This window comes from Quercus suber, unplaced genomic scaffold (genome assembly GCF_002906115.3).
Source record: "Quercus suber isolate HL8 unplaced genomic scaffold, Cork oak 2.0 scaffold_171, whole genome shotgun sequence".
NCBI classification, from domain to species: Eukaryota; Viridiplantae; Streptophyta; class Magnoliopsida; order Fagales; family Fagaceae; genus Quercus; species Quercus suber.
In genome coordinates this window covers 1,051,970-1,123,709 of record NW_027069631.1, presented here as the reverse complement: position 1 = coordinate 1,123,709, position 71,740 = coordinate 1,051,970, and the positions used below count along the sequence as shown (strand labels likewise).

The window sequence follows — 71,740 nt, the reverse complement described above, 5'->3', positions numbered from 1 at the left end:
ACACAGAGAGTAAATAAGGAGCCAAACAGATCAAACACAAAAATTGCAAGAATCTAGGAAAACAAAAAGAGAAGGAAAAGATTGTTTTGCAAAGCAAACAACCAATCTAACAAAGTTCTAAAAAAGAAAAGCTTAAGGTCTGGAATAGATCTTAGAATCTTCGAAACAACGACTATTCCTCTCCCTCCAAAGACACCACATTAAGCCATGAGGAACGATGGACCATATATAACCATTTCGATGACGACCAAAGCTGCCTTGTTAGCACCCTATCTTTTTGTTCTATTGTTGTTTAATTGCTCCATTGAAATAATGTAGTTGTCCTACGTCAGTTTTGGTAAACTGACGTAGGACAACTACACTATTTCAATGGAGCAATTAAACAACAATAGAACAAAAAGATAAACCCTAAGAGTTAGCACCTAAGGGTTGCTAAGAGTCAGCACCTAAGAATTGCTAAGAGTCAGCACCTAAGGATTGCTTGGAGTCAGCACCAAGCAAAACTGGAGTTGGCATCAGTGTAAAGAAAACACATGTTTTTAATAATTCTCAAAAAGTTGTCTTACAATAATCAGAAAAAGTGTTTAAATAGCTTACAATAAAATGCATAAAGAAACCCTAATTATTAAACGCTCGGGCTTGCTTGATCTCAAGCCCAGTAACTAATAGGCTTCATCCATAAAGCCACAGATTGGGCCGTCTTCTTTTTACTCTTCCTCTCATACATGCATATAATTAGGGGCTTGTACCTCGTGGTTATGGCTTTTGGATTCTCCAATGCTCCTAGTACCTTTATGAGAGTGATGATGACGTAGGACAACCACAAAAACAATAGAATAAAAGATAAAACCCTAGGAGTCAGCACCAAGCAAAACTGGAGTCGGCACCAGTAAAAGAAAACACACGTTTTTTTAATAATCATAAAAAACTGTCTTACAATAATCCCAAAAAGTGTTTAAATAGCTAACATAAAGAAACCCTAAAGAAACCCTAATTATTAAATATTTGGGCTTGCTGAAACTCAAGCCCAATGACTAATAGGCCCTAGCCATAAGGCCACAGGTTGGGCCATCTTCTTTCTCCTATACGTGCGTGTAATTGGGGGCTTGTATCTCTATATATATATATATATATATTTTTTACTATTTATATGTTGCAATTTTTTTTAAGTTTACAAACCCGGATGGAGTGGGTTTTGGGTGGCTTAAATTGTAAAATAGCAACCGGGAGGTGTTTACACCCTCCAATATTAGTGCTAAGAAATGATAGCTTTATTTAAAGAGAAATAAATGCAAAATTTTATAGATGGGGAGGCTCTTACTCTTACAAGCTAGTAAACTATACCTTGTTCCAAAATTTTAAGTTTCAAGTGATAATGTTCAAGGTTTCAACGTAGATAATCTTGAATTTGAACTCAATCTTCACTTCGCATCTTTTTTTTCTTTTCTTTTTTTAAGAGTGATATCACCACGCACCCTTAGGATGATTATCACTCCATAAGAGGGAGGCAAAGGTCGGGATTCAAGTCTCCAAGAGGGAGCTTTACACACACATACACATAAATTATGCTAGAGTGAAATTCCTATTTGGTGAAAAAAAAAAAAGAAAAAAAAAAAAGAAGAAGAGTGATCTTATATTCTTATAGAGATTTGAAATTTTTTTAATATTGAACAATTGTGATATAAATTACAACCCAAGTTTGATTACAACATCACTCCCATGTATAACAGCCCTTGCCCAAAGAGTACATTGTTTTTCATACATTTCAAAACAACTATCCAAGATTGATGTTTGTTAGTAACTCAGTGATTTTTATTTCCCTATTTTTCTGAGTATAACCTTGTAACTTTTGGGTTAAAAAATTAAAACATCTTCGGTTTGATATTAAACTTGGGTTGGGTTGATGAAGGATAGTAATAAAGCCACAAAATTCTTAGCCCGCATTGAGACAGAAACTTATTCACTGTCAAATATCATAATCAATTATATTATAAAAATTCTCAATATTATGTACTTAAAATCACCCACTCTTTAATATCCAACCTAAACAATTTCAATTGGTGTGGCTATATCATTGAAAATTATAACATACACTCCTGCCACAATCATAATTTCACTTTGAGCCATTCCTAACAGCCTTGTGTGCAATTAGACAACCAAATTGGGCCATATGCCTCTGGTTTCTTAATCTTGATCCACATAAAACAAGAAAGAGCTAAAGTTAGAGGCAATGAGAACCCTCCTTTAAGTCCTTGCATCTGGCTTCCATAAAATGAGATGGCCAAAGCTAAAAAGGAACACAATAACTCAAAAATGACTCGGGGGAAATTGCTCGAAACCACCAAGGACAAGGTTGCTTCATCGTGCTTGTGTATATTTAGACTCTATGCCATCACATATTTGGGGGAAAATGGTTGTTTAGTCTTAAGTTTTGAACTATGTAGCCAAACAACATCATTTTCAAATAATGTAGCAAAATACCCTTGTTTTGAATCTCAATATTACTGTAGAGAAGGAAAATTCCCGACCTATCACAAGCTGACACATCACACTACCAAGTCCACAAAATGCAGTCAATTACAAAGCGCCACATGCTACTGCTAGGTTTTACTATTGCTATTCAGAAGCCAACAGAAATTCGCCAAGTGTCATACAAGAACCAATCATGCATCAGCTCGTGTAAGCGATGACATAAGCAACCTCGCACGTGTAAGCGATGACACAATCATTCCAGCATGTGCAAGCGATGACATAAGCGAACCAATCAAGCTCTGCCATGTGTCACCAATCAGACTCTGCCACGTGTCGCTTACCTACTCCAAAAATCCTATAAATAGAAGCCTTCCTAAGCCATTAGGAGGACACCAAGCCATCTGAAGCACAAGCAGCATCAGAGAAGATTCAAAAGTCCAGAAGCTCTGCCGGAACCAAGCTCTAAAGCCTCCAAGAACTTCAAGAACTTCAATTTCGAATACGAAGAACATTCGAAGAGAAATCATCCAAATCATCCGCCTAGATCCAAAAGTTTGCGGGAATCAAGCCTAAAGTGTCCGAAAACACCAACAAAGCACAAATCAGTGAAGCTCTGCGGATTCAAGCCTCTAAAGCCCCGAAGAACTTCCACCACAAATCCAAGAACACGAAGAACACACGAAGAACACGAAGAACATGAAGAACAAAGGATTTCTAACAAGCTCATAGCCAGAGATTCATTGTAATTCCGTTTTAGCAATCTTCGATCCATTCCTCAACCAAATTGAAGGATATTTTGTGTTCAAGTCACAATCACATTACCACAAATCCAAATCAATAAGTCTTGCAAGGAGATCGAATCAGAGGATCACTCTTTTGTAATTACAGAGAATTATACCACAATCATCAATACAAATTCGCATTTGTACAACTATTTTACTTGTTTGATTTATTTCGAACTAAGAAATTTAGTCGTCTACAATTACTAATGTCGAGTTCTGACTAAAACTCAATATTAGCAATATCCAGTTCTATGTATATTTTTAAGTGGATTTCAACATTCCCAATGTTGAGTTCTATGCAATTTAAAAAAAAAAAAATTAAGTGGCAAAATAGACATAAAATAAGACATTGCAATTGTCAAGTTTTAAGCAAAACTCGATATTAGCAATGTCGAGTTTCAAAACAAGGATATTTTGTTATACAATTTGGAAAATAGGCTGTTTGACAACATAGAGTTGGAAGGAGCTGCAACAATACCCAAAAATTCTAAATAAAGCCGTATTGGGCTTTTGGGTTAGACTTAGGCCTAGGACACTAAATATCAAATGCCATGGATTATCAACAAATAAAACCCTTGTTGGGTTTTCAGATTAGGCCCAAATGGTTCACTTTCCAAATCTCCATCCTTTTTTTTCTTCACTCTTTTTCTCTTCCCTATGACACAGACACATTGCCGATTTGCTCTTCATTTTACACTCTAAACCTCTAAAACCCCAAAACCTGGGTCCCTTCGTGATGTCTCAAACTGCAACAACAATGGGTGAGCGTGTTCCAGACGATGTCGTGGAAGACATACTGGGTCAGCTACCGGTGAAATCCTTAACCCGATTCAGGTGCGTTTCGAAATCTTGTGACTCCATCATCACTGACCCCACTTTCATTACCAAACACTTCAAGCTCAACCTTAACCAATCCGAATCGTTAGTATCCACAAACACTCACTCTGGGTATTTACTATATAGTACAGAGGATAAGAATAGTTCACCATCTTCCAAACATCTGTGTACGGTTGTTTGCAACATTGACAGCACATTGACCCAGATTTCAAGGTTTGAAATCCCCTCAATTTTTGAGAAATATAGTATAGTTGGTTTCTGTAATGGCTTGTTTTGTCTAGCTAGTAGCGACAATGATCTTAATCACATTATATATTTGTGGAACCAAGTATTAGAATGTTTAAAAAGCTTCTAGCTACTCCCTTTACTGACGAGGATAATAAGGAATTTAAGACTTTTGTTGTTGGACTTGCTTATAATTCTCAGAACAATGACTTCAAGATTCTGAGACTTCGGTCTGTTCTTTTGGGATCAGAGGCCGAGGCCGAGATTTACAGTTTGAGTACAGATTCGTGGAGAAAGGTTGTAATATCGATGGAGTCCTTAAGAGGGTATGAACCTAACTTTGGAAGAATTGTTAAGATTGATCCACCCTGTATATTTTTGAATGGAGCTTTGCACACTGTAGCAATCACTAGTCGCCACCGTTTCATTCTGTCCTTTGATGTCAATGATGAGAGCTTCCGTAAGATATTGTTGCCTTTTAATCACTTAGATGTGGTTACGTTTTCTCATCATGCATTGTTTAAGGGGTCCCTAGCTCTTTTCGCTTTCGCAGTCAGTCATATGGGTGTCTTACGCGACATATGGGTTATGGAGGAGTATGGTGTGGCTGAGTCTTGGACTAGAAAATATACGGTACCAATGATTCGGGTTGAGTTTGTTAATTTCTATGGCTGTACTGATAATGGTGAACTTTTCATTAAGAATGCCACTAGGCTGATTTCATTTGACCCTGAGAGTCAAAAGCAGAACATTCTTGCAATTGAAGATGCTGATTGGGTGGGTTTCACGGCTAATTCAATGGAGAGCTTGATTTTACTTGATGGCGGTAAGTAAATGTGAAAATTCACTTTAGCTATTATATCACTTTCAGTTTTGCCACCATCTTTGTGAAAATTAACTTTAGCTAGTACTGCTTAATTTGTATATAACTTTAGCTAGTACTTTTGATGCTGAAACTAAGGTTGCAATTGTTTCCATCCTTGAGTTTAAGTAATTTCTCAATATGAATGGGTGAAGTTAGCTAAATTACATTTGAGGGATGATCAAATGGGGATTTCAGATGGCTAAGCCATTCTGTTCTATTGTGCTTTTGCCATTGACCATACCAAAACGCTTTAGTCTAATTGGCCTGCTTAGCAATATTTAGTTCCATGGCTATATGTGATAGATTATAGTGGTCACTGTTTCTCTAGTCCAACAACTAGCAGTAGCTGAAATTTTGCTTCCTTTCAGAAGTTTAAAACAATGGAATCCAAATTGACCATAATATAACAGTGCCAAAATCCAAAATTGCATTAAAATTACTAGTAGGTGTTGATGGAACAATGAAGTACGACAGATTTGAAGTACCTCCAATATGCATGTGTTGGACTTTAATAGGAAAAGTGGCCTCTCATTTGAAGTATCTCTCATGGCTGGAGATGTATCCAATACAGTCTCCAAAGTGTATCTAGATATTGAAATATGGTTTAAATTTTAAATACAGTCTGATATGTTGTGGATGTGGTCAAGACGGCCTTGACACAATCTTGATGCGGGAGTTGCTTAAATTGGGAAGAAAAACTAGTTGGTTTCAGTTTGAATGAGTCAAAACCCTTCTCCTGTTTTGCAGTTGACTCCCTCTCTCTCTCTCTCTCTTAGACACACACACATACACTTTGATCTTATACCTACTCATCAATTGATCGTGATTTCCTATTCATGGGGGTTGATGCATATTGTTGCATTTGTGTTCGCACTTTGAAGGAGTTTGTGATGCACGTGTGAGATAATTGAGTTTCTATTTTTACTTTTTAACTGTCTGATTCTTGTGGGTTTGAGAATTGGGGGACAATTGAAGATGAAGCAGCAGATATTAGGCTTAGTGCATTTGTGCATTTTGAAAATGTTTTTGAAGGATTCGATGCTTGTAAATGACAATTCCTCATCTCACTATTGATGTTGGGTATATTATATATATTCTTGTTTTTAGGAGTTGCCATTTATCTGTATGCTTATTGTATCTTGTGTTGGTATTGATACTTCCTTAGATTAATTTGAATCATGGTGCTAATTGTCATCAAGTTTTGTATGGGAGAATATTGCCTTTAAATTCTACTCCTACACCCTAAATTGCCTATTAACAATAGATAAAAAGGGAAGGAATTGACTGAAGTTAGAAAATTGAATATGGTGATTCAAGACTCTTATCCCCAATAAAGGAGTTGCATTGATGCAGAATGATGCTGTAGTGTTATTCTAAGAAGCTTAATACTTAAGATTTATATTAATTAAAAATAGGTAATGGAGATCTTAGAGTTTATTTTTGATGATTTAAGTTAGTTTTAGACCCAACGGGGAAGGGAAAGAATGTCAAAATTTTGATTGGAATGTTAAAAAAAAAAAAAAAAAACATATCTTTGCTTCATCACTTTGAGACATTGAAGGATAAAACTTAAAGTGCCCCTAGCCCCAAGCTTTTAAGTTATGGAATGTCCAGGTGTAGGGCTCAAGCATCTTAAGTCGTAAGCTATATTTCATAGATGAGATTAAAACATAAAAATAAGGTCAGGCTAACCTCATGTCTCACATCTGAATTCATTACTCTTCTATGAGGTTTATGCATAAGGATTGCCATTTGCGAGATTAATTAAAAAAAAAAGAGTTGTTATTTAGAAAGAGTATTTCAAGCTAATAGCTCCTACTTTTCATAAATTGTTCCAATTATTCTCAAAGATTGTATTAATGTTAGTATTAATGGTTAGAGTTCCTGCTTACATGCTACTTTTACTTGTGTTGAATCCCGATGCAAGTTAAATACTATCCATGTTTGAGAATTATTGATGATTGGGTCATAAATTGCTATTTGCTCTTTTTTGGTGTATGAGTCAGATTTTGTTCTGTTAGAGGGCTTAAAATGTAGATTTATAAAATATGAAAACACAGGGCTTTTCTAGCCTAGTTAGCAGGCGTTTTGTGAAGTTATTGACTTCAACATTTGATAATGAACTTGTTACTTAGAATGTCAGAATGTATAACAAAATTCTTCCAAACACTGTTTGATGCTACTGATTTGTGCCATGCCACTTCAGAGAGTGAAACTAAGGAAAAGCCTTCAGGTCATCCATTTTTGGTACATGGATACTCTTTCCCGTTTGACTAGAAAAACTTGGTTGGCCTACTTTCAAACAGCTTTGGTCTTTTTCGTTAGTTGTTTGTTAAAATGGAATCAGAGCCTAGTTAGATGTATTATGTGAACTCTCTACTAGGGGTGTCTTTTGGTCTATCTATGGAAGACTCATAATTCGGTCCCGGTTGTTAGACAAGCTTGCCAAGAAGGGGGTGTGTTACATTACCCTAATTAACATATTTTGTACCCACTTCCGTACTTATGTGTATTTTGGATTGGATGCTTTAAAAAAACCAAACAAACTCTAATTACCTCTGTTTCTTTGTTGTTTCAATGCCACAGAGTAGAGCAAGGCAAATGGTTTAAGCACCTGCAAATCAAGCAGAATTAATCTTGTTGATCTGGCTGGTTTAGAACAACAAAAGTTAAATGGTGCAGCAGGGCCTTGTTTAAAGCAAGCTGGGAATATTAGTAAATCACTTTCACAGCTTGGGTATGGTGAAACATATCTTCTTTAAAGTCTTTAAGGTGAAGGTGCATTTTTGTTTTAGTTTACCAATCAGTCAATATTTCTGTATGTACAAATCTGCCAAAAATATATATGGTCAATTACGTTTAATATGGCATAGCACATATTTGAGTTCTCAATTTGATGTCATCATGATTGATCCATCCACCTTCAAAATTATTTGAGTAATCCTATTGATTCAAAATGTGTGGGTTGATTTCTTTCCTTTTCTTTTTGCTTGTTGCATTTTAGGGTTGTTTCATAATTGAATGTGATGTAGGACAACCACAAAAACAATAGAATAAGAGATAAAACCCTAGGAGTCTGCACCTAGGGGTTGCTTGGAGTCAGCACCAAGCAAACTGGAGTCGGCACCAGTAAAAGAAAACACACGTTTTTTTTAATAATCATTAAAAACTGTCTTACAATAATCCCAAAAAGTGTTTAAATAGCTAACATAAAGAAACCCTAAAGAAACCCTAATTATTAAATATTTGGGCTTGTTAAAACTCAAGCCCAATGACTAATAGGCCCTAACCATAAGGCCACAGGTTGGGCCATCTTCTTTCTCCTATACGTGCGTGTAATTGGGGGCTTGTATCTCGTGTCCGCACCAACTCCCCCCGGGTGAGAAGAAGTCGACCCCGTCGAGTGAAAATCTGAAAAGCTCTGATAGTACTCCAACAAGTCAGGATCCAGTCGCTGTAGCTCATCTCGAGTAATCCAAGTGCAATCAGAATCTGGTCGCCCTCGCCACCGAACGAGGAAACGGTGAACTCCTCCATCCCTGGTAGAAACAATCTGTTCATCTAAAATAGCATCAATAGATTCTTTATGTGCATAAGGTAGATGTAAGGGTAAAGTGGTGGGAACAGGGGCATCAATAGGATTAGGCAAAGACTCATCAAAAGGGGTATTAGGAATAGCTGTGGGATTTTTATAAGCAACTAGATCCTCAATATTAAAGGAGGAGCTAATACCATAATCAGGAGGAAGATCAATGACATAAGCATTTGGGCCCATTCGTTTCAATACCTTGAATGGTCCAGCACTACGAGCCTGCAATTTTTTAACGGTCCCAGAGGGAAACCGTTCAGGTCGAATCCGAATCATGACATAGTCCCCTACCTGAAACTCTGCATGACGCCGATGAGTGTCAACATGAATTTTATATTGAGAATTACTTGCTTGAATTTTTTTGCGAATCTCATTATGCAAATCATGAATATGTCGTGCAAATGCCTCAGCAGACTCAGACACCCTAACATGTGTGGACATGGGCAAAAGATCTAAGGGCTTCCTAGGTGTATATCCATGCACAACCTCAAAAGGACTAGCGCTTATAGACCTATTGACAGAGCTATTATATGCAAGCTGGGCTACAGGAAGAATTGAATCCCAATTTCTATTGGCTTCACCCACTAGACACCGAAGGAGATTGCCTAGACTACGATTAACCACCTCAGTTTGACCATCAGTTTGAGAATGAAATGCTGTGAAAAATTTCAATTTAGTGCCCACTAAATGCCACAAGGTCTTCCAAAAATAACTCATAAAGCGAACATCCCTATCAGACACTATGGTTTTGGGAAGACCATACAATTTGACAATCTCATCAAAGTAGAGCTTTGCAATCTTAGAAGCATCAGAGGTCTTCGAACAGGGTAGGAAATGAGCCATCTTAGAGAAGCGATCAACAACTACTAGAATGGAATCATGCTTCCTAAAGGTGCGGGGCAAACCTAACACAAAGTCCATACTCACATCTTGCCATGGGCAGTCTGGCACAGGTAGAGGCGTGTACAGGCCAGTGTTTTGCTTGCGATGTTTGGCCAGTTGACAGGTACGACACTGACCAACTATCTTGGCAACGCCCCTCTTAAGACCAGACCAATAGAATTGACGTTCCACTTCTTCAATTGTTTTGTCTCGGCCAAAGTGACCTGCAAGGCCTCCAGCATGTATCTCTCAAACTAGGAAATCTCGTACTGAAGACCGAGGGATACATAATTGGTTGGCTTTGAACAAGTAACCATCTCGAAGGGTATAATCATCCAGGACTGGCTGTGGGGCATTACTTAGGCTAATGTAGAGCTCCCCAAAATCTGGGCATGACTCATATTCATCCTTAAGTCGCTCAAACCCAGTAACCTTAACACTCATGACTGATAGCAAAGACACCCTTCGACTTAGTGCATCAGCGGCCTTATTCTCAACTCCCGCCCTATGTTTCACCACAAAGTAATAGCGTTGCAGAAACTCAACCCAACTACCATGCCTAAAATTCAACTTCTTTTGAGAATGAAGATAGCGCAAAGCCTCATGATCAGAGTAGATAACAAACTCTCGGGACAATAGGTAATGGCGCCAATGCCAAAGAGCTCGAATAATGGCATAAAAATCTTTGTCATATGTGGAGTACTTTTGCTTAGCGTCATTCAATTTCTCACTGAAATAAGCAATCGGGTGGCGCTCTTGACTAAGTACTCCTCCTATACCAATACCTGAGGCATCACATTCCACTTTAAAAGGCTTGGTAAAATCAGGGAGACGCATGACAAGTGCCTCAGTCATCTTTTGCTTTACCTCATGGAAAGCCTTAGTAGCAGCTTTAGTCCAAACAAACTCCCCTTGCTTCATGCAGTCAGTGATGGGGGACATGATGGTACTAAACCCCTTGATGAATCGGCGGTAAAAGGAAGCGAGCCCATGAAAACTCCGAATTTCATGGATATTCTTGGGCTCGGGCCACTCCACAATTGCTTGAACCTTTTGGGGGTCAGCAGAAACTCCCTCAGAGGATATGATGAAACCTAAAAAGACGACTTTATCGGTGAAGAAAGAGCACTTCTTGAGGTTGCCATATAAACTCTCATTCCTAAGGGTAGTACAAACTTGAGTTAGGTGGTCTAAGTGTTGCTCCCTAGACTTACTATAGATAAGGATGTCATCAAAGTACACAATCAAGAATATTCCCATAAAAGGCTTGAGCACTTGAGTCATCACTCTCATAAAGGTACTAGGAGCATTGGACAATCCAAAAGGCATGACCATCCACTCATATAAACCATCCTTCGTCTTGAAGGCAGTCTTCCACTCATCACCAGAACGAACCCTAATTTGATGATAGCTGCTTTTCAAGTCTATCTTAAAGAAGATCGTTGCTCCAGCCATCATATCCAACATGTCATCCAATCGAGGGATAGGAAAACGATATTTCACAGTGATCTTGTTGATGGCACGACTATCAACACACATCCTCCAAGTTCCATCTTTCTTTGGGGTCAAGAGTGCAGGGACTGCATAAGGACTCATGCTTTCACGAACAAAACCCTTCCTAAGTAGTTCTTCTACTTGCCTTTGTAACTTGGCATGCTCTGCAGGGCTCATCCTATAGTGAGGTAAATTAGGTAGGGTCGCTCCAGGCACAAAATCTATGGCGTGTTTTATGTCACGCATGGGTGGTAAATGATCGGGGAGTTCCTCAGGGAAAACATCCTTAAATTCCTGGAGCACTAATTTCACTTCCTCAGGCTGCTCCTCACAGGTCTCTCCATGAACTTCCCTAGCAACTAAGACAAATACAATATATTCTTGAACCGCTACCCTTTCGAATGCCTTAGGACTTATAATGTTCAGGTCTTTCGCCTTTGGTGCTTTTCTTTCTTCTTGCTCATGTCGATTGGCTTAAGTTTTAAAGGATTGAGCACAATCTTCTTACCTTCAAACATAAATGAGCAAGAATTGGATCGCCCATAGAGGGTGACATCCAAATCATAAAGCCAAGGTCTACCTACAATAATATGCCCTACATCCATAGGAATTACATCACACCATATGTCAGCCTTGTAGGTGAGGAATTGAAGTGGGACAACACATCTTTCTTTGATGGCTATAGAGGAAGTATCCACCCAAGAAACTCTATATGGGTTAGGGTGAGGGGTCAATTTCAAGCCTAGGCAGGAGACAACGTTAGAGGACACCGCATTAATGCAACTCCCACTATCTATAATAACCTTGCAAGTTTTGTCTCCACACTTAGTGTAAGTTTGGAAGATAGCACTTCTTCGCCAATCACCAGTGTCTCTCTGTTCCGTCAAAGCGCACCTCACCACATTCACTCTAGGGACACCAAAGTCCTTGAAGTCATCAACTTGGGGAGAAATGGCTCTAATGCATGCAAGGTAGCCAGGATCATCTTCCCATTCTGCCTCAACATCTTGGGTTCCTTCAACATTTGGATCATACACTAGCTCCTCAACATCTTCAACCTTTTCATCACCCTCTTGAATGACAAGGGCTCTAGAGGGACACCTAGCTGCGATGTGTCCAACCCCATTGCATTTGAAGCATTGGAGGTGAGAGCCTAATCTTGAAGGCTCATTGACCACACCTTTTCCTTTGTCCTCCTTTTCTATTGGGGTACTATTGGGGTTGACCTTAGGGGGTAAGGCAAGTCTAGGTCTACTACCAAAAGGGTGAGGGTTGGTGGGAACACTCCGGGGCTCAGAACGTCGCCAAAAGATAGATTTGGATGCTAACTCACAATTCCTAGCAAGCTCATATGCTTCTCTTAAGGTAGTGACTCCTCGAGTGATAATCTCTCCTAGTAGGCTAGCATTTAAACCTTTCTTGAACCTATTGAGTGTAACGACCTTTTCCTCGACTATTTGAATACGTCTCTTAAACTCCATGAACTTTTCTATATATTCAGCCATAGGAGTATTGCCTTGCCTTAGGCGATCCCATTCCTCAAGAAGGGAGCTCCTATAAGTTGAAGGAAGATAATTCCTCGAGAGTGCATTCTTCATCTCAAGCCAATCAGTAATAGGGGGCTTACGACATCGCCTAAGGGTTTCCTCCAAGTCTTCCCAAAAAAGGTCAGCTCTACCAATTAACTTCATCCTAGCATACCTCACTTTCTTGTTTTCAGCCCAATGGTAATAGTCAAAGAATTTCTCCATTTGACGCAACCAATCAGTGAAAACCCATGGGTCTAGGCAGCCATCAAAGGTAGGCGCATCTATCTTGTCCTTAAACATCCTATCATCAAGATCCCTAGGGCCATTGTGATTATAGTGATCAGGTTCAAAGTTTGGAGCCCTATTAAAGTAACCGAAGTTATGTTGCCTAAGCATATTATCTCCTTCATGGTTAATGGTCTCCCGTTGAGATGCCTCAATTTGTCCAACCCTATCCATTAAATTTTGGACATTTTTTGCTAGTTCAGCTATGGTTTCCTCTAAGGAGGTTCTAGACTCGGAAGTGGATTGATGTTCAGAGTTTGACATGATGCGACCACTACGTAGATGCATGCACACTATATATATGAATGCAATTGAGATTCACAAAAACTCAAGTAACCAATTCTCAATGTAAAATTAAGGTCAAGCAATAGTGTGCGTAGGGATTAGATCAATGAATCACAGGACTATTAAAGTAACCGAAGTTATGTTGCCTAAGCATATTATCTCCTTCATGGTTAATGGTCTCCCGTTGAGATGCCTCAATTTGTCCAACCCTATCCATTAAATTTTGGACATTTTTTGCTAGTTCAGCTATGGTCTCCTCTAAGGAGGTTCTAGACTCGGAAGTGGATTGATGTTCAGAGTTTGACATGATGCGACCACTACGTAGATGCATACACACTATATATATGAATGCAATTGAGATTCACAAAAACTCAAGTAACCAATTCTCAATGTAAAATTAAGGTGAGCAATAGTGTATGTAGGGATTAGATTAATGAGCCACATGAATAAATTGCAGTCAAGTAGTGACAGTAATCACAATATTGAAAAATAGCCCAAATAAAAGTCAATTTCCAATAAGCTCCACAATTAATAATGAGAATCAGATATTTCAAAGAAACTGGGTTTTTTTTTTTTGGAGTTTTAGAATGGGTACTGGAAGAAAGCACAAATAATAAAATAACTAACTTAAGCACAAAATGGGTAGGCCAGTAAGGTATGGTGGGACATGCATATAAAAAATATAAAGATATTATTTTTCAATGAGACAAAGTTGAATCCACCAAAAAGAAAGTAAGAGTTGTACCCTGGTCTGATACCAAATATGACGCAGGACAACCAGAACGAAAACTAAACAATAGAAAAATAAAGGGATATGACCTAGGAGTCAGCACCTAGGCCTTGCTTGAAGTCAGCACCAAGCGGAAAAACCACTAGGAGTTAGCACCTAGGGTAGACCTGGAGTCAGCACCAGACCAAAAAAAGACCAAACGGCCATTGTTTTCATTCATCAAAAATATCAGCTATCTCCTCAAGTAGTACAATAAGTTGCTTATAAAGGATTGCTAAACCCTAGTTCTAATTAACTAGGAAACCCTAATTGCCTTATTACAAAAATAACCTTACTTCTAAATTAAAATACTAAAAGCCCAATAACTAAAAGCCCAATAAACTAATAGGACCTAAAACATAAAAATACAATGGGCTTGCAATCATAAATAATACTAAATAATAATCTTCTTGTGTCTCCCTCATCATTCTCCTCTGGTTGGAGAAAACTCGACCTCGAGTTCTAAAGTGTTGAAGGATTAGGATGCTGACAAGTAACACTTGCTTCAAATCTAGAATCACTTTAGGGAGCACAGGGAAAAGAAAAACCTTGAATTCCACCACATCAAACTCATTTGGAATAACAAAATCAATGTGTGGAATCAGTATAATCTCGTCTTGAACCTTATGAACCATAGGAAGCATTGTAGTTTTAACCTCTTCGACTTCACCAAGATGTAGATCTTCAAGGACTGTGGAGGGTTGATCAGAAACTTTTTTTTTTTTTTTTTTTTTTTTTTTTTTTTTTTTTTTGGGGTTTGTGGGTGTGGGTTCAGTGATCAGAGGTGGGCACGGATGGTGGTCACCGGCTTGGGAGGTGTCACTGGCTTCTCTGTTGGCTTGGGGATGAAAAACTCATGCAGGGCTGCGGGATATATGTGGATTGCAGGGGCTGGTATGGGCTTGTTCAAGATTTCATGAGGCAAATACTTGAAAGGTAATGTCATCCTTGGCTGGTTTTCTCTTTTGACGGTTTGGCTTTCAAGTGGTTGTCTACGGTTGTGTTGAATGGACCGGAAACCTGGCTCTGATACCAAAACTGACGTAGGACAACCACAAAAACAATAGAATAAAAGATAAAACCCTAGGAGTCAGCACCTAAGGGTTGCTTGGAGTTAGCACCAAGCAAAACTGGAGTCAGCACCAGTAAAAGAAAACACACGTTTTTTTAATAATCATCAAAAACTGTCTTACAATAATCCCAAAAAGTGTTTAAATAGCTAACATAAAGAAATCCTAATTATTAAATATTTGGGTTTGCTGAAACTCAAGCCCAATGACTAATAGGCCCTAGCCATAAGGCCACAGGTTGGGCCATCTTCTTTCTCCTATACGTGCATGTAATTGGGGGCTTTTATCTCGTGTCCGCACTAGATGACTTAAGTGCTCAAGCCTTTTATGGGGAAATTATTGGTTGTGTATTTTGATAACATCCTCATCTATAGTAAGTCTAGGGAGCAACACTTAGACCACCTAACTCAAGTTTGTACTACCCTTAGGAAGGAGAGTTTATATGGCAACCTCAAGAAGTGCTCTTTCTTCATTGATAAAGTCGTCTTCCTAGGTTTCATAGTATCCTTTAAGGAAGTTTCTACCGACCCCCAAAAGGTTCAAGCGATTGTGGATTGACCCGGGCCCAAAAATATCCATGAAATTCGAAGCTTTCATGGGCTCGCTTCCTTCTATCACCAATTCATCAAGGGCTTTTGTACCATTATATCTCCCATCATTGACTACATGAAACAAGGGGAGTTTGTTTGGACTAAAGCTGCTGCTAAGGCTTTCAATGAGGTAAAGCATCTCCCTGATTTTATCAAGCCTTTTGAAGTGGAATGTGATGCTTCAGGTATTGGTATAAGGGGAGTACTTAGTCAAGAGCGCCACCCAATTGCTTATTTCAGTGAGAAATTGAATGATGCTAAGCAAAAGTACTCCACATATGACAGAGTTTTATGCCATTATTCGAACTCTTTGGCATTGGCGTCATTACCTGTTGTCTTGAGAATTTGTTATCTACTCTGATCATGAAGCTTTGTGCTATCTTTATTCCTAAAAGAAGCTGAATTTTAGGCACGGTAGTTGGGTTGAATTTCTAGAACGCTACTAGTTTGTGGTGAAAAATAGGGAAAGAGTTAAGAATAAGGCTGCTGATACACTAAGTCAAAGGGTGTCTTTGCTATTCATCATGAGTGTTAAGGTTATTGGGTTTGAACAACTTAAGGATGATTATGAGACATGCCCAAATTTTGGGGAGCTCTACACTAGCCTAAGTAATGCCCCACGGCCAATCCTGGATGATTATACCCTTTAAGATGGTTACTTGTTCAAAGCCAGCAAGTTATGTATTCCTCGGTCTTCAATGAGAGATTTCCTAGTTTGGGAAATACATGCGGGAGGCCTTGCCAGTCATTTTGGCCAAGACAAAACAATTGAGGAAGTAGAACGTCAATTCTATTGGCCCGGTCTTAAGAGGGGCATTGCCAAGATAGTTGGTCAGTGTCGTACATGTCAACTAGCCAAACATCACAAGCAAAACACTGGCTTGTACACGCCTCTACCTGTGCCAAATCGCTCGTAGCAAGATGTGAGTATGGACTTTGTGTTAGGTTTGCCCTGCACCTTTAGGAAGCATGATTCCATTCTAGTAGTTGTTAATCGCTTCTCTAAGATGACTCATTTCCTACCATGTTCTAAGACCTTTGATGCTTCTAAGATTGCAACGCTCTACTTTGATGAGATTGTCAAACTTTATGGTCTTCCCAAAACCATAGTATTTGATAGGGATGTTCACTTCATGAGTTATTTTTGGAAGACCTTGTGGCATTTAGTAGGCACCAAATTGAAATTTTTCACGGCATTTCATCCTCAAACTGAGGTGGTTAATCGTAGTCTAGGCAACTTCCTTCGGTGTCTAGTGGGTGAAGCCAATCGGAATAGGGATTCAATTCTTCCTATAGCCTAACTTGCATATAATAGCTCTATCAATAGGTCTATAGGCGCTAATCCTTTTGAGGTTGTGCATGCATTTACACCTAGAAAGCCCTTAGATCTTTTGCCCATGTCCCCACATGTTAGGATTTCTGAGTCTGATAAGGCATTTGCACTACATATTCATGATTTGCATAATAAGGTTTGCAAAAAAAATTCAGGTAAGTAATTCTCAATATAAAATTCATGCTAACACTCATTGGCATCATGCAAAGTTTTAGGTAGGGAATTATGTAATGATTCGGATTCAACCTGAACGGTTTCCCTCTGGGACTGTTAAGAAATTGCAGGCTCATAGTGTCGGTCCATTCAAGGTATTGAAACGAATGAACCCAAATGCATATGTCATTGACCTTCCTTATGATTATGGTATTAGCTTCTCCTTTAATATTGAGGATCTAGTTGCTTATAGAAGCCCTACAGCTATTCCTAATACCCCTTTTGATGAGCCTTTGCTTGATCCTATTGTTGCCCTTATTCCTACCCCTTTACCTTTAAATCTGTCCTATGCACATAAAGAATCTATTGATGCTATTTTAGATGAGCAAATTGTTTCTACCAGGGATGGAGGAGTTCACTGTTTCCTAGTTTGGTGGCGAGGGCGACCAGATTCTGATTGCACATGGATTACTCGAGATGAGCTACAGCGACTGGATCCTAACTTGCTAGAGTATCAAAGCTCTTCAGATTTCCACTTGACGAGGTCGAGTTCTTCTCACCCGGGGGGAGTTAGTGCGGACACAAGATACAAGCTCTCAATTATATGCATGTATGGAAGGAAGAGCAAAAAAAAAGACAGCCCAACCTGTGGCCTTATGGATGGAGCCTATTAGTTATTGGGCCTAAGATCAAGCAAGCCCGAGCATTTAATAATTAGGATTTCTTTATGCTTTTTATTGTTAACTATTTAAACACTTTTTCTAATTATTGTAAGACAGCTTTTTGAGAATTATTAAAAACGTGTGTTTTTTTTACACTAGTGCCGACTCTAGTTTTGCTTGATGCTGACTCCAAGCAACCCTTAGGTGCTGACTCTTAGGGTTTATCTTTTTATTCTATTGTTGTTTAATTGCTCCATTGAAATAATGTAGTTGTCCTACGTCACAATTTACATTAGGAAGATACCACCTCTAGAACTATTGAGGTAGAAAGGCATACATAATATTTGCGGAAGTTACAATAGGCCTAACTATACAAGAATCTTGTAAGTAGATCGTTATAACTACTTTTCTTATAGTGAAATTTCTAACGACTGTGTCCTTGAAGTTGTTTTTCCATTGAAAGGGTTCTTTGATTTTCCATCTCATTATCAAATCGTGTCATATTGACCTTTATATTGCTTGCTTTGAGAGTTGGTATATACTAACGGGTTGTTATTGTGTACAGAGGGATGGGCCCACCCATCTATGAGAGAGAGGGAGCATACTCCTAGAGTACATAATAATTTTCCTATACTAACACTAATGGTAAAATATTACTAGTATTATATTGTGTCTACATGAGGGGAAGATTATAACCTCTTCCACTGTAAATCCCTACCTACCCTTTCAAGGTTAGGAACTAAAACCGTCATATCCTCCTATTAGTAGGAGGAGATATATCATGTATTGTATATATGAGTCCTCCCCCTCACATGAGGGTGGACCCCACAAATAGGGTGTACTTTGCCTAAGGGCTCAGTTAATTACTATTCACTGATGGTAAGGCTGGATTGCTAGAGAGAGGGGGAAAAAAGAGCAACCTAGAAAGGTAGACTTCTTGTCCATATTCTTTTGCACTGTCCAAGCATCCAGAGATGTATACTTGACATGATCTAAAGTGATCCCAACTTTTTTTGTTTTTTCGATTTACCATGTAACTTTGTAAGTTGTTGAGAAAATCCAGTCTCCTACTACAATTCATAGAAGAGTTAGTTTACCAAAAAAGAAAGAAAAAATCAATGAATTACAACTGACCAACAAAGTAATTTGTCTTTTTTTCTAAAATTTTGAACGATGATGTGTTGCACTAGCTGAGAAACATACACAGCATGAGGGACAATGAAGTCTAAACCCTAAATAAAGATCCAAATTAGGATTTTTTTTTGGCTCCAATGAAAAGAAAAAAATTATGGATATAATATAACAATATTACAAAACTTCAAACACCTATGAACTGATAAAACTTTACACTAGACTACAGAAACTGGTTTTTGGGTCTTCAACTTAAACAAATTCTCAAATAATTTAGGAGCCATAGGAGGACGATCCATAGGCTGAGCAGCCATTAAATTGACAATCTTTTCATGAACATTATACCATCAGCATATGCTTTTTAGCCAAAGTTATATAAACAAGATTTTATGCTTGCAGAAAGATAAGGTTGACAATGTTATCCAATAGGAATCATGTCTCTCTGAGTTTACAAACACATTTTTCATTTATTTAGCATTTCACATGTAAACAAATTATCTATTTACAAAATTTAGTTGCATTATATCTCATGACAATATGATTGCTGGCAGATTAAACAGAACCAGTGAGGTGTTCTTCAAACGCAAATATGATGGATTCTATTTACATAGCAGCTGAGGGAACAAATGGTATCCAACAGAAGGCCATGGGAGTAAAGTTGAAGCCTAATCAATAAAAATGATAGAAGCTATTACCTTTCTTCTATAAGTAAGAATAATTTTATTAAAAAAAAGACTACTTCATGCAGAGAGAGAGCAGGAAGTAGCTAAAAAATAAAGAAAATTCAACAGGTTATGTACAAAAGGACAAAGACTCTAAGAAAAACGGAATGGAATCCCTAGAAATGAAACTTGAAGCCACATACACAAAGAATGCAAAATGTGTGAATTTGCAAGTTGCCTAGCAGATCTGATCATATTGAATTGAGTTTTGGCCAAGGAGGAAAGTTGAAGCCTAATCAATAAAATAAATGAAATTTATTAGCTTATTACTCATTAAAAAAAATATATTAATTACTAAAAAAATTTAAAGCCTAGCAGATTCTTTGTGTGCGTGTCACACAAAAAACAAAATGTGTGAATTTGCAAGTCACCTAGCTGAATTCATCAGAGCTAGAAATTCAATTTCCATCAACCTTCAAAATTCACCTTTACTGTATCTTATGGTTCTTTTCCTAAAATTTATAAGTTATACCAAGTGTTTGTTTTGATGAGTGGTAGATTAATATTAAATTGATTTTTCAGCTTATTTTGTTCATGTACAATTTTTAAGTACAGCTATACTTTTACCCAGCTTAGCTTCTAAGCCAATAAACCAATGAAAATAAGTCCTCCCAAACAAATGCTTAGATTTAGCTCCCATGCAAAGCCAACTTTTTTCCCAAAATAAACCATCGGAAACCATTTCCATTTGAATTGTTTAGTTATCTGTTTTTTTTTTCCATGACAAAATGCCTAAAAAGTGTTTTGGTATTCTAAAGGCATGTTTGAAGGAGATTGGACTAGCCAATGTGCTTAGCATTAGAAAGCACAAATCCACCCAGAAAGTGGACTGTTGCAAAGATTGAAATCAAAACCATGAGTGAAAAAAGATTGGAGGTTGTCTCAGAGTATCCCTTAAATAACTTCAATGGAAATGGTTCTGATTTCCATGATGGACATACAAGCACAGGTGGGAGAAAAATTGTATTTTTAGATTATTTCGTAATTAAACAAACTCCCATGGTTTCGCTTTCAGGTTGGATACTGGGATCAAAATGACCATTGTATAATCAACTCAAGTAGACACACAAATGTAGGATTACCTCTCGCTTAGTGCTATCTTCTCCGTCAGGATCCTGCCATCAACAAGTCAGGTATCAGAATACAAATGTCAAATAGGCTAGTTTTTATGGTATTTTCTTGTCCATTTTAGTCTACATGTGTGTGTGTTCTTTATCTGAGTGCAAACATACATTCTCTCTGAGGTCAAAAAAATAAATAAATAAAAAGAAAGAGAGATTATCTTACAGTCCCTGAATATGCTGACTGTTGATCTCCTCAGTTGCAACTGCTTGAGCATTCTACTTGGATATCTTATATAAGCAGCAACTTGCTCACTAATATTCTGTGTATGGAATGGAAGAATTTAGTGAGCCTGTTTTGCACCTTATTGGCATGGTAGTTGGTCCAGTCATAGGGCCTAACCTGCTTAAAAGCATGCAATTTTCCTTTAATAGCAGCAATACCAGTTGCCACCTCTGTCTTCCTCTGCCATTTGTCTATTGATTTGTGTCTGAAGGAAGCTATTCTACAGGATACAAACATGAATAGTCAGTCAACGCCCAAATTATGAAATAATTGGCTTAATTGCACTAGTAGGCTTTTATTGCATGCAAAGATGATGTGGTATACAACAGAACTGAACAAAAGGCAATAAAGCATGAAAGGTAATTGGATAAACAGTACTTTTATTGTGTACTTTACTAAGATTATGATAGGCAATTGGATTCAGGTTATTGAAAACAAAAACAAAAAACAAAAATAAAACAATTTAACAGAGACAATCTGTTCCAGTACCAGGAGAGTATAATTATTACTAAAGGATAGTAACAGTCAAGAACATACTCTTGAAAGAAAAAACTGGTGCAGCCAAAAAAAATAAAAATTGTTGACTGAATCTGTAAACCTATTTACTGATTAAGAAATAGTGCTCAAAGTATACAACACACCTTTTGATTCTTCACTGCCTGACCCTTAAGAAGATCTTCATCCTTGTGATGCTTCAAATCCCTTAAAATATCTCTGAATGAAAATTGAAACCCAAAATTAATAAAATGGCATGCATTAGCAGATATGCATTGACAAGTATGTCATAACAAACATGTCTAATATCATGTATGTCTGTCATTGAGTATCTTTGTGGCACTAAGAAACTACCAAACGAAGGTTTTGTTGCACAAGATCCACATTTCAGCTTAACAACCATAATCGGCGGATACAATGCTTCCCATTGCTAACAAAAAATTTCCCACACTCATTCAACTACACTGCTTCCCATAGATTTTCCTTTAAATTGTAAGTAAAATTTACTGGGGACAAGTTCTCCAAGATATCAAAATCATATAAAACACACCCAGCAACTAAAATCAATGTTTCTATGTTATTACACAAAATCAAGTGCATAACCAATGTGGTAAACAATAAAAGTGTCTTACCTGGTGCTTAAGATGCTAATACTCTTCTTCTAGTTGTTCCATCTCCTCATCTCCATTGTTAGCTTCTGCTTCATCTCCCTCTCCTCCTTCACTTTCCCTTTCTTCATATTCAAACTCAGCTTCTTCTTCTTCTTCTTCTTCATGCTCCAACTACATCATAAATGCGCAATTAACAAGAATCACAAATACAAAATCAATCTAATAACAATATTAATCAAAATTCTAGTAATTATTACAATTTTTTTTTCCGCTCACAGTTAGGTTCCAATTATCCATGTCATCATCATAATCTTAGAAATTACTATTGTTTGTCTTGCACTTTTCTTGACTGCTTCAAAGGTAACCCCATTATGAAACCCTAAGAAATTTCCAAATTACCAAATATTATACAAATTAAAGTACCTTTTCTTTTCTCTTTTCAAAAAACAATAAGTACCCTTTCTTTTCAAAATAAATAAAATAAACAAACTAAACCCATATCCTATATAATTGTTACTCAAGGTCTTAAAACCCAAACCAGACAACGAACTGTAAAGAGGACTAGTTCCCGATTCTATGGTCTAATAGATGACACCATAATTTAATTAATAATTTAAAATTATAGAAATAAATAAAATTAATATATAATTAGTTTATAACTAAAAATTTTTACTAAAAATATATCTAATATTGCTTCAAAAAAAATATATATATATATACACACACACTAGTTGCAAATATATACATTAGTTGCAAACTCATGCACAGTAAAACTATTAAAAATGAGATCTAAAGAAACTTTTGTTTCTTTTTCTTCTTATGTTAAATATTTCTTTTCTTTTTTCTTTGTAATTCGAGGTATTTTTGTAAGTTGAAAATTGCTTTTTCAAACTAATGTCACAGGCCTCACGGCTAGTTGCTTTATGTTAATGCAGTTGAGGAGCTGAAGTTATGGTTCTTGAGTGCATAAATGGACTCATTTGGTATGGAATTTTAAGCAGGGTTTATCAATTCGTCCAATAGACATGTAAATAGGCATTGGTCATCATAAATTGCATATCATTCATAAAACCCACAATATCAATCATTTTATACCAAACAATAAACACCAAAAGAATACTAAAGATCAAATTAAGTTTACCATTCATCTGATTATAATCCATTAAAAAATCGAGATGATAATAACTCTACTCTATATGTCTCATTCTAGATATAGGAGAATGATTATAGTGAGTTGTGGTTATGAAAAGTTTGGTTCGAGCATTTCATCAAACACTTTGAGAGGAATTAAGTGAACAATAAAAAAGGAGAATTTCAAGGATTCTCGTCTCCAATGGCAACATCTTCCTTTCTAATTATCGATATTTGAAAGAAATAAAATTACCATAAGCGAAAATGAACAAAAATTTGAAGCAAGTTTAGGGTTTTAGAGCAAAACCTTATCCCTCTGCTTTTCTGTCTCTTTTTCCCTCCCAATTGAACTTTTAAACGGCTATCTGATATAATGGGCTCGGATAGGTAATCATAGGAAGAAGAAGAAAAAAAAATTGTACTGTAGTAATTTTGGGCTGGGCTTGATCCTATATAGGGCTATTGTGGGCTCAGGCTCGGTATTGCACAGCCTATTAGATGAATTTTTTTTAACTATTTATTTACTATAAACTAGCCTCCACTCGACACCGTGCGATTTTGAGTTTAATATAATTTTTTAATTTAAAATTATCTATTGTTAGTAAGGTTATATAGGAAGGGATTTTTAAGAAATTAAAATTTAGGATTTGAAATAGAGTAAATTGTTGAGTTTAGTGTGTGCTAGATTTTAGGAAAAATATGTATCAAATATGCGTGAGATATATTTAAATGAGAGGTGCTACGTCCACAATATTTTTATCACATTTTCACAAAAAATCATAGGTGGTTAATTGTTATTGGTTCAAATTTGAACTTAACACTAAGATTACTTTTTTGCCCCAACAATAACAACCAGTAATAGCCTTTCACTTAGGATTTGTTGTAAAAATATTGTAGACATATATCATTTCTCTATTTAAATAGGGAGTGTACTAATTTTTAGGAAAAAAGTTTCTCTATTAGTTTTTAAAATTTTTTATGTTGAATTATAATTTTAACCCTTTTTTTTTAAGAATAAGGATTATCTAATTAGCTTATGGGTATTTTTGACATTTTTTAAAAACATAACTAATTTTCTAAATCCTCTTAATATATAGAGATAAATAATAAATAAATAAATAAAACAACAAGCAACAAAAATGCTAGAACAACAACTATACCCATAACTTTTGCTATAATTTCCCACATGGCAAGTTGTGAATGGTGGAGCAAAAGTTGTGGATCCACAACTCTGCCACTCATAACTCATCTCATGAACAAGTTGTGACAAAGTCAAATTATGATGAATGAAAGGTATTGATATTTAGAAAAAAAAAATTAAATTAAATAAATGCATGCTCAAAGGCTAGTATTATTGAACAAACAAATATTTTGAAATTTAATGGTTATAAAACTACTTATCTATAATCTATACTTTAAATAATACCAAACAAGCTTGACTTTTAGTTGGCTTCAAAATATGTTGACACCAAAGTTTTGAGGGTTCATAATTTTACATGTCATTGATTTAATATAAATTTTTTAATTAAATTTAAATTTAATATTATATTTAATCCATTTATTAGAATATTTTTAGTTCACTTTTTTAAATGGTAGAATAGACAGTTTCATATAAATAAAATCATAATAAATGCATATAAATAACTATCATAATTAATTATCAATTTCATATTTAAGACCCCAAAAAAATTATAGTTTGCTAAAATTTTCTTTACATTGCACGAGTTGCCAACTAGAATATATGTGTTTGTGTATCTAAATATGTTTGACCTTTTTTTTTTCTTTTTTCTTTTTATCTCATAATATTTTTCCACATAAGCCTTTAAGTGAAGCCACCAAATTGGTTTTTGTGTAGACATGGTTCAAACTCCATATTTCTTATTTTAGAACAAATGACTTTACTAGTTGAGTTTACTAAAACCTACAACATATAAACATTTAAGGCTTTTTTTTTTCTTTAGAGAAATAATAATAAGGCTTTATAATTTTACATGTCGTAATTATATTATATTTTTAATTGATTTTAATTTCTATTTTCTATTAACCCTTCATTAAAATTTTAACAAATCTTATTTTCTTTTCTTCAAATAGTAGAATATATAAATCCATATAAAAATATAGTCGTAATTATTAAATTTTATATTTAGAAAAAAAATAAAAGGTGTAAAGAATATTTTGTTAAACTTTTTCGTGTAGCATAGATTATTGAGAATTCTATAATCTATAATCTATAATCAATATAAAATCGATAAAAAAATGTTTGGTTTTTTGTTGACCTTATAGTATTGTGTTATATATATAAGCTTTTGAGACCTCACAAATTTACATGTCATAGTTTAATAATTTTTTTTAAGGAAAAGTTTAATACATTTTTATTTGAATTTAAATTTTATTCCATATTTAAACCCTTTATTTTTTTGATACAAGATAGAATTCTACTATAGCCTAATCTACTTGTAAATGTGTGTGAAGCTCCCTCCTGGAGACTTGAACTCTGACCCTTGTCTCCCACACCCTGCAAGCACTTATACTTGTAGAGTGATCATCGCATCAAGAGTGTGCGGTTATTTAAACTCTTTATTAGAATCTTAGTAAACCATATTTTCTTTAAATAGCACTGTATATAATTCCATAGATATACACAATCATATTTTTAAGTGAAAAATTCTCTTATCATTGTCGTTAATGTAACAAAATTTGGTGAATTTCAAAGGTACAACTACCTAGAAAGAGCTGAAAAGTAAGCAAGCTAAAGTCCCTTAGTGGAAATTGATGGATATGGTTTATCCTAAACATCCCAAAAGGGCCAAAACACTTCTTTAGGCTGGCTATTGGTGTATTATGTTATGCAGGAACTGAATTGAGCAATTATCTAGTCTCCTATGTAAAATTTCATTGGGATGTGAGGATTTGTTGGCTTTGGGAAGAACCTCAATGAAAAGAATATTAGATTTAGAGCAACTTTGAGTAAGTTAACTTGGTGAATTACTATAAACCTTTTTTTATTTATTTATTAAAACTATAAACCATATTTGGATCCAAAGAAATGCCAAGATTGAAGTGGGTGATATTGGAACTTAGAGGTGAGGAAGATATAGTAACAAGTATAAAAAAAGGCCCTATCTTTGAACTGGAGCTTGTCATATGAAGGGTCTATATGGAAGTGATTTGGGAACCTAAAAGTGCATTTTTTAAACCCAAAACGTTGTTTCACAACAACTCTTCATAGTTCTTTTACAAATGTTTGTTTTAAATCCAAAATGTTTTTGCAGCAACTTATACAAATGCACTTGAAATACTATTCTTTTTTCTTTTTTTTTTGAGATAACACCCGAAGTACTTAAGTGTAACTCTACTAAAATAAGAGAATAGGTTGATGAATCGAGGAAATTCACCAATGAGTCGCACAATGCTCTTTTCGCTTGTATGTTAACCTGCACGAAATAAAGGAGAAAACCTATCGAAGGGCACCGGTGTGGTGCCAGCCAAACACCCTCCGAAGGTTAAGTCAGAATGTATTCTCACAATTCTAGAGTGCTAGAGAGGGTTAAATTATGCGTACCTTGGTTTGTGAGGGTATTGGGGCTTTTATAGTAGCATAAGGTTGACATCCCTTTCTTGGCGCGGAAGTCTTTTCCTTATAGGACTCTCCTTGTAGAATCCTAAACGTGATGAACAAATCCCGTCCTTATAGGGAAGATCTTTACCAAATATGTAAGATTTCCAGAGTCTTACTAGCGCAAGGACTCTATTTGGGCCTTTATGAGAGTGGGCCAAAATATCCCCCATAAGGGGTCCAACAGGCCCATGGACAATCAGCACACCTTCCTTCACTCCGTCCACATCCGGCCCGTTCACATGAGATTCGTCCATTGGAGGCCCGTGCAAATGACGGGCTCGCGCATCCCGACGTCTGCGGACCATATAAGACATTCCAGTGTATTTTCTCCCTTTCAGTTGCCCCCTCACCCGATGGGTCCGTCAAGAATAATGAACGGACCTATGGGGTGACGGATCTAAAACTCGGTCATACCTCCAGGACACCTTTGTCCGTGAATTTTCATCCGTACACTGCTGGATCAGGAGCTGATGCATTAATGTGCTGTGCCAAGTGTCATCCTGCCAATGGCCATTGTTTTGGAACGAGGCGTCGCTTCGTCTTCCGTGCACCTCTCTTATAAATATCAATCCCCCGCCCCTCATTTCCCCACTTGTTGCTGGAAGAAATCGTCAGAGCGAGTCTGTCACACTTGTCAGAGAGCAGTCCGTTCACTTAAGTACCCATCGCTTGCCACATCTTGCTCCAATCTTCTGGTGAGTTATTCCATATCTGTCCTCTTTTTTAATTTTCTTTTGCTCTTATTTATTTATACTTCATGTGCCCGTCGTTCTTTCCAAACCCGTCAGAGTCTTAGGTTCTGTCATTACCTGTAGGCCATGTCTAGTGCGTCAAGTAATCAGTCGGTCGTTCGTGACGGGGCGGATTAAGAAGGGATATACCCGTCAGGTCCCAAAGACCACGACGTCCCAAGCGAGAGTAGTCTGTCATCATCCTCCTCGTCCTCAACACATGAGGGCCTGGAGATGATCGAAATCCAAGAGAGGTCAGACGACGAAGAGCTACTGGTTAGGTCCGTCGTAGGGGTTGATGGACTTAGGGAGTTCATCTTGCCCCTAAAGTGGACGGTTCACGCCTTTACATCAACCATCAAGGAGGGTCACTTCAATACACTTAGGGACCGCTACCAAATCCCAGACTACAACCCATTCCGTCTACCTTATAAGTCAGAAAAATGTTATTACGAAGGAGTTGACGGAGTGGGTGTGTACGAGCAGGTGCTTAAAGCTGGCCTGAGGTTCCCGTTGAGTTCGTTACACCGCGAACTCTTAAACTACTTAGGCATATCCGTCAGCCAGGTGTCCCCTAACGCCTGGAGAGTCTTTATTGTGATGGAGGTTCTGTACGGAGCCATGTCTGACGGCGAGAGGAGGCTTTCAATAAAAGAGTTCCTCCATTGCTACCGTCCGGACGAGATAGACAAATCGAGGGGCATGTACAGCTTCGTCCCTAGGAGCCCCGTCCTGAAAGTCATATATGAAACCCCGGACTCAAATAGGGACTGGAAGAGTCGTTATTTCTTTATAGAGGGAGAGGATTGGATGTGTCTTCCAGGGGAGACGAACTTCATGCCCGTCGACACAGTTTGGGGCATTTTAAACCCATCTGGTACGGTCCGTCATGAATGACTCTATCTTAATAACTTTGTAATGTTTCTAATGTTTCTACCTTCATGATTTTTTTTTTTAAGCGTCGTTATTATTATTTGTTAGTCCGTTAACCTTTCTCAGAGATGGAGGATGTAAAGAGACAAGCAGCCATAAGACTCCAAGCTGCGAAGAACAAACAGACTGGAACGGACCCCATGGGGACAGGCTCCAGTAAGCCAACTTTAAAAAGGAAGCTGCCCGTGAAAGGTGATCGTCCACCAAAGCAGCCCAAAGTCCCCCTGGACCTGGTCCTCGGCTTGATGGCTGAGGGGGGTAAGTCAGTCACTCCGGCCAAGCATGGTGCAGGCAAGGGGCTGATGACGGGTCCATCTGGCGAGCAGAAAAAGCCACCCGTCTTGCTCCGCTAGGATTCAAAGTACGCCTTGGAGAAGTTGTCGTCGATCATTACCACTGGCGACTACGAGGATCTTGGGAATCACTCGACGGAGGCGATGGGGGAGACGGGCCTCTTCAACATTGCCCAGGTAATTACTCCGTCGTTCTTAGTCTGTACGTTCACCATTTTCTGCCTTTAAATATTTTTCTTACTCATTTTCGTCATCCTTTAGGCTATGATCATGATGAAAGGCCTGATGGGACGGTGTCTCAACCACGAGACGACCATTAGCCGGATTCGTGGGAAGGCTAAGGTGATGGAGGAGGAGCTACTCGACCTCAGGGCCTGGAAGGTCACCCAGGAAAAGAAGCGAAGATGGCCGAGACGGCCCGGGATGAGGCCGTTCAACTGGTGGAAAGTCTGAAGAAAGACTTGGTGGACAAAGACAATGAAGTCCGTCAGGCCAAGAAGGATGCCGTACGCGAGTACCGTGACTCCGACGCCCTTATCGCGGAGCTGAGTCTTGTGTTCAATGACGGGTTTGACGATTCTCTCCGTCAGGTAAGGAGGTTGTACCCAGAATTGGACTTATCCTCAGTCACCGTTGCTGCCCCCGAGCCGTCCACTGCCCAGCCCTCTCAGTCGGAGGATACTGACGCTCTCTTCGACGAGAACGTTTTTGTCCGCGAAGCTCCTGTGGATCATACTGCTGTGAACAGCCAGGCCAAAGACGTTGGGGACCGTCCAGCTGAGGAGGGAGATGGAGCTAATTTAGTACCTTAGTCTACCTTGTAATAACTTAGTTTTTTTTTTTTTTTTTTTTTTTTTTATTTTTTAATTCAAGTGTGGAACAATTTTTAACACCCATTATGTTTGTGGGGTTTGTATACACATTGACCGTTCAGTATATTTATTTTATGTAAGGTCCGTTGACCTTTTGCTTTATCCTTGTGGAATGCATGTTTTTATTTTCAATTATACTTTTATGCTAAAGTGAGCTCCGTTCTGCTTATATGGTTCCTCCTTTTATTACTTGCTTAACCAAGGGTCGTCATCCTTTTGGATGACTTGCGTGACTTTGAAATACCATTCGCTTTGGATGGTCCGTTTATTAGGTAGACTTAGCTTATTGAACTGGTCCGTCATGTATAATTTGAACCCATCCGTTGGGTAGACTGCTTATTGAACCCGTCCATCGGGTATCTTACACAATTCCCCTTGGGTAATTCGTCCAACTAGGAGATGCTATCTTGGGTCCGTTCATTATGCGGACTTGGTAGTTACCGTCTATTTATGTTGATCTGTCCGTTTACGGACGCTGCTACTTGTCCGTCCACTATCCGGACTAAAGGTTTTCATCCTCTTGGGATGGTCCGTCCATCTCGTGGATAATCTTATTAGTTCGCCCATTATCTAGACTTAGGTTTTCATCCTTTTGGGGTGATCCGTCCACTTGGTGGACAACTTTAATGGTCCGTCCATCATTTGGACTTAGGTTTTCCTCTTGGGATGATCCGTCCATCTTATGGATAGCCTTATTGGTCCGTCCATCATCTGGACTTTGGTTTTTCATCCCTTTGGATGATCCGTCCATCTTGTGGACAGCCTTATTGGTCTGTCCATCATCTGGACTTTGGTTTTTCATCCTCTTGGGATGATCCATCCATCTTGTGGACAGCCTCATTGGTCTGTCCATCATCTGGACTTTGGTTTTTCATCCCTTTGGATGATCCATCCATCTTGTGGACAACCTTATTGGTCCGTCCATCATCTGGACTTTGGTTTTTCATCCTCTTGGGATGATCCGTCCATCTTATGGACAGCTTTTGAACTTTATGATATTGAATTAAATAGACTAGGCAGGAAAAATTTAGTTGCCTGAAAGAAGCCTTTATAGGAAAATGGTGCCTGCCCCCTTAGGCTTAAAAAGGCACTAGTAGAGAGGTTTGTTCAAAGTAAAAGCATAGAAAAGTAAAAATAGTTGTTCAAAACAAAAACTACTGAAAACTTTTAGAAATGAGCTGGAATGCTTGCAGGAGGTGGATGTCTCTTCATGTTGCATCTATTGGTAGTACCTCCGTAGGTGCTTAGTGTTCCACGGGTGTTGCAGTTTCTGCCCGTCCATAGTTTCGAGGTGGTAGGTTCCCTTTCTCTGCCAAGATGAGATCTTGTAAGGTCCTTCCCAGTTTGGGCCAAGTTTTCCTTGTGAGGGATCTTTGGCCCCTCCCATTACCTTCCGAAGCACAAGGTCCCCAACTTGGAAGTCTCTACGTCTGACTTTGGAGTTGTAGTATTTCGCCATCAGGTTTTGGTATCGAGCCATCCTTTGTTCAGCTGCAGCCCGGACTTCGTCGACTAGGTCTAGCTGTAGCCGTAAAGCCCCTCCGTTCTTGTCTTCATCGTAGTTCTCCACCCGATAAGTTGTAAGACCTATCTTTGCAGGAATGACAGCCTCGCTCCCATATGCCAACCTGAATGGTGTTTCTCCTGTGGGCGTTCTTGCCGTTGTGCGGTATGCCCATAAGATGCTTGGTAACTCATCGGGCCAGATTCCTTTTGCCCCTTCGAGCCGGGTCTTGATGATTTTGAGTAAGGACCGGTTCGTGACTTCAACTTGGCCATTTGCCTGTGGATGTGCGGGCGATGAGTAGTGATTCCTAATGCCTAACTTCGAGCAGAAATCTCGAAATGCCTTGTTGTTAAACTGTTTCCCATTGTCGGAGATGAGGACCCTTGGTATCCCGAATCTGCATATGATATTTCTTCACACGAAACCTCTGATGTTTTTCTCCGTGATAGTTGCTAGAGCTTCCGCTTCGACCCACTTAGTGAAGTAGTCGATCCCTACCACCAAGAATTTCAACTGTCGCGCGGCCGTCGGGAGAGGGCCCATGATGTCTAGCCCCCATTGGGCGAACGGCCAAGGGGCCATCATGGGTGTCAGTTCTTCGGTTGGTTGCCTAATTAAGTTACCAAACCTTTGACATTTGTCGCAGGTCTTGACGTAGGTTTGCGCGTCCTTCTGCATTGTAGGCCAATAGTATCCTGCCTGGATCAGTTTGTGCACTAGAGACCGTGCCCCCGAATGGTTTCCGCAGATGCCTTCATGGACCTCTCTCATTACATAGTCCGCTTCCTCGTGACCCAAACACCTCAGATATGGCCGTGAAAATCCCCTTTTGTATAAGACATCATTGACTATTATGAACCGCGAAACCCGGACTTTCAACTTTCTGGCTGCGTCCTTGTTGTCTGGGAGCGTGCCTTCCTTTAGGTAGGCCATTAGTGGCGTAGTCCAATCGTATTCTAGATTTACTTCCTGCACTTCCGTCTCACTGCTAATGATTGAGGAGTTCTGGATGAACGACAGCACCCGATCGGGGGTCGTCATGGCCTCTGTGGAGGTGACTTTTGCGAGCCGGTCAGCGCATTCATTCTCCTCCCTTGGGATCTGGACGAATGTGACCTGAAGGGAGTCGATCCGTCTCCTGACTTCTTCCAAGTATTTCTTCATTTTTCCCCCCTGCACTCATAGGAGCCACTAATCTGACTGACTATCACCTGCGAATCGCAATGTATAACCATGGCCTCGGCGCCTGCTGCTTTTGCCAGGTCTAATCCTGCCAACAATGCCTCATATTTGGCCTCATTATTGGTCGTCGGGAAGTCTAATCGGATCATGCACTCGATCTTGTCTCCGTCAGGGGTTTGAATTACCACCCCGGCGCCTCCAGCTAGCCTGTTGGATGATCCATCCGTGTGGATGTTCCACTATCTGAGGGCTTGTGGCTCCTGCTGCCCCGTTTGCGTGTATTCGGCGATGAAGTCAGCCACCGCTTGACCCTTTATTGCGGTTCGCGGATGGTAGTGTATATCAAACTCGCTCAGCTCTATCGCCCATAGGGCCATTCGTCCGGCTGCTTCGGGGCTGCTCATTGCCCTTTTTAGGGGCTGATTTGTTAGGACGATGATGCTGTGGGCTTGGAAGTATGGTTTCAGTTTTCGAGCTGCGGTTATCAGCGCGAAGGCGAGCTTTTCCATATGGGGGTACCTTTCTTCAGCCCTCCGGAACCCCCTGCTTACGAAATAGACAGGTCGCTGCGTCCCTTCTTCTTCCCTTATTAGGGCCGCGCTTACTGCCGCCTGCGAAGCGGCTAGGTATAAGTAGAGGTCTTCCCCTGGTTTGGATGGGCTGAGCAAGGGTGGCGAGGCAAGGTATTTCTTCAGATCTTCAAATGCCTTCTGGCACTCCTCCGTCCACTCGAATGATTTCTTTAGGATGCGGAAGAACGGTAGGCACCTATCCGTTGCTTTTGAGACGAACCTGTTCAAGGCAGCAACTCTGCCGTTCAAGCTCTGTACGTCCTTTGCTGTCCTTGGTGGTTCAAGCTCCATGATGGCCCTTATTTTCTCTGGATTGATCTCTATTCCTCTTTGGGACACCATAAAACCCAAGAATTTTCTAGCCGTCACCCCGAATACACACTTGTCCGGATTCAGCTTCATGTTGTATGATCGTAGGGTATCGAATGTCTCCTAGAGGTCGCTTAGATGATCTTTTTCGAACGGGCTCTTGACCAGCATGTCGTCAACGTAGATCTGTACGTTTCTCCCAATCTGGTGTGCGAACATCTTGTCCATTAATCTTTGGTATGTTGCCCCGGCGTTCTTGAGTCCGAACGGCATCACCTTATAGAAAAAGAGGCCTTGGCTGGTGACGAAGGATGTTTTCTCCTGATCGGGTTCCTCCATTTTGATCTGGTTATAACCCGAGAAGGCATCCATAAAACTTAGGAGCTGGTGTCTAGCCGTGGAGTCGACCAGTGCATCTATCCGCGGGAGGGGTTAGCTATCCTTTGGGCATGCTTTGTTAAGGTCCGTGAAGTTGACGCACATCTGCCACTTTCCACTAGCTTTCTTGACCATGACCATGTTCGCCAACCATTCTGGGTAATATACTTCCTTGATAAAACCTGCTTCGAGTAGTTTTCCGACCTCTTGTGCAGTTGCTCTGTCCCGTTCAGGAGCGAACACTCGCTTTTTCTGCCGGACTGGTGGGGTTGAAGGGTTCACGTTCAGCTTGTGGACTATAACAGAGGGGTCGATCCCGAGCATGTCTTCATGATTCCATGCGAAGATGTCTTGGTTCCTCCTGAGGAATGTTATGAGCGCCTGGCGCACAGGCTGGTAGGCCAATGTTCCCATTCTGGTTGTTCGCTCCGGTTTGGACTCGTTGAGTGTTACTACCTCCAGCTCTTCAACCGGTTCTGCGACCGTCCACTGTTCTTCTATGCACATTGCCTGATGGTGATCTTCCATTTCTAGCATGGCAATGTAGCACTCTCGGGCGGTTGCCTGATTCCCCCCGTAATTCCCCAATCCCGTTGTCCGTTGGGAATTTGATCATTAGGTGGTATGTGGATGTCGCTGCTTTCCATAAGTTAAGTGTGGGTCGTCCGAGAATACCATTGTAAGCGGAGGAGCAGTCTACCACGAGGAATATTACATTCCTAGTGAGTTCTAGTGGGTAATCACCCACCGTTACCGGTAGTGTGATGGAACCTATTGGGAATACCCTGGTCCCTCTGAAGCCGACAAGTAGAGCGCTCGCCGGCATCAATCGTGCTCTGTCTATCCCCATTTGCTGGAATGCTGGATAGTATAGAATGTCTGCTGAGCTGCCGTTGTCGATTAGTACTCGGTGGACGTTGTAGTCCCCCACACGTATACTGACGACCAGCGCATCGTCATGTGGATGATGGAGTCTCCTTGCGTCTTCTTCGGTGAATCCTATAATAGGGCTCTCCACCCGTGTGGTATTAGGCCTCGAGCCCGTTAGGTGGACGTTGTGGACCAATCTGAGGTACGTCTTTCGAGCTTTTTTGGAAGAACCGGTAGACGCGGTTCCTCCCACTATCATCCTTATGTCTCCGATGGGGGGTCTTGGACGCTCGTTATCCCGTCGGGGGGCCGGCTCTTGGCGATTATGATCCGTTTTCTCTTTGCTGACGAACTTCTGCAACTTCCCTTGTCTAATGAGGGCTTCAATCTGCTGCTTTAGGTCGTAGCAATTGGCCGTGTCGTGGCCATGATCTCGGTGGAAACAACAATATTTGTCTCGCGGCCGTTTGCTTGGGTCGCTCTTTAGTTTTCCCGGGAATGTTAGTGTCTCCTCGTCTTTGATTTGCATCAAGACTTGGTCAATCGGGGCGTTCAGGGGGGTGAAACTTGTGAACCTCCCGCTCGGGGGCTTAGGGCGTCTTTTGTCCCTTCTGTCTCCTGTCCTTGGTCTTTTCTGTCCTTGGTCCTGGCGCATGTCCACCTGGCGTTCCCTCTTCCTGGGCCTTTCCTCCCGTGCCAGTAGCACATCTTCCGCGTTCATGTACTTGGTGGCCCTGTAGAGTACTTCTGACATAGTTTTGGGGTCGTTTTTGTATAGTGAGAACAAAAACTTGCCCTTCCGCAATCCGTTCGTGAAAGCTGCCACCAGTATCTTGTCGTCGGCTTCATCAATTGAGAGTGCTTCCTTATTGAAGCAGGTTATGTAGGATCTTAGCGTCTCGTCTTCTCTCTGCCTGATGCTCATCAAACACGCTGTGGACTTCTTGTACCTGTGTCCCCCTATGAAGTGCGAGGTGAACTGAGCGCTTAGTTCTTTGAAAGTGCTGATGGAGTTCGGTGTCAGCCGACTGAACCAAATCCTCGCGGGACCCTTCAGCGTGGTTGGGAAGGCCCTACACATGATTTCGTTCGGCACCCCTTGTAGATGCATCAAGGTCTTGAATGTCTCCAAGTGGTCTAGGGGATCCTTGACCCCATCATAGCTCTCTATTTGCGGCATTCGGAACTTGTGTGGAAGGGGGAAGGAATTGACGGGGTCAGTGAATGGAGAGTCGGTCCAGTTCACCAGGTCATCCAGATCGCTGGACACTCGCCCCTTTAGGGCGTTCATTATGACCTCCATCTGTTCCTTCATCGCCTGCATCTCTGCGAACATAGGCGGAGTCGTCGCATCCGTGAGGGATGGGAGGCTCATGTTCTGTCGTTCTGGCCTGCTTGGGGCGTTACTCCCTTCAGGCCCTTCTCATTCTCTTTGCATGGCGCTTGTGCCTTCCTGATCCTCCCTCTGGTTGTGGGGTGCTGTGTTTCTTTGACGCAGCTGTTCTTCCAGGTCATGATTTTGTTTGGTGAGACGCTCCACGGCCGCAGTGAGGGTCCGAACCTGTCTTTCGAGTGCGGTCGTGGGTAGTCCCTCTCCTTGGATGTCGTTGGTTATTGCCATCGAGCGAGTGAGCACCATGCAACTCTTCTGTCTCAGGGATGAAGCAACGTCCGACCGCTTTCTTCTTACAACTTTCCCACAGACGGCGCCAACTGATGAATCGAGGAAATTCACTAATGAGTCGCACAATGCTCTTTTCGCTTGTATGTTAACCTGCACGAAATAAAGGAGAAAACCTATCGAAGGGCACTGGTGTGGTGCCAGCCAAACACCCTCCGAAGGTTAAGTCAGAAAGTATTCTCACAACTCTAGAGTGCTAGAGAGGGTTAAATTATACGTACCTTGGTTTGTGAGGGTATTGGGGCTTTTATAGTAGCATAAGGTTGACATCCCTTTCTTGGCGCGGAAGTCTTTTCCTTATAGGACTCTCCTTGTAGAATCCTAAACGTGATGAACAAATCCCCTCCTTATAAGGAAGATCTTTACCAAATATGTAAGATTTTCGGAGTCCTACTAGCGCAAGGACTCTATTTGGGCCCTTATGAGAGTGGGCCAAAATATCCCCCATGATGGGTCCAACAGGCCCATGGACAATCAGCACACCTTCCTTCACTCCGTCCACATCCGGCCCGTTCACATGAGATTCGTCCATTGGAGGCCCGTGCAAATGACGGGCTCGCGCATCCGGACGTCTGCGGACCATATAAGACATTCTAGTGTATTTTCTCCCTTTCATAGGTCAAAATGATGTTGCATACATGTGTAATTGTGTGCTCTGTTTTGTAGTTTTCCAATTTGTGATGAGTTTTCTTTGTTTTGTTAGGAGAAGTTGTAGTAGTGTGTGTTCAGCAATTAACCCTTCCTTTGCTTGAAGGTTCGTAAATAATTAATAATTAACGTGAATTTGACCAAAATAGATAATGTATAGTTATATGAATCTCACGGATAGCATTAGAACAAAATATGTTTGTATCTTTGTATACATTTGATTTTTATTACTTATCATTTAAAATCCAAATAGAATTCACTATTTAATTACAATAATACAACTTAAACACTAAATAAATTATATTTATAATTAGTTTAGCTATTTCCTAATGAATTATAATTGAATTAGAGTTCTGCCTAAGGAAACAATTAAGTTATTTTATTTTATTTTATTTTTTAACAAAAAAGTCTTTTTTTTTTTTTAAACAAACAAACACACACAAAAGAAATAGAAAATGATGTTCTAACATAAAGGCAAATTACAAACTTCACTCAAAAGTTAGAACAACTTTTAAGAAATAGTGGGATAAGGTATATAATATACAACATACTTTCTTTAGCAATGTGAGACAATTTAAATATTGATTAATGAGACATAATGCACACCTTTCAAAAATAAAAACACACTTAGAAGTTTTTATTTTTTATTTTTTTTTTATTTGTACTTACAAATTCATTATTTGTTGTGTGTTTTTCTTTATATTTATCAATAATTTTATTTTATTTTTATGAAATATATAAAGACTTAATTTGATAGAGTATAAATGTGTTAACATTATTATTGCATAACAAGTAGGGGAAAAAGGATAGAAATAAAAAGTTAACGATTGGTTCATCTACAAGTCGGAATTATAATATTAATTGAAAATTAGTGAAAATCATAATCGACTAGAATATATGTGATTTGTAGTTAATTGATCAGAACAGGGAGAACAAGAAGGAAAGAAAAAAAAATATGTTAGTGGTTGTAGACATCAAAATTTCATGATGTATTCACAACCGTCTGATTGTTTATGATAAAATATTTGTGATCAAATCAATCTCTAATTGATGATGTGGACGATCAGCGAATGAAATCAAGCCACATGGCAACATCAAATGAAGAAAGCCATATGGCAGCGTTAGAAGAAAAAACCTATATGGAAAGTTCTTATTAAATGAAATGCCAAATTAAATTCATAATTCAACTCTCAATAAATGCTGAGAGAAAATTTCAAATTAAATACTATTGAGGTGCCTATAAATAGAGGCTTCTCATATGAGAAAAGGGAGAACACTTAGAGAGAAAACACTTCTGACACTCTGCCAAAATAGAGAGTCATCTCTAAAGTTCACAAGAATTCCATTGTTCATCAAGGCCTATCCCTACTTCTTCAAGTCAAAGTGGAGATTCTCCTTTAATCTAGTTTGAGATCAAGCCAACGGCCCTCGCATCAAATCAAGCACATTCAACTATTCATTCAACTTGGAGACATCAAAGCACGATTCAAGATCAAGCTTTATAGCCCATTAGGATCGTAACGTTTCTTGGAGATCGAATCAGAGGAATTTATTGTATTCTTTCATTGTAAAGATTCATACAGAGGATTGTACTCACATATATACAAATCAAATACAAATTGATTATTTGTTACACCATTTCGTGATCGTGTAATTCATCTTTTATGAATTTTGTGTGCACAGTGGTTTATTTAGACACTGGTCAAAATTACAATATCGACCAAAATTTAATTGAATAGACCAAAATGGATAAAATCGATTGAAATTTATGTTGGAGATGGAATTTTGGTGATTCGTAGTTAATAAGTTGGAACAACAAGAACATGAAGGGAACAAAAAAAGTGACCCTAGTTATGGTACAGTGATTTATTCACATACCAATCAGAATCATAACATCTACCAGAATCTAATAAAATATGCCAAAATGGATACAATGAATTGAAATTTAGGTCGAGATGGAATATGGGTGATTTGTAGTTAATTGATTGGGATAGGGAGAACAACAAAGGAAAGAAAAAAAAAATATGTTAGTGTTTATTCATATACTGGTTGGAATCACAATATTGACTGAAATTTAATGGAATAGATCGAAATTGATAAAATAGATCAAAATTTAGGTCAACGATGGAATATCGGTGATTTGTAGTTAATAAACCAAATCAACAAGAACATGAAGGAAAGCAAAAATAAGTTAGTTTTTTATTCACAAACTATTTGGAATCACAATATCAACTGAAATATAATAGAATAGACCAAAATAGATAAAATAGATCCAAATTTAAGTTAGAGATGGAATATCGATGATTCATAGTTGATAATCAGAACAGCAAGAACAAGAGGGAAAGAAAAAAAAAAAGTTAGTGATTTATTCACATACCAATTAGAATCACAAAACCAATTGGAATCTAATAAAACCTACTAAAATAGATAGATTGGGTCAAAATTTAGGTTGAGATGAAATATGATTGATTCATAGTTAATTGACTAGAATAGGGAGCATGAGAAAGAAAGAAAGAAAAAGTTAGTGATTTATTCACATACTAGTTGGAATCACAACATCTACCAAAATTTTAATGGAATAGATTGAAATAGACAAAATAGATCAAAATTTAAGACAAAGATGAAATATAAGTGATTTGTAGTTAATAAATTGGAACAACAAGAACAAGATGGAGAGAAAAAAAAGTTAGTGATTTATTCACATACCGGTTAGAATCACAATATTAGCCAAAATTTAATGGAATAGACCAAAATTGATAAAATATAGAAACTTAGGTCAATGATGAAATATCAATGATTCATAGTTAATAAACCAAAACAACAAGAACATTATGGAAATAATAAATAAGTTAGTGATTTATTCACATACCGACTAGAATCTAATAGAACATACCAAAATGGATAGAATGGATCAAAATTTAGGTCATGATGGAATATATATGATTCATAGTTAATTACCAAAAGAGCGAGAGCGAGACAGAATTGATCACTTTGCCCCTTGTACGATGTCACCAACATCCTAATTCCTAAACACACACTCTTAAATAAACTCTAACTTCAACTTGTAGCTGCAAATGAAACTCCATGTGCACGTTAGCCAATAACAATACTCCGACACTAACATATGGCAACTGCACGCTTCTCGCTATTTCTTGCTTCTTCTTCTTCTTTACTCTCCTTCATAATAAAAATGATATATATATATATATATATATATGGAGACACATTTGCTTTGCTATGCTTTTCTTTTCCTCTCAAACCCATTTCCACTTTATAATATTATTCCACACATATAAATGAAATATCTCTTTTAATTTCTCTATTACTTTCACTGTCACAGCCAAAATTTTCCAAATGGCCTTTCTACAACTTCTAAAACTCACTTTCACTTCGATTTCCACTTCTCATCCTAGAAAATGTAGCTAGGTTTTTTAGGAATCAGATGCCAAGAAAAGGGTTCTCAGGTTTTCTTCTTCAACTTCTAGGAATTCAAGAAAACATAATTTAGTGATTTATTTATATATTGGTTGATCACAATATGGATCGAAATTTAATGGAATACACGGAAATGGATTGGAATAGATCGAAATTTAGGTTAGAGATGGAATATTGGTGATTTGCAGTTAATAAATCAAAACAATGAAAACATGAAAGAAATACAAAAATAAGTTAGTGATTAATTCGCATAACGACCATTACCCACACCAACCAGAATATAATAAAACATACCAAATTAGATAGATGAGTCGAAATTTTGATCAAGATGGAATATGGGTGATTCATGGTTAATTGATTGGAACAAGGAGAATAAGAAGGAAAGAGAAAAAAAAAAGTTAGTGATTTATTTACATATTGGTTGGAATCATAATATTGATCGAAATTTAATGGAATAGATTGAAATGGATAAAATAAATCAAAATTTAGGTTAAAGATGGAATATCAGAAGTTAGTGATTTATTCACATATTGGTCAAAATCTCAATATCATCTGAAATTTAATAAATAGACCGAAATAGATAAATTAGATCAAAATTTAGATCCGGGATGAAATATCAATGATTCATAGTTAATAAACTCACACAACAAGAACATTGAAGAAAATAATAATAATAAGTTAATGATTTATTCACATTCCAACCGGAATCTAATATAACATATCAAATTAGATGGAATGAATCAAAATATAAGTCAATTTGGAATATAGATGCTTCGTAGATAATTAACCCGAAGAGCGAGAACGGGACGGAATTGACAACTTTGCTTCTTGCTCGACGTCACCGCTATTCTAAACACACACTCTTTAAGTAAAATCCAACCGCAACTTGTAGCCACGAACGAATCTCCACTACACGTGCACGTTAGCCACGAACACAACTCCGACACTAAAATAAGCCAACTCCGCGCCTCTTTCTCTCCATGTTTCTTGCTTCTTCTTCTTCTGTACCCTCTATCTATAGAGACATATTTGCTTTGCTCTGCTTTTCCTCTCAATCCCATTTCCATTTTTTAACAATATTACTTCACAAATATCACACACACTCTTAATGAAATTTCGCTTATAAATTTCTCTCTCACTTTCACTGTCTCTGCCACAATTTTTATTTTTTTTATTTTTATTTTTCAAATGGCCTCTCTACAGCTTCTGAAACCCACTTTCACTTCGATTTCCGCTTCCCATCCGGGAATATCCAGCTGGGTTTTCCGGGAATCGGATTCCAGGAAAAGGGTCCTGAGGTTTGCTTCTTCTATATCTAGGAATTCAAGATACTACTACACCAACAGAAGCTTTAGGGTCTGTTGTGAAGGTCGAGATACCGACAACCAGAGCAATAATGGCAAGCTTCTTTATACTTACTCTTCTTCCTTTTCCTGCTTTTTACGTTTTCTCTGATATGGGTATTTTCTCTTTGTCTTTTTCTTTTTATTAGAGAGGAAAGTTCCAAGTCTCTGTTTGGCTATGAAAAAACTGAAGAAAGAGAACATAAAAGGAAATTGAGTTTGCGTTTCCGAACTCATGTTTTCCGTTAAACTAATATGGAAAAGTTAGTTGGAAGTGAAGTTTGTAAAGGCTTTAATTTCGTTGTATTTTGTCAACGATTTTGGAAATTAATTGAAGTGCTGTTTTTTGATTGATAATAGGATTTGAACCTACGACATTCATTCCATGATGATTGTTATCAGTCCAAGATACCAATTGGTTTTTGATGTAGATGAGATTTGAATCCAAGTCTCTTATGCAAGGACAAGAGACTTTACTGGTTTAACTAACTTGAACCCACAATTGTAACACTGTTTGGTTGTGTTGAAGTTCTTTAATTTTACTTTGGTTGTTGAAATAAACATGAAAGGAACCAAAAAAAAAAAAAAAAAAAAAACATGGGGTGAGGGGGGTAATTTTCAAAGCTTTTTTTTTTTTTTTTTTTTTTTGGTTTTTTTTTTGCTGTGTTTGAATTATTAGTAGCAATTATGGTTTTTCAGATTTAAACCCATTTTGCAGTTCTGGTATTAGGATGGTAGTTTGCAATTGGTTGCCTTATGACTCTGCTTCGGTTTGTGGGAATTGTCAAAGAAGTAATAATGCCAGTTTCCTGAGTTTTATGGTTTCTGATATGAAGAGAATTTGACTATAATGCTTGTTGATTCTTGATGCTCACTCTCTTAAGAATTTAGTTGAGTCTGTAAATATTAAGTTTGTAATATTATTGGATCAAATTGGGTCTAAATTAAATCAAAGGTGACAAAAAGTTCAAGAGAAAATATTTAATTGAATTCAGTTTAGCATAAGGCCATGTCAATTCTGGCCTTCCATCCTATGACAACTTTGGAGAACTCTAATCCAACCTTTTGAATTCTCAATAGTGAAAGAGGGATTTAGATAAATATACTTAATAGAGTATTTGAGCTTTCAAAAATATTTCCAGCTTAATGACTAAGAAATGATGTCACAAAGAGAAAAAAAAAAAAAATTCCTGTGTCCCAATGGGATACTGTAGTTTGTAGTTAGTAAAGTATAAAGTGGAAAACTCCTAATGCGACAATGGATTTTTGTTCATCACAAAGATATCCTTTGGCAGTGGTAGAGAGGAAGACTGATTTTCTAAAATTAGGTCCACGCAAATGTCTTGCTTTCTGTCTCGTTTTTCATTGTTTTGAATGGATATACTATTTAGTCAAATGAGCAGGTGAGAGAGCAATGAGGGTATGTCTGTGAATGATACATTCTTGCTCCTTCAAATGAAACTATGCAACTTTCTGCACTTTTTTTTTGCCATTATTTTCTGCTGAAAGCAATAAACACTCTTTCATATTTGGAAGATTAGCTAGCTCACCAATTGTACTAACAGTTAATTTGTCTCTTCCTTCTACATGTGACATTGGAAGCAAATGTTATGATGACCAAAACTACGAATATTTTTAGATATTCTGTTTGCAAATACCTGGGAAAATCAATTTGCAAGTAACAGCACATTGGAGCTTCAAATGTTTTTGGCTTTTAGGCTGTATTTATAGGTTGACCCTACAACAAGTTCAAGGACCTGCTCTTTGCTAGCCGTTTTACTTGTTCTGGTGTTTTAAAAAGCAGTTTAAGTGTATGAAACGGGTTCAATCTCATCTAAGCACTTGTGATAGTTGAGATACAGCAATAGAGAATAGATGCCAATCCAAAAGACTGAATACTAGATCTAGTCATCTAGAATGGCAGATCTATAGTAACTACAGTTTTCAAACTGATTTAGCTATGTAGATAAATGATTTTACTTTCCATAATCTTTACACAAGTGCATTCTTCTTAATGTACGTGTATGTACTAGAAAACCTCACTTGTTGCATCATCTTTTCTTGGATAGCTTCCTTGATACAAGTAAGGGTTCTAGTTATTCGAGGTATGCAACAGCAATTAAGGGAAGTAATGGAAATTTTATAGTTCTCACACTGAACTCAGAAAATATCAATTTTTTAGAATTAGGTTTGAATGATTTACAGAGATATTTGATGCAATATTCTGACTACAGGTGGAGCAGGTATGGATCCATTGCAGGAAAGAATTGATAGACAGGAAGGATCTTCTTGAAGATTTTGACTTGAACATCCTACAGGAAGCAATCAGGAATACAAAATCAAGATTGCTGCCAAAAAGAAAAATAGACAAAGCCATAAGGGTTCTACCTCCCCATATGAGACAACTAGTTTTGGATTGCTTAAGAAGAAAAAGTTTTCTGTTTCATCCTGATGAAGATAGCTTAAAGAATAGGTTCATCAAGTGTGCTGAGTTGCTTTTCAGTTTGCCAAATGCCCCCAGAAGACATCTGGTTAGTCAGTCACCTGGACAGATAGCAACAAGCCCAGCTCCAGCTCCTAGCACAACAGAAGCAGAATCACCTAATTATGGTCCAGCACCATCTAATCTAGCACCTTCCAGTTCTTCATCTCCAAATCCAAATCCCCCTGTTCAGGTCCCTGAAGCGCCAGCTCCTTCACTTAATGTGATCAGCTCACCTCCTCCACGTCCTAAACATTTGCCACCACATCACTCTGTTGTTCCACAAAATTCACCAAAAAAGGATAGCTATCAGATGAAAACAATTGTGGTTGCTGCTGCAATTGCAGTAGGAGTCCTTGCCCTTCTTGCACTGCTCCTCATTTGCTGTCTTAAGGGTGGAAGCAACAAAATTGGACCTAAAGAGGGACAAAGAGATGAGAGGCCACTTCTCAACTTAAGAATGAGTGATTTCTCAGCTGGTATTCTTTTGTCAGTTTTTATTTATCATTGACTCATTATTATCTTCCATTATAGTAGTGCATGTTCTGATGATGTGTATAAGTTTAATCTTTCAGGTTCTTCTCAAAAGTCTGTTAGTATAGGAAATTCAAGTAACAAAGATTTCAGTATTAATAGTGGAGTGAATCCTTCTTTCCTTACCAACATGTCCATGAAGCATGGAACCAATGATTCCACACTGGCTGGGGCATTATCATCAGAAGGTACAGGGTCAGTTCCATTTCTTCAATTAAAGCCTCCTCCTGGAAGATCAGTTACTATGTCTCTTGCTCCACCAAGTCCACCATCACCACCACCACCACTTCCTCCTCCTCCTCCTCCTCCTCCTCCTCCTATTGCTCCTTCTGCTCCTAAACCCCCACCACCACCTAAAGTTGCTCGCCCCCCACCTGCTCCACCAAAAGCAATGCCTGGGAAATATCAACCTTCACCTTTTGGACTAAATCATCGAGGAAGTAATGATTCTAGCGAGGGAGGTGATCTTGATGGTGAATCTGGAGCCCCAAAAACCAAGTTAAAGCCATTCTTCTGGGATAAGGTTCTTGCCAACCCTGATCAATCAATGGTTTGGCATGAGATCAATTCTGGATCATTTCAGTAAGGATATACCTCTATCTATATAACTTCAAATTCCATGAATAAGCAAAAGTCGAATCAGTCGTTTTAACCTCTGAATTCATTACAATTTTTCAGGTTCAATGAGGAGATGATAGAGTCTCTATTTGGTTATAACAACATGGATAAAAATAAAATTGACCGCAAGAGAGAGTTAGCGTCCCTTGAACCGTCAATCCAGTATGTTCAGATTATTGATGCTAAGAAGGCACAAAATTTATCAATTCTTGTACGAGCCCTGAATGTGACAACAGAAGAAGTCATTGACGCTCTTCAAGAAGGTTTCTCTCCCTCCCTCTCTCTCTCTCTCTCTCTCTCTCTCTCTCTCTCTTGAAGTTCCTCAGCGTAGGGAAAAAATACATTAAGAAACTTCTTCAACTATCAAATATGAATTGAGTACAGTTCAATTATATGGTGTGCTCTTTATTCCTTACACGTGGAGAGTTTTTCCTTAATATCCACTCTTAAATTCCAAATCAATCTTTTTGTATTCAAACCTTTTCATTTTATATGTTATGTGCTTCAGCTCAAGGGTATATTCTAACTTCATCAGTGAAGAGCTTCCCCATAATTGGACCCACAAGAAACTGCTGTGTTTAAGGAAATAGTTGATGCTGCTTGGTAATAAAACGTGTGCTATGAGAAGCAAATAAATAATTATGTCGTGTTGGATTTACATCTGAAATTTCAAGATTTGTAATGATAGAAAAAATGAAAAAGAAAAAAAAGACAAAAAGAAGTCTTGAAACTTCGTCTAAGTTTAGATTTGAACCAATTGAGATGAGTGTTATCTGCTGGACCAGTTAGGAACTCCAGAAGTTGATACAGAATTGCTAGGTTGAGTTTGAATTTTCTTCATAGCTAATTATTAATAACCCTATATCATATTTTTAACATCATTTTTTCATAATTAGTTAATAATTCTTGTTAGCTTGCAGTGTGAAAAATTATTCGTAAGGAACAGCGTACAAAGCATTGATTGTTATTATTCTGCCAGATGAAAGAAGCAAGTTTTGTAAGAAAACTATTGTGGATGATTCAAGTATTTTATTTTTTTGCTGACATCAACTGGGGTGAGGGGGATTCAGACGAAGTTCTCCTTCATGGGTGATTCAAGCATGTTGTCTGCTGGCCATTCATCCTTATTACTATGCTTGTGTAATGACAAGTGAGCATAATATGTTAAAGAAAATAAGGATAAACAGCCTGTACATAATTAAAACTTGTGTAAACCTACCCCAAAGAAGCAATGAATTATTTGTTTTACTTGCTATTATGTGTGCTCTCCTATATGACAGTCAATGCCTTGTTTCATATCCACCTAGCCAAAGTTGTTTAGTAAATGCTTAACTGTTGGGTTTTTGAAGTCATCAAAAACATATAAGTATTTAATTGAATCAGGTAATGAGCTTCCTGTTGAGCTTCTCCAAACTTTGTTGAAGATGGCACCGTCAACAGAAGAGGAACTGAAGCTCAGGCTATATAGTGGTGATATTTCTCGACTTGGCCCTGCAGAGCAATTCCTCAAAATCTTCGTTGACATCCCATTTGCATTTAAACGACTAGAGTCACTTCTATTCATGAGTTCCCTTCGGGAGGAGGTCTCTAACATTAAAGAATCCTTGGCAACTCTAGAGGTGAGACCCTAGAGATAGGAATTGTGTCTCACACTTAATTTTATATTGCTATATTTCTGATATAATATTTCCTATTTAGTATACATACATAGGTACAGGATTGGGGACTATGGCATTCTCTTAGTTAATATGCTAAAAAGTTATGTGGAATGTTGCTTTAATGTGCCAGATCTTCTATTGCTTTAGAAAACAGTCTCAGATGTTCATAATTATATAACCATGCCTCATTTTAAATGGCAGGTTGCTTGTAACAAACTGAGAAATAGCAGGCTATTCCTAAAACTCTTAGAAGCGGTTCTCAAAACTGGAAACCGCATGAATGATGGTACCTACCGAGGTGGTGCACATGCATTTAAGCTTGACACACTCTTGAAACTTTCTGATGTAAAGGGAACGGATGGCAAGACCACACTACTTCACTTCGTTGTTCAGGAGATTATCCGTTCTGAAGGCATACGAGCTGTCCGTACAGCCAGAGAAAGCCAGAGCCTATCCAGCATGAAGACAGATGATTTTACAGACGATTTCACTGAAGAATCAGAAGAGCACTATCGCAGGCTTGGTCTTCTGGTGGTTTCAGGTTTAAGCAATGAGCTGGAAGATGTTAAAAAGGCAGCATTCATAGATGCTGATCTTTTAACATCTACAGTATCCAAACTCAACCAATCATTGATAAAAAATAAAGGTTTCTTAAATGCTGAGATGAAGAGTCTGGATGAAGAAAGCGAATTCACTCATGTGCTAGCCAACTTTGTGGAGTTTGTGGAAGCTGATATTTCAGGGCTTTTGGAGGAAGAAAAGAAAATAATGGCTCTGGTGAAAAGTACTGCAGATTACTTCCATGGGAATGCAGGAAAGGATGAAGGCCTGCGCTTGTTTGCAATTGTACGTGATTTCTTGAGAATGTTAGATAAGGCATGTAAAGAGGTTAGAGATGCCGGAATGAAGAGAGTGAGGATTACCAAGAAAGAGGCTCTATCGGTGTCATCTCGGCAGTCTACAGATATACGTCCACGGCTATTTCCTGCAATAATGGAGCGGCGAATGGACAACAACTCTAGTTCAGATGACGAGAATCTATCTCCATAGCATATTGCATATGCTTGGTGTGCTGCATGCAAGTAACTTCAAGTTGTGATTACTGTTTAAAAAAAAAAAAAAAGGTATAACGTACATGTTAAAATCCTCAAAAAGATTTTGCGTCACTGTCGGAGTCAATGAGTCTAAGTTACATCAACTTTATAGTATGTCCTATGAGATGCAAATGGCCAAAACTAGGCGGCAAGGATTTCTTAATCCCCTTCCCACCGCCTGTAGGTTGATTGTGTTGAACTTTCTTCGTTGTTTAGTTAAAATTTTCCTGACACATCAATCTAATAACACACAAGTTTTCAAGATAGAAATATGGCTGGAAGTTTATCTCAAACAACTCCAAATGTACAAACTGTAAATTTTGTTGAAGATTAAGAGCTTCCCCATAATTCATGTGACTATGCTTACAATTTTTTTTCTCTGTCTTGGGCATTTATTCAAGGTTCTTGGAATTCTCGGAGGCAAGATGAGCAGATCATCATGGTTAGAAGAACTAGCCCACATCAAAATTCCATCCAACAACAGAATATGAAACTTGAATTTCATTCTTGTATTTCAGTAAATGATTATATGTCAGCTGATGAAAGTTTAATTTTTGAAAATAGGATTGGCTGAGAACGGATTGACTTGTATCATCTACCTTTCTACTGATAGCAAAAAGATTTTGGTTGTACAGAAGAAAGTATATAAATACCCATTATTGTTGCCATCTTATACATTTACACTTGTGAACCATATATTAGTCCATAGTCTATTATGATTTTATCTTCCCATACAACCCAACTTGTTTAAAGAAGGGGAAAAATGCCGGGGATAATATATTTTCTTGGTCATTATGTAATCTGTTGAAAGTCTTCATTATAATTGTGCTGTCACTACTTTGAGGAACTACATTGCATATGGTTGACATACACCTTCCCCTCAATTCCTCAATCTCACAACATACTGACCAATTAAACAAGCCGGCTCAAGGCCCAGATCATTTAGGCCTAGCCCTAAGGCCAAAAATGGCATACTCTCTCTACAAAAAAGTCCCACCCCCATTATAAAAAAAAATTATATATATATATATATATATTAATTAATAGCTAAAGTTGAGATAAAATCCAATTAAATTCTAAATTGGAGTCTAGTTTTGCGCCATAGTGTTTCATCTAATTTTTAAATTTGTGTGTCAAGTGAATTATTAGGTGTAAAAATCAAAGAGTCTAAATTCAATTAGATTTTAAATTGAATTTTAATTAAAATTCAATTTTGTGTCATGTGTCTCATCTAAAATTTTTAATTTTTGTGACAAGTGAATTATTGGTTGCAAAATCCAAAGAGTCTAAATCTAATTAGATTCTAAATCATATATATTGTAAGGATCAGATTTGAACTCTTAGCCCACTACGTGAATGGACTTAGGCCCAAAAAGCCTAAAACAATAAATTTATAGAAAATGGGTTGGAAAACTGGGTTTTAGTTAATTAAACGAACACTAGAATGGGTTCAGATGATAAGAGAATAAAAAGAAAAAGGTTTGTATTGAAGAAAAATCGTCCTCGGCAAGATCCGAGGAAATCTGTTCTTATATATTATTCTCAAGTTCAATTACAAATTTGGTTCCTGAATGCTAAAGTGTTTGACTCTTGAATTCCCGATCTCATTTTCTCGCTCCCTTTCTCTCCTTTTATACTCTTTTTCCTTTTCATCCCTATCTTCCACATGCATGCCAGATGGTTAGTCTTGATATTTGTCCCATCAGCACCTCTATAAGTCTTCATGTAGTAGCTGTAAGGCTGAAATCCACTGTTTAGGTATCACCTCCATATTAATGCGGTCAAAGAGTTAGCTGCAGTGCATTTAATGCGGAGGTAGCAGCTTTCTCTTTAAATATTTTAAGATCCTTCCATGTCTTGAGTTTCCATAGTGTTTATCCGTATCGACTAAGTGTTTCTGTGACATTTCTTCGGATAGCAGACCATCTTTACAGACCTCGGCATCGGTCAATCGAGGTAGCTCTAATTCTTGGCACAACCCCTTGGGTTGTTACGATCTAAGTTGACTTCTCCGTTTGTCAATATGGTCCCTTTTAAAAGCGTTTACCCCTTCTCGAACGCTTTTAGTCCTCAACTTGGGTCTTAGGTCCATTATATACCCAAATAATGGGATCCGAGGCCTCGAGCCCCAAGGCCCCTACATATATATAATTGTGATTGTTTTTAAATGTACTCATGCATATGCACAATGTTACACACTAGTTTTATGATAATAAGTAGATTTTTTTAAAAAATTGTACACTATTTTCTCACTACCAAAGGGAATCCAAAATATTAGATCATTAAAAATTCAACACAATTGAATACATAAATTATTTGGAAAAAAAAAGTTGTAAATGTGCCATATTGCCAATGATGATTAATTTTTCATATTGGCTTGTGGTTTTAATTTTTACAAATCAATGTCGGGGACAAGAAATAGGGAAACTAGCCAAAAACTTCTCTTGGGTTCTTTAAAATGTAATGAAACCAACGGAGTCAAGCCCAAATTTCCAATGCGTCACAAGAGTGAAATCAAGTGCTAAACAACGAGGGACGGAAGAATATGGGGAAAATGTGCACAATATCCTATGTTTGAAACTGTTTTTCACATATTAGGAATGAAAAGTTGAGAGAGGTGGAGAGGGAGAGAGGGAAGACTCTTCTTCTATGCCACTATTTTCATCCCAAGACCTCCAAAAATATTGCTATTCCTTGTTAAATGGACTTTTATTTTGAAACTAGATTTTCAATGTTTAATCCAAGATTAGTCCTTTTAGATCTAACAGAGTGCTTTTAGCAAGTTTGGGGCATCCTTATGGACTGATCTATGGATAATGAATGAGGTCATGGACCTCTATGGTGTTAAACACTTAAACTAGGGGTAAGGTTCAAATTTGCCTTTGTTTAGGTAAAGGAGTGGGCTGCTTTAGTCATGAATAAAGAAATTAATTGACTTAAGGTAATTGGCTGCATATTCCTAGCTAATTCACCCTCGAAGGAAGTTGCTCTATGTGGCAGAATGCATCAAAAGTCAGCCAACAAATTAGAGTGCTCTAGGGACCTAAAATGGCCATCTGAAACGTCAGTAATATATTGCAAGAGCTACAAATCTCCTTCATAATAAACCTTGGGTTTTGCAAGTAGCCCCCAGCCCACTTAGCAAGACCCACTTTTTGGGCTTATGAAAGGGGTTCAAACAAGTTTGTTCATACCCTCCATGGTTCTTGATTTTCTCAAATTATATTAGTGATTAGTGTGACGTTTGGCTTTGGCATTAAAAAAAGAAAAAAAGGGCCGAGACACGTGGGCGTAGTCCCTGGTTAAAACCCTACTGCCCACATATATAAAATATCCCAGATCCCTTCTTTCGTTCACTCCCCAAAGCCCTTCTCATCGTCTCTCTCTCTCTCAAAGTTCAAAAACAATGGCTCCGAAGCGCCTAAAAGAAGACCCACCTCCTGCTGCTACTTCCTCTGGAGAAGAGGAAGAAGACTCTGAGAACGATGCCGCCTCCGACGAAGAAGAACATGAAGTAAGCAACGCTGTTCAAGAAAAGGAAAAATCTGATGATGAGGAAGAAGATGAAGATGATGATGATGAAGAATCCCCTGCGGGGAAGCTCACTGTAATCCCTTCATCGAACAAAGGCTCCGACAACGAATCCGGGTCTGGGTCGGACTCTGAATCCGAATCCGATTCTTTCAACGACAAGTCCTCGCCGCCTTCCCCATCTCTCTCCGCCTACACCATCAAGCCGATCGCTTCCAAGCCCATGGAGCCCAAGAAGTCCTCCGCCGCCACCGCCGCCAAGCCCATTAACTCCAAGAAGAGGAAAGTTGTTGCATCATCATCAGCAATAACCAACGGTGACGATGAGGACTCGAAGAAGCACACTGGAGGCGTTTCACGGCTGTGGAGCGATGAGAATGAGCTGGCAGTCCTGAAGGGCATGATCGAATACAAATCCAAGAAAGGGTTGGACCCCATTTCGGACATGGGTGATTTCCATGAGTTCATCAAGAAAAACATCAGTGTTGAAGTGTCTAAGAACCAGGTGGTCGATAAGATTCGAAGGATGAAGAAGAAGTACCAAGTCAATGTTGAAAGAGCCGGCGATAATGGTGAGAACCCTGTTTTCTCTAAGCCTCATGAGCATAGGTGTTTTGAATTATCTAAAAAGATTTGGGGTATTGAAGCTGGTAGCACTAGAAAGGCGAAGCCTCCTACAAGGGGCATTGCTAATAACAATATTAATAGCAATAACAATTCGATTGCAATAGCATTGCCTGCGAGAAAGAAGGAAAAAGAGAAGGAGAAGGATAAGGAGAAGGAGAAGGAGGCTTGTTTGGATAATGGGGAAGTGAAGGACGAGAAGGAAGAAGAGTTTGTGGCAAGTTATCCGTGTTTAAACTCCGTGTTGGAGTCAGGGGAGGAGGGTTTTTCGAGGTTAGGGAAAAGGTTTAAGATGGAATTGGTCACGGGCATTGGGAGTGCCAAGGCAACGGAGTTGGAGACCAAGTGGAAGAAGGTAAGGGAGGCTGAGTTGGAGGTGTATGTGAAGAGGGTGGAGTTGGTGCACGAGCAAGCTAAGCTGATGTTGGAGGCATTCAAAAATAGGGCTTGAGGAGCTCGGTTTTGTTTGATTTATTTTGTTTTGGTAAGTATGATATGCTTTTTAATTTTTTTTTTGTTAAAGGAACTGATTTTGGTTGAAACCCGTGTTAAATTCATTGGGGTTTCTAAATTTTGGTATAAATTTGCATACATGGGATTATTTGCTTATGATATGAGTAAAGTTAATTTACTTTTGGGGTTTATGGTTTTATTTTGTTGGTCTTTAGAATATATTTTGATAGAAATTCGGTTGATGTTGTGCTGCATATTCTACTTAAATTTTAAAGCTGGTATGAGAATATATATATTTGCTTATTGGATGAGGAGATTGTTAATGACTTCAATTGCTACAGTGATGCTAATTTGGTCTTAGGGAGGTACTTTGGATGTTATATCACTGACCATGGTCCTGCTGGTTCAAGTCTTTACCACAAGTATCCTTTTCCCCATCTCCCCACCCCCCCCCCCCCCCTCCCCTCTCTCTAGGAAGGGGGTGCAAAGGGACTTTCAGAAGGTTATGCCTTCTTTAGAAGTTTGATTAAGCTGTGTCAAGTTGATGGGCATTATATGGATCACTTTGACCATCTAGTTTATGTAATTTCACTAAGGTAAACAGATTGAAGCCTGTTCTACAGATTTCATTTCTGTGCTTAGAAGATAGGTTGCTCACTATGCCTTTTTGTCCTTCTGGGTTAAAGAGAAGGTGATTTTTTCCCCTGGATGAATAGAAGTGGGGTTGGATTAAAATTTTCATCATAGTGGAGATGAACTAGACTCGTGACTGAATGAATTACATTCTCTCAGATGTTCTGCTAAAGATTTTGTTTCAACATAAATAATGTGTAGGGATGACCTTCCATTGTTTGTCAGCTTTCTCCTAGATATCTGCCTTTTTTTTTTTCATCTTCTACTCTATGATTCTTGTATCCGTTTTCTCTATCCACTCTGGCTGATGGTTGATTTCATTATCAGGTAAAATACATCTAGAAGAGAAATTGAAATAGAATGAATATTATTATCTCAATTGACATCACATATCTGACGCAGGATCTCTTAAATTATGTAAGATAGATGGTTCTGTTTACCAGGATTATAGATGAGCCCTAAGCAGGTCTAAACATGTCAATAAACACCCTGCTTTAAAATGTGTGATCATGTAGGAGATTTTGTAGCCCTTACACTCTGTGTTGGTACAGAATTTAAAGTCTGCCACTTTCAACATTAATTTTGTGTTCTATAGTTCTAAGACTTATGATTCTTTTAGATAAAGGATCATAGGGCTTACAATCTAGAGAAGTTAGTTTGTTGCCTGCTCAGTCCTCATTAGGGCTGTCCACGGGTCGGGTTGGGTTTGGGTCTGACCTGCACCCGACCCGATTAAATCGGGTGAACGGAAAATAGACCTGCGGCCGACCGGACTTTCGGGTTGAGCCCGATAGAGCGGGTCATCGGTTGAGCAGGTCGGCGCCTCAGGTGATTTTGGGTCTCGAGCACAACATTTCAAAACCTAGAAAAATCTTCTCAAAAAAAATAATAATAATAAAAAAGAACAATATTCAAAAATAAAAATCCCAGAACAATCTTCTCAAAATCCAAACCAAAAACCCTAGATCTATGAGACTAAAACAAAATCAAAACCTAGAACAATCTTTAAAAAAAACCCTGAACAAAGAAATTAAAATCCAAACCAAAAACCTCAGATCTATGATAAAACGAAAAAGAAAGATTAAACCAACAGCACCACCACCACTCCCTCCCTCACCACCAACCAACACATCCATCACAAGATCAGCACAATTTTTTTTAAAGAAAATAGAACCTTTTTTACCGACCCACTATCAAAATGCACAGATCAGAGTATCAAGAGGTAGACTTCAAGTTGGTCAGAGGAGGCTTGAGGAGTTTGAGCCTCGGCCAAGGACGGAGTGCAACGACGAAGGGGCAACGTCGGCGATAGGCTTGTGGAACTTGAATCAGCGCCGGCGGACTGGGCAACGTCGGCAAGGAGGCTAGGGTTAGGGGCGGCGACAAGCCCACCTTGGTGATGGCAGTAGCAAGGAGGCTAGGTTAGGGATTTGAGTGATAGATTAGAGAAAGAGAGTGAGAGATGAGAGAAAGTGAGACATTTTTCTGAAACTCAACAGACCCATCAAGCCATCACCGTGTTTTTTTCTTTTTAAAATTTGGGTCGGGTGTGTCGGTTTACACGGGTTAGAAGTCAAGGGACCCGAAACCAACCCGAAAAACCAAATTTCAAAATTAATTGACCCGCACCCAACCCATATGGACATTTGAATCAGTCCGTGGGTCTTTGGGTCGGATTGGGTCAGACGGGTGGGCCAGGTCAGCCGGGTTGCTGGACAGCCCTGGTCCTCATATGTTTGTTTCTACTTGTCCTGCTCATGCCTTGAAATTGAGACATGGAATTCCATAAAATAGCTGCTTTGATGTAATCAAGAATGATTTTCCGTAGGGACTTATGTTCCTGCTTTCCTAGCTGATTTCAAAAGTAGTACTACCATTGTGGTTTCTACCTGTCCTGCTCTTGCCCTGAGATGGAGACATTGAATTCCGTTGAATAGCTTCTTTGATGTAATCAAAGAATTATTTTTCCACAGGGATCCTGCTTTCCTAGCTATTTCAAAAGTTTTGCTACTATTGTTGTTTGTTAACATTGAAGAAATTTTTACAGCTCGGGTTTATTTGCCTTTTCAATATCCAGTGGAGAAATTGAAACAGTTCGTGTCTTGGGTATAATTTTGTGTTAACCAATATCCTTAAAAGTCTAGTTCGTTCTCGTTACTTACATTTAGTGGAACCAACACAAAAAAAATGATTTGCTGATCCATGGCTCGTGTCTTACACAATGGGGTTTTTGAGGGTGGACGTTGGTGGTGATTTTCTGTGCTATGCTATGTAAATTTTGATCTGTTTGGTCGCTGGAAACTTTTATTTTTCCATTGTTTGAGCTCTATAGTACTACTTGGCTCAAGAGAAAACTTCTTTTTCACTCCTGGAAGTAAGAGAAATATGCCCGTTTGGTATATATATTTAAAAACGGAAAATTGTTATTTAAAAATATTTGTGAAAATACGTGTAAATGAAAAAGTTTGTTAGAATGCGTAAAATGTTGTTTAAAAACTGAAAATGGTTGTTTGAAAACACAAACTAAATGGGCTTTTTAGGTTTTATTTTATTTATTTATTTATTTATTATTATTATTATTATTATTTTTTCAAGCAACCAAATATGGGTTAGCTTTTAATTGTGCTTAACAAGCCATTGGTATTTTAACATTTTTTGGGGAGTATGAAACAAGTAGTGGGTCTTTGAGCGTTTCACAAGCATTGAGACCCTTTCCGTCGACTCACAAGCATCTATCACCCACAAGTTCGCAACAGCGCTCTCTTTTTTTGTGTTGGTACGTCCGTGTGGGTGTTTGTGTAAGTGCCCTATCTCTGTTTATTGGTTTGTGGGTGTGGGTGTGGGTGTGTAACAGAGGAAAAAGAAGCAAAGTTTTTGAGGTTTGAGATCAGACCAAGGTTAAATCGAGATTGTTAAATCGAGATTGAATCGTAATGACGTCATAATTAATTTAATAATTATTATTATTTAAATAGAAATAAATTTGTTAAATTAGTATAAACTAAAAAATTAACTAAATTAATTCAATTAGATATAGAACTTTTTAAAATTTAAAGACTAAAAAAAAAAAATTATTTGTAAAATTTAGGGACAAAAGTAGTATTTTACCTACCTGTCCCTGTGTTTGATTTCAAGAATGAAGAAAGCTGTAATGAATAGAGCGAGAATCGGTACAGGGACGGTGGAGACTTGTTAGTTGTTAGTAGGGGTGGCAAATCAACCCAAACCCATTTGCCCACCCAAACCCACCCACTTAAAATAAACCCAAACTCACCCAATTATTAGTTGGGTTAAATGGGTATTAACCCAATTAAACCCAATTAACACTAATGTTTATTGGGTTTTAATTGGGTACCCAATTACCCAACCCCAAACTACTAAAATTACCAAAATACCGCCTCAACCAGAAAAATGACCAAAATAACACATAAACCCAAAAATGACCAAAATACTCCTGAAATCCAAAAAAAGAACAAAATAACCCCCGAAACTACAAAAAAGACCAAAATACCCCGAAACCCAAAAAATGACCAAATACCCCTGAAATCCAAAAATGACCAAAATACCCCCGAACTCAAAAAAGACCAAAATACCCCCGAAACCTAAAAAAGACAAAATACCCCCGAACCCAAAAATGACCAAAATACCCTTGAAATCCAAAAATGACCAAAATACCCCGAAATCCAAAAAATGACCAAAATACCCCGAAACCTAAAAATGACCAAATACCGAATACCCGGAATCCAAAAAATGACCAAAATACCCCCGAAACCCAAAATGACCAAAATACCCTCGAAACCTAAAAATGACCAACATACCCCCGAAACCAAAAATAACCAAAATACCCTCAAAACCTAAAAATGACAAAATACCCCTAAAACCCAAAAAATGACCAAAATATCCCCGAAACCTAAAAATGACCAAAATACCCCAAAACCTAAAATGACCAAAATACCCCTAAAACCCAAAAAATGACCAAAATACCCCTAAAACCAAAAAATTACCAAAATACCGCCGAAACCTAAAAATGACCAAAATACCCCTGAAATCCAAAAAATGACCAAAATACCCCAGAAACCTAAAAATTACCAAAATACCCCCGAAACCTAAAAAATAGCCAAGTAACCCCGGAGTCTAAAAAATAACCAAAATAACCCTAAAACCTAAAAAATGACCAAAATACCCTCGAAACTTAAAAATGATTAAAATACCCTCGAAACCTAAAAATTAGCCAAAATAACCCCGAAGCCTAAAAATTGATCAAAATAACCTAGAAACCTAAAAATGATCAAAATAACCCTGTAACCAAAAAATGACCAAAATAACCCCGAAGTCTAAAAATGACAAAAATAACCCTGAAACCTAAAAATGACCAAAATACCCCCTAAATCTAAAAAGTGACCAAAATACCCTTAAACCTAAAAAATGACTAAAATACCCTCAAACCTCTAAAGTGACGAAAATACCCCTAAACCTTTGAAATGACCCAAATAAACCCAAAACCGCTAAAATGGCCACAAACAATGTGAAACCTCTAAAATTTCCAAAATCATACCTGAAACGTCTAAAACGACCAAAATACCTCTAAACCTATAAAACGACCAAAATACCCCTCAAAATATCTAAAATGACCAACATACAACTAATCCTATAAGATGAACATAATACACTCGAAGCCTCTAAAATTACCAAAATAGGGGTTTGGGTATCTTAGTCATTTTTTAGGTTTATGGGTATTTTGGTCATTTTTTATGTTTAGGGATATTTTGGTCATTTTTTAGTTTTACAGGGGATTTTGATAATTTTTTAGGTTTAGGGTGTATTTTTATCGACTTACAGATTTAAGGGGCTTTTTTTTGTCATTTTACAGGTTTCGGGGAATTTGGTCATTTTTTAGGTTTCAAGGATATTTTAGTCATTTTAAGGTTTAGGGTTATTTTGGTTGTATTTAGGTTTCAGGGGTATTTTGGTCATTTTTTAGGTTTCAAGGGCATTTCAGTTAATTTTTAGGTTCGAAGGTACATCGATTATTTTTTAGGTTTAGGGGCTATTTTGGTCATTTTTAGGTTTAGGGGCTATTTTGGTCATTTTTAGGTTTCTAGGTTATTTTGGTCAATTTTAGACTTCGTGGTTATTTTGGCCATTTTTGAAGTTTCAGGAGTATTTTGGTCATTTTTAGTTTTCATGGTTATTTTGGTCAATTTTTAGGCTTCAAGGTTAGTTTGGCCATTTTTTAGGTTTCAGAGGTATTTTAGTAATTTTTTAGGTTTTGGAGGTATTTGGACATTTTTTGGTTTATGGGGTATTTTGGTCATTTTTAGGTTTTGGAGGTATTTGGTCATTTTTAGGTTTCTAGGTTATTTTGGTCAATTTTTAGACTTCGTGGTTATTTTGGCATTTTTGAAGTTTCGGGAGTATTTTGGTCATTTTCAGTTTTCAGAGTTATTTTGGTCAATTTTTAGGCTTCGAGGTTATTTTGGCCATTTTTTAGGTTTAGAAGTATTTTAGTAATTTATTAGGTTTTGGAGGTATTTTGGACATTTTTTGGGTTTATGGGTATTTTGGTCATTTTTAGGTTTTGGGAGTATTTTGGTCATTTTCAGGTTTCTAGGTTATTTTGGTCAATTTTTAGACTTCGTGGTTATTTTGGCCATTTTTGAAGTTTCGGGATATTTTGGTCATTTTTAGTTTTCAGGGTTATTTTGGTGAATTTTAGGCTTCGAGGTTATTTTGGCAATTTTTAGGTTTGAGAGGTATTTTAGTAATTTTTTAGGTTTTGGAGGTATTTTGGACATTTTTTTGGTTATGGGTATTTTGGTCATTTTTAGGTTTTGGGGTATTTTGGTCATTTTTTGGGTTCATGGATATTTTGGTAATTTTAGGTTCGGGGTATTTTCGTCATTTTTTGGTTTGGGGATATTTTGGTAATTTTATGGGTTTTGAGGGTATTTTGGTAATTTTTAGGTTTCAAGAGTATTTGGTCATTTTTTGGTTCTAGGGGTATTTTGGTCATTTTTAGGTTCTCGGGGTATTTTGGTCATTTTTAGGTTTCGGGGTATTTTGGTCATTTTCTACGTTTTGGGGGTATTTTGGTCATTTTTTGGGTTTTAGGGTATTTTGGTCATTTTAAGGTTTTGGGATATTTTGGTCATTTTTAGGTTTTAGGGGTATTTTGGTAATTTTTAGCTTTCAGGGGTATTTTGGTCATTTTTTGGATTTTTGGGGTATTTTGGTCATTTTCTGGATTTTGGAGGTAATTTGGTCATTTTTTGGATTTTGAGGGTATTTTGGTAATTTTCAGGTTTTGGGGTATTTTGGTCATTTTTGAAGATTTAAGAGTACTTTGGTCATTTTCACTTTAGTGGCATTTTGGTAATTTTGATAATTGGGTAATTGGGTGGGTTGGGTTTACCCATAATAATTGGGTTGGGTTGGATTTGGGTTATAAGGAATTAGTTAAATGGGTTTTAAATGGGTAAATGAGTTTTATATACCCAACCCAATTATGCCCACCCCAAACCCACCCAAACCCGCCCATTTGCCACCCCTAGTTGTTAGGGGAGAATGAGAGGTTATGTTGTAAAAATGAATTGCAGTGAATAAAAAAGAAAAAAGAATTGCAGTGAATAAAAACATGTAACCTTAACCCTTCAGCTGTTGTAAATGTAATCTTGAAGGAGGCATGTCAGTAAATTTGTAGGCAGCTCTGTTGATATTTTGTTTTGGTCTTCAATAAAGTTTTTCCCATTAAAAAAAAAGGTAAAAAACATGTAACCTTTTAAGGTACAACTAGTTAGGGTGTCACGCTTCTTGCACGTACTATCTTTTGAGAGAAAAAAATTAACATAAAATTTTATTTGAAGAAGAATGAAATTATATAAATAAAAATATATGTCATACAAAGTTAATCATTCGTATAAAATTTTTATCACACAAAGTTATAGTAGCTATTTAACATATGAATATTTATTTTACTATAATATTTTTTAGTACTTATTTGCTAAAGACAATATTCACTCACTAATAACTTTTAAGAATGTTAATGAATATCATCATCTTCTAACAATAAGCAATTGATTTTTACTAAGACATGTCACAATATTTAAATTTTCGTAATGAATGCTGTCATATGTTACAATTGAAGTTCTTCATCAAATACCTTCAACCATACACAATAACAATTTTGTCATTCATACTTTCTTCTCTATTATTCTATATGAGTCTAGGTGCAATGTTTAGTTTACATAGTTTTTAATAAACACCAATTTTAGGTAAGAAAATAAATAAATAAATAAATAAGATAATAAAAGGTATGTGTTATCTAATTTTCTATTAGATAAATTATAAGTTTCGAAAATTTAAACCTAGAAAATTAATATTCTCTAGGAAATATTAATTTTCTATTAGATAAATGGTGCATAAAGATAAAAATACCAAAAACAAAAAAAAAAAAAACAAAAACAAAAACAAAAAATCAAAAAATCAACCTAAGAAACAATGAATTTTGGCACAATAAAATGACATTCCAATAATTTTGAAAATATTATGACAACAAGAAAGTGTTTTAAAATTTTCACAAGAGGAATGTTATGTCTACAATATTTCATAACAAATTATATGTAGTAGGTTGTTACAAGTTGTTATTGGTGGATAAAAAAGTAATTTCGTTGGAAAGTTTAAATTAAAACCAATAACAATTTATCACCTATGATTTGTTATGCAAATGTTGTGAATGTAGCAGTTCTTCTTTTAGAATACCTTTATTTTTAGTTGTGCTTTTCTAGTATAATATTTTATTTTGAGTTATAAAGAATTAACACTTTAACAATTGTAAAAGTATTATGACAATTTGTTGTGTTAACTAATAGTTGTATATAAAAAAAATAAAAAAATATAAAAAGAGTTGACCAAGCGATATTACTGAAAATAATGGCAGTAAACAGTACAAATTGAACAAACTACCAAAAAAAAAAAAAACTATAGCTACTACTATAGTTTTATGCATTCACACTTTTCTTATGAAAGTATTGTGAAAAATATTGTAGATGTATCATTTCTTTTTTCACAAACAGTTTTGAATAAGAAACGTTCTCCTCGATTAAGTCCAAGAAAGGTTTGTTCTTATATATTTCTCTTAGACTTGTTCAAAATTACAGTTCTTGAGTATACAATGATTCTCCTTAGAATTTCTAATCCCCCCCTTGTAATGGGGGTTTTCTCCTTTATATTCCCTTTCCTTCCTTTATCTCAGCCCTTCACGTGTAGATCAAATTGTTAGGTTTGATACTTGTCTCATCAGCACCTTCCTGAAATTTTTGTGGGTAGCTGTAAGGCTGAATGTTACTGTTCAGGTATCACCTCCACATTGATACGACCAGGAAGTTAGCTGCAAAGTATTCAATGCGATGGTAGCAGCTTTCTTTTTAGATATTTTCCTACTCTCTTTTGTCTTATCCCTATCTAATGTTTATCCTTATCAGCATGATTGCTTGTTGCCTTGTTTTTGATGAAGGGTCGGACCTTTGACATCTATTCAGTTTAGCCGAGGAGGTACTTCTCCTCAAACAACATTTCCAAATCCTTATGACCAGACTTCTTCCACAACCCATTAACCAATATGCCTTCATTAGTATTTACCTGTACCGAGACTATTTGATGTCCTTAGGCATAGCCCACGGCCCAATACCTATATCTAGGCCCTTCATCTTTACAATTATGATAATTTGTTATTGAAAGCGCTCATATTTGTGCTAAAAACAAACGAACTTGATTAGACCCCCAATTAAAGATTACAGTTGGATTGCTTTTACTCTAATTTAAACTAAATGTGAAACAAGAGTAAATAAAGCGCAATCACTAGATCTACTCTAGTGTATACATATGAATAATAAACAATAAAAGTAAAACACAAGAATAAGGGAAGAGAGATGCAAATACAAAATAACACTAAGACGTGTTATCGAAGAGGAAACCGAAAAACTCGGTGAAAAACCTCTCTGTGATCCTCCAAATTGAAATCGATTCACTAGAGTAAAGTTGGAGTACACAAATAACAAAAGACCCTCTAAGCCTAGTTTACCTAATGTACTTAAGCCCTCCAAGTTCCTGCTACCAACGGACTTCTCAGAGTCATGTCTTCTCTAGCTTTCCGGATCCTGTAATACACCCGATTGCATTCGCCAAGCCTCACCAGCTTCTTTTGGCAAATCCCCAAAACTTCCCAAGCTCCAAAACACTCTCTACACTTTGAAAAGGTGTAGGTTGTGTTCAGGTACAAACCTCTTTTTATGGTATGACGATGGGAAAAGGGAAGGAAAAGAGGCTACAGTGATTTCTCCCTAAGGATGAGCAGCTTTCTCTCTAAAAGATGGGTGCGTTGTGTTGTAGAAAACCTATCTAGAGTTTTTCTCTTTGAATAGTCTCTCTTACTTTTATGGGTAATGAGGGTATATATAGTATGTGTGACGGGTAAGAAAGTCACAATTTAAGTCCTCTAAATAGAACGTTTCACGGGTACTTCACGAGATGAACTGTCTCACAAAGCACTCGTGAAAAGCAGCTTGTCACTTGACTCTTCAGCTTCCAGCATGTGCTTCTCACGTGCCCTTTTCGCGAGTTACTCTTCTCGCGAACGTCTTGCGAACTAGTCACAAAACTACACTGATTCTTCATTTCATGCTCGATTCTTCATCAACTTAATACTAAACCCAATACAATAAAATCCCACAAAATATAAGGAAATAAATTAATACAATTACAACATTTTTTGTCATGAAATAAAGCCAACATAAAATATAGTTGTAACTCACAATTTTTCAATCTCCCCATTTGGCTATTCCGTGACAAAACACTCTATAATAGACTCTAGACAAAAACGTGAGTTTGTGAACAATGGCAAAACTCACTCATACCTAAATCTAAAACCTATGATGAACTTGGAACATATATACCTCTTGATGAACACGCTATCAAAGGAGATCGGGGTGGACTAGCCTAACACCCTCCAATGGCTAAGTTAGTTTCTCACAAGAATAGAGTTCCAACATTTTAGGAGTAAAATATCAGAATGTCCTTACCTTTGTTTGATTCAGGCCGGTCCTTATATAGAGAATCTTGGAGTAGTTATTTGATTTAGTAATTTCCCTAAGATTCGTGGAAATCTGGAATTTTGGAAATAACTTCCTCAACGACTATAGAAGTTGCAACTGCTAGTGGAAGTGAAGTATTTAGGAGAAATTGGTGGCGATGAACACGGGTTGATTAACCGCTCCAGAATTTGCCAAGTGTTATGTGGTCGTTTGTATGCTTTGCCCATGGACGACTCTTTGTTCATAGACTGATGTTGCGTGGTCGTCCATACGCTTTGCACATGGATGACTCTTTCGTCCAGACGGTTTGTGGTCATTTAGCTAACCGATACTCATGGACGATTCCTCTGGACAAACCAGAGATGGTAATTTTTGCTATCCCATTAGTTGCACCCTTGTCCAGGGGTTGTCCAATAATATTGTAGGGATTTAGTTCACACCTTTACGTAGCCACGTGTCAAGATTTAATTGGTTGATATGTTGTGTCAATTGCATTTTCCCAAGCGATTGCCACGTGTCGTCTTCTTAATAGATGGTGTCGCTTCACTAACCCTATTTTTGGGCCCTATAAATAGGCACATTCTCTTTCTTGCCCTTCAACTTTCTCATAATCTCCCTTCTGCCATCTCGTCCAAGACCCTCGTCTAGCCCTCATCCTAGTTCTGTCAGGTATTTCCTCTTCCTTCTTAGGTTTTTATCTTGATCTTTATTTTAGCAATGTCTTCGTCTAGTAGTAGTACAGAGAGAGAGAGAGAGAGAGACGAGTATTAGGATGTCTCGTCTAGGAGTTATGAAAGTGGTGAGGGTAGCACAAGTTATAGCAGTAGTTCCTCGGACGAGCATTATTTGTCTAGGGTTCTTGGTATTTCCATAGAGGAATTCCAAGAGATGCAACGTAGGACGGCCTCTGGAGCTGGGACTAGCTCGTCCAAAGCACCACCTAGCCCTTCTCAAGACGAGGAGGAGGAAAAGGAAAATGTAATCTACAGTTGTCCCCCTGAAGTAGCGTCCATCCTAGATGCCCCTAAGTTAAAAACTTTAGTAGATAGATACCAAATCCTTAGGGAGTACAAACCTCGTCTACCCAAGGAAGGAGAATGGTGTTGTTCTCCTTCTTATGGTTTGGGAGTATACGCGTCCTACCTTTTAGCTGGGCTAAGGTTTCCCCTAAATTCTTTTTGTAGAAGTCTTCTCCATAGGTTGGGCATTGGTTCTAACCAGCTTAACCCCAATGGATGGAGAACGATAGTTGCCATGCAAGTGCTATGGCGTGAGGCATTGGAAGGTGACTGTTCTATAACAGTGGACGAGTTCCTTTACTATTATAAGCCTTCAAAGATAAAAAGGTCTGTTGGTTTTTATCAATTCTCGTCCAGAGGCTCTCACTATAACTTAATAAAGGGCGGTAGCTCGTCTGACAGGTTTTGGAAAAAAGAATTTTTTATTATTTCTGGAAATTGGCCTAGGGACCCAGTAGATGTGGGTAATGCCCCCTTCCCTCTTTTTACCAGCCCTATAGGTCGTCTTTGTCCTGAGGGTATATTTTCTTTCCAGTTTATTTCATTTATTCCTTACATATTTTCTAACTTTCAATCGTCTAACCCTTCTTTCTTTTTATTGATGTAGCTGTTGTTCGTCCACGTTTGGACAGGTTTTACTTGGATCGAATTGACCAAGTATGCGCCTTCCCTGGGAGAACTTTCCACGATCTAGTGACTCTCGGTTGTCTAGCTACATGGGGGCTTGGCCCAGAACCTATTGCCGAGAATTTAGGTCACGAGGAAACCACTCGTTGAAGTGAGTATCGTCCATCATTTCTTCTCTCTCTCTCTCTCTCTCTAACTGATTTTCCTCGTTGTAGGAATAACTACAATGAGGGAGAATAAAGAAAAAATTGTAACTAATGGGGATGAGGATGCCTCCGCACCACCAGTCGTACAAAAAACTTTCGTCCAGACAGGGAAAAGAAAATCTAAGTCTATATCCAGTGCTGTGGATTTAGACGACCTTCCAAGTCATCGAGGTTCTAAGAAATAAAAGCCTGGTAAGACTTTTCTTCCTAAGGTCCCTAAGTTCACAACTCCGACGGTGAATTTGAACAACCCTCCCATAGATGTGGAGCCTGTTCAAACAGTTCATCCTATCCAGACTGATCCTACTCCCCCTCCATCCCAGACTCCTCGCAAGCCTCATTCGTAAAGCCATCTGACCATCCTTCTAATCTGGTGCTGGACAAGGGCTACACATGAAGGACGTTTAAAGGAATCATCACTGATAATGAAGTTAATAAATGTTATAATATGTCAATGAAGGAATTTGAACGTTCTGGTATCCATGACTTCTTTAAGGTATGTGTTTCATTCGTCCTTGTGTGTTTTCAGTAAGTTTTTCAAAATGAAATGTCTAACTTTCTTTTGTCCACACATAGGCTATGTCAAAGTTTTATACAGCAATGTGCCAGGCCAAGGAGCTTTGTGAGGAGGCCAAGACGGCTAAAGAGAAGGCTAAGGAGCTGAATAATGAGATTCTTTTAAAAAAGGAGGAGCTGGTCAGGTTGACTGATGATTTTAATCGTCAGTAAGCAAGTGAGACAAAGCTGACGGATGATGTGGAAGAGCTTAAAACAGATGCCATCGAGAAAGACACTCGTATTGCTTACTTAGAGGGACAAGTTTCTGAGTTTACCTTGTCCTTGGAGAAAGCACGTGAAGAAGCTGTTGCAACTTTCAAGAAATCAGGGGAGTACAAGACTCGTCTAGATAGTCACTATGCAGCTGGTTACGAGGACTTCCGTGCTAATGCCAAGGATGCTTTTTCTAACTTGGACTTTGATTCCTTCAAGATTCCCTTCGCTACATAAAGTTCCTTGCTTGTGACGAGTTCCGAGGACGTCAATGTGGTGGACGACGCTAACAACGAGGTGACCCTGGACAATCCTAAGATTGGCAATGCTCCCAATGACCTATCCAAATGATTTTATCTTCCCTTTAAAAATTTTATATTTTAATATTGTTGGAGATGCCCGTTGTTTTAGGCTTTTGCTTATGTCTTTTTTAAAAAAAAAAAAAAAAAAAATTTATTCAAGTACAATTCTCTTGTCCAAGTTTATGGACGAGCTTTATGAATAATTACTCATTACTTCCAAGGGTTTTTGGACGATGGTCGTCTACCCTCTGAATTTTATTAATGAATGAATGCTTTTTATTTTCATTGTTTATTGTGTTTGAATATGCCATAAGCTTTGTGAACAAGTTTTATTTATATCGTCTATACCATCTCTGTGGTTGGGGCTCACCCACTTATGGAGATTTTATCTCGTCTTGAGCATATGGACGAATTTCTTGCATCGTCAAAAATAGCTACATGAATCCATGTTCGCCATTTAAGAATAGTTCATCCATAAGTGACATCTTTTTGCTAGCCTTATTCATTATTCAAACTTGGGATGATCATTTACTCGTCCTTAGTGAAATTGTTCCCAACAGATGCTTGTCTATGTGCTGGATTGTTAGGTTGGTTAGGTTCGTCTATGGGCTTGTGGTGTTTTTACGTGCACATTATTAGTCCATAGTTTAGACGATCATACCTCAGGTTTTATCTTGCCTTGAGCTTATACGGACATACATCAGGCTTTATCTCGTCTTGAGCTTAGACGGATATACCTTATGTTTATTTTTCATGCTTTATCCTTATTTAAAGGAAAGCTTATAGACGGTACATCCTTGCGTCCAAGGATTTTATTCGTCTTTGGCTGTTTGCCTTATGTAGATTATTCTGAATGAAATCATAAAAATGAAGGATTCCCATACAATCATACATATACTTGAAAATATATCACATATTTATATTTGGAAACCCACACTATGTAAACATTCGTCCACAGGCACAACACATGTTTAAGAGCTAGTGCCTTTAGGAAATTAAAAATACTTAAACACAGATTTGTCCATGAGTAACATAATACTTGTACATCTAAAACACACATAGTAGTAGTAATAAGCAAGCACAAGAAAATAACACTTCAAGCAATAAATTTGGACAAATGTCCATGGTGCTCGTCCTGCGGCAATGTTCGTCCATGGTCACCCTTTATTGATAGTACCTTCTTAGGTGTTCAACATTCCAAGGGTGTTCCAGCTTCCTTCCATCTAGGGCTTCCAAGTAGTAGGATCTTTGCCTCTTGCAGTTGATAACCCTGTAAGGTCTTTCCCAATTTGGTCCCAGCATCTCGTGGGCCAAGTTTTTAGTGGCTAAAGAAACCCTTTTTAGAACAAGATCTCCAATGTTGAAGCGCCTAGGTTTCACCATGGCATCATGTTGCTTTGCCATGAGATTTTTGTACTTTGTTGTTCTCTGCTCCGCGTCCATCCTTACCTCGTTTATAAGATCGAGGTTAAGATGAATATGTTTCTGGTTTTCTTCATCTTAATGCTTCATCACTCTATGGCTGGCCATGTGCACTTCTGCAGGTATGACTGCTTTACTCCCATAAGCTAGTTTAAAAGAAGTTTACCCGGTGTGGGTCCTCACTGTCATTCTGTAAGCCCACAAAACACCTGGTAATTCATCCGGCCATACTCCCTTTGCCCCTTCGAGCCGAGTCTTGATGATTTTCAACAAGAATCGATTTGCCACTTCTGCTTGTCCATTGGCCTGTGGGTGGGAGGGTGAGGAGTAATGGTTCTTGATTCCAAGTTGTTCATAAAATTCCCTGAAAGGTGTATACAATGATTTTCCAAATGAAGTTTTTGACATTCTGTTGTGTGATTTTTGCTAAGGGTTCAGCTTCTACCTATTTAGTAAAATAATCTATTCCTACTACAAAAAACTTCATCTGTCTAGTTTCAATTAGGAAGAGGCCTAAAATATCCAAATCTCATTGTGCAAAAGGCCAAGGGGCTATCATTGGAGTGAGATACTCTGATGGCTGTCTAGGAACATTACTAAAACGTTGACATTGATCACATACCTTGACATATGCCTTAGCATCAGTTTGGATGGTTGGCCAATATTATCTTACACGGACAACCTTATGGACGAGTGATCTGACTCCTGAGTGGTTACCACATGCTCCTTCATGAACTTCCCTCAACACGTAATTCGCCTCATCTTGAGCTAAACACCTTAGGTATGGCTAGGAAAAGCTTCTTTTGTATAACACATCATCTATAAGGATGTACCTTGCTAATTTAACCCTGAGTTTTCTGGCTTCGTCCTTCCCCTCTGGAAGCCTTCTGTCCTTCAAGTATGATACTATTGGGGTCATCCAATTTTCCTCACCTTCTATTTGTAACACTTTTAGGAGGTCTATGCTTGGCATGTATTATACTTCATCGAACTCTTCTTTTGCTTTGTTCGTGGAGGCTTCATTTGCTAGAGTATCTGCTTCCATGTTCTCTTCCCTTGGGATTTGAACAAAATCAGCTTCTTTGAATTTCTTCACAAGGCATACCACCTTCTTTAAATATCTCTTCATTCTGTCTTCCTTGGCTTCACATGTCCCATTTACTTGGCCTATGACCAACTGAGAGTCTCCTAAGACAAGTATTGAATCTGCTTCCACTGATTTAGCTAACTCTAACCTTTTAAGAAGGGTTTCATACTCCACTTCATTGTTAATTGTTTGGTATTGCAAGCGAACCTTGTGCTTCAATTTATCTCTTTCTGGTGACTGCAAAACAACTCTTATACCTCCTACATGCAGCGTAGACGATCCATTTACATGGTTGACCCATTTTTTATTGTCTTTTCTCTTATCTAAGTTGTCATAACTTGGAGTGAACTCTGCAATGAAATCTATCAGGGCTTGAGTCTTTATTGCATTTCTCAATTGGTACCGAATATCAAATTCACTGAGCTCAACTGCCTATTGGATTAGTCGTCCTGCAGCTTCTAGTTTGTTCATTGCCTTCTTGAGTGGATGGTCTGTCATGACATTGATGACATGAACTTGGAAGTAGTGTCTTAACTTCCTAAAAGCTGTTATTAGTGCAAAGGCTAACTTCTCTATCAGTGGGTACCTTCCTTTTGCCCCTCTCAGTGCTCGGCTAGTGTAATGCATAGGTTTTTGCACCTTCTCTTCCTCTTTAATCAACGTTGAACTCACGACATGCGGGGACACTGCTAAGTATAGATATAGTCTTCTCCTAGCACGGACGGATTTAACAATGAAGCTGTGGTATGATAGTCCTTTAGATCTTGGAGGGCCTTTTGACACTCGTTCATCCATTCGAATGCCTTCTTGAGAATTTTAAAGAAGGGCAAACACTTATTTGTGACTCTTGAAACAAACCTGTTCAGAGCTGCAACCCGTCCAATAAGGGGTTGGACTTCTTTGATGTTCTTCAGTGGTTCCATATTCAATATTGCTTGGATTTTGTCTGGATTTGCTTCAATATCTCTCTGTGAAACCATGAATCCTAAAAACTTTCCTGACGATACTCCGAATGCACATTTACTTAGGTTTAGCTTTATCTTATATCGCCTAAGTGTTTCAAAGGTTTCCTAAAGATCGTCCAAATGGCTTCCCTTGTCCAAGCTCTTTACAAGCATGTCGTTAATGTACACTTCCACATTCCGTCCTATTTGTGGACAGAACATGTGATTCACTAACCTTTGATAAATCGCCCCTGCGTTCTTCAGACCAAAAGGCATTATCTTATAACAGAACAAACCTTGATTGGTAATAAAGGAGATCTTTTCTTGGTCAGCCTTGTTCATCTTTATCTGATTATATCCTGAGAAGGCGTCTATAAAGCTCAACAGTTGATGGCTAGCTGTAGAATCAACCAATTAATTAATACGCGGCAAAGGATAACTATCCTTAGGGCAAGCCTTGTTCAAGTTAGTGAAGTCTACGCACATCCTCTGCTTGCCATTTGCCTTCTTCACCATCACTACATTCGCTAACCAATCCGGGTAATAAACTTCCCAGATAAACTGTGATGTGGTTAGTTTCTGAACCTCTTCCTTGATAGCCTTATCTTGTTCAGGAGCGAACACCCTCTTCTTTTGACGAACAAGCTTAGAAGAGGGGAACACATTCAATCGATGAGTAATTACACTTGGATCAATACCTGGCATGTCGTCATGACTCCATGCAAAAACATCGATACTATCCCTCAGAAACTGGACGAGGTCTTTTTTCGCCTTCTCCTTCATGCTTGTTCCAATTCTAGTGAACTTCTCAAGATCACTTTCTTGTAATAAAACATCTTCCAATACTTCAGTAGGTTCCGCAACAATTCTTCTCTCTTCTATACTTAGTTTGCACCTGCTCATCCAAAGCCAACATGGCTAGATAACATTCTCTGACTGCCAACCGGTCTCCTTGTGCTTGTCCTATCCCGTACTCTGTAGAGAATTTGACTAATAGGTGGTAGATAGATGTTACTGCCTTCCAACTATTTAAGGTTGGCATTCCAATGATGGCATTGTATGAGGATGAACAATCCACCATAAGAAAATTCACTTCCTTAGTTATCTGCTGTGGGTATGATCCCACCACTATAGGCAATGTAATGGTGCCTACGGGCTGCACTTTCATTCCTCCAAATCCTATCAGTGGTGAACATGCTGGATGAAGTTGATCTCGTCCAAGCCTCATCTACTAGAAGGCAGGATAATACAATATATCCGCCTGAGCTTCCATTATCCACCAACACCCTCTTAGTTATGTAATCTGCAATGAGTAGGGTAATGAAAATTGAAGGACTTGCCTTCCTGTTGTCTCGGTCTTTCTTATTTTCCGTTTACCCCTTCTTTGGACAAGGCCCTTGTTCAGAGTGACGTGTGGGGTTCGCTTCCATTCTCTCAGCTCTCTTCCTCTTCTTAACTATGATTGCATCTTCTGCATTCATAAAGTTTTGGGCTGAATGGACGAGTTCAGCCATGGGCTGAGGTTCTTTCTCATAAAGCTTGTGAATGAACAAATTCGAGTTAACCCATTGTGGAAGGCTGCCAATAATAGCTTGTCGTCCACCTCATCCACTATCAGTGCTTCCTAGTTGAAACAAGTGATGAAGGACCGCAGACTTTCATTCTCTCCTTGTTCTATAATTAAAAAGCTAGACGAGGAGCGCTTGTGTCTTTGTCCTCCGATGAAATTATTGACAAACAACTTACTCAATTCTTCAAAAGAACTGACTGTGCTTGGAGATATCTTGCTAAACCACACTCGTGCTGGTCCTTTAAGGGTGGTAGGGAAGGCTCTACACACAATCTCGTCTAGAACCCCTTAGAGGTGCATTGTAGTCTTGAAAGTAGCAATATGATTGAAAGGATCGCGTGTTCCATTATATGAATCCAAGGAAGGCATTTTGAACTTTGGGAGCAAGGGATGGCCATTGATGGAAGTTGTGAAAGGAGAATCTGTTCGGTGAATCAAATCCTCT

At 38.1% G+C, this 71,740-nt stretch overlaps 4 protein-coding genes and 1 long non-coding RNA gene across 7 annotated transcripts; 3 read left to right on the top strand and 2 right to left on the bottom strand.

Annotated features, from left to right (window-relative positions):
• Positions 1–3,917: 3,917 nt before the first annotated feature.
• Positions 3,918–8,058, top strand: LOC112016849 (F-box/kelch-repeat protein At3g06240-like). Its single transcript, XM_024049321.2, has 2 exons — positions 3,918–5,142; positions 7,768–8,058. The coding sequence occupies exons 1-2, from the start codon at positions 4,428–4,430 to the stop codon at positions 7,770–7,772; spliced, it is 720 nt and encodes a 239-aa protein (XP_023905089.1). The 5' UTR covers positions 3,918–4,427; the 3' UTR covers positions 7,773–8,058.
• An 11,124-nt stretch (positions 8,059–19,182) lies between these two features.
• On the bottom strand, positions 19,183–23,638 carry LOC112039579 (uncharacterized). Of its 2 annotated transcripts, none has more exons than XR_002886013.2 (7): positions 23,567–23,638; positions 22,150–22,299; positions 21,664–21,736; positions 21,140–21,242; positions 20,963–21,059; positions 20,758–20,790; positions 19,183–19,618 (listed from the first exon to the last, which is right to left on the bottom strand). It is a non-coding gene; the product is annotated as an uncharacterized LOC112039579 (long non-coding RNA). The 2 variants fall into 2 exon arrangements; XR_002886012.2 differs by lacking the exon at positions 19,183–19,618 and adding an exon at positions 19,627–19,907.
• A 20,192-nt stretch (positions 23,639–43,830) lies between these two features.
• Positions 43,831–48,699, top strand: LOC111983962 (formin-like protein 3). 2 transcript variants are annotated; one of them, XR_010630682.1, is made up of 6 exons: positions 43,831–44,593; positions 44,690–45,230; positions 45,327–45,529; positions 46,650–46,885; positions 47,126–48,048; positions 48,420–48,699. XR_010630682.1 is itself a non-coding variant. In XM_024015605.2 (5 exons), exons 1-5 carry the CDS (start codon positions 44,029–44,031, stop codon positions 47,972–47,974), a joined length of 2,394 nt encoding a protein of 797 aa, XP_023871373.2. In that variant the 5' UTR covers positions 43,831–44,028; the 3' UTR covers positions 47,975–48,699. The 2 variants fall into 2 exon arrangements, 1 of the variants encoding a protein (XP_023871373.2); XM_024015605.2 differs by having other exon boundaries at positions 47,126–48,699.
• A 2,616-nt stretch (positions 48,700–51,315) lies between these two features.
• On the top strand, positions 51,316–52,825 carry LOC111983968 (STOREKEEPER protein). The gene has a single exon (XM_024015611.2). The coding sequence runs from the start codon at positions 51,425–51,427 to the stop codon at positions 52,622–52,624; it is 1,200 nt and encodes a 399-aa protein (XP_023871379.1). The 5' UTR covers positions 51,316–51,424; the 3' UTR covers positions 52,625–52,825.
• Positions 52,826–68,670: 15,845 nt separating this feature from the next.
• Positions 68,671–71,239, bottom strand: LOC136069463 (uncharacterized). The gene is made up of 4 exons (XM_065778017.1): positions 71,103–71,239; positions 70,223–70,620; positions 70,022–70,123; positions 68,671–69,131 (listed from the first exon to the last, which is right to left on the bottom strand). Exons 1-4 carry the CDS (start codon positions 71,237–71,239, stop codon positions 68,671–68,673), a joined length of 1,098 nt encoding a protein of 365 aa, XP_065634089.1.
• Between the last annotated feature and the right edge of the window lie 501 nt (positions 71,240–71,740).

Bases quoted from the DNA above. Each gene is read 5' to 3' on its own strand.
- LOC111983962 (XM_024015605.2), top strand. From the start codon at position 44,029: ATGAGACAACTAGTTTTGGATTGCTTAAGAAGAAAAAGTTTTCTGTTT. The intron at 45,530-46,649 runs GTTTCTCTCCCT...TAATTGAATCAG, and splicing joins CATTGACGCTCTTCAAGAAG to GTAATGAGCTTCCTGTTGAG. The intron at 46,886-47,125 runs GTGAGACCCTAG...TTTAAATGGCAG, and splicing joins AATCCTTGGCAACTCTAGAG to GTTGCTTGTAACAAACTGAG.
- LOC111983968 (XM_024015611.2), top strand. From the start codon at position 51,425: ATGGCTCCGAAGCGCCTAAAAGAAGACCCACCTCCTGCTGCTACTTCC.
- LOC136069463 (XM_065778017.1), bottom strand. From the start codon at position 71,239: ATGGCTGAACTCGTCCATTCAGCCCAAAACTTTATGAATGCAGAAGAT. The intron at 70,621-71,102 runs GTAAACGGAAAA...TTGGATGAGCAG, and splicing joins GGGCCTTGTCCAAAGAAGGG to GTGCAAACTAAGTATAGAAG. The intron at 69,132-70,021 runs GTTTGTTCTGTT...ATTTCATTGCAG, and splicing joins CTCCTTTATTACCAATCAAG to AGTTCACTCCAAGTTATGAC.
- LOC112016849 (XM_024049321.2), top strand. From the start codon at position 4,428: ATGTTTAAAAAGCTTCTAGCTACTCCCTTTACTGACGAGGATAATAAG.